The sequence below is a fragment of the Chrysemys picta genome, chromosome 17, assembly GCF_011386835.1.
Source record: "Chrysemys picta bellii isolate R12L10 chromosome 17, ASM1138683v2, whole genome shotgun sequence".
Taxonomy (NCBI): Eukaryota; Metazoa; Chordata; order Testudines; family Emydidae; genus Chrysemys; species Chrysemys picta.
The window spans coordinates 14,792,103-14,864,191 of record NC_088807.1 but is presented as its reverse complement, the minus strand read 5'-3'; the positions used below and the strand labels follow the sequence as shown (position 1 = coordinate 14,864,191).

At 47.8% G+C, this 72,089-nt stretch overlaps 1 pseudogene; it reads right to left on the bottom strand.

Annotated features, from left to right (window-relative positions):
- Window positions 1-29,332: 29,332 nt before the first annotated feature.
- LOC135976418 (butyrophilin-like protein 9) lies at window positions 29,333-47,412 on the bottom strand (annotated as a pseudogene).
- Between the last annotated feature and the right edge of the window lie 24,677 nt (window positions 47,413-72,089).

Sequence of the window (72,089 nt, the reverse complement as noted above, 5' to 3'; positions counted from 1 at the left end):
GTATAAAGAACTGCTTTGCAAATATCCCTTTATCAATTTTGTGAAGGGGCTGCCTGATGTTTTTGACCATGACAGTTTGTTTCCTACTAATAAAGTAAATATGATTATCATAGACTATCTGATGAACTCTGCTTGTGAAAGCGATGAAATCGAGAAAGCCTTTACCAAGTATGTGCATCACAGAAACCTGAGCATTATGTATACAGTTCAAAACGTATTTTGTCAGGGGAAAAAAGAGTTGCACGATTAACCTAAACACAAAATACATGGTTCTGTTCAAAAACCCCAGGGATAAATTACAAATTGCTACGCTCGCTCGGCAAATGTACCCCGGCAAAGCTCAATTCTTTCTAGAAGCTTTTGAGGATGCTACCAAAAGACCTTATGGCTACCTGGTGGTGGATTTAAATGCTTCCACACCAGAAGCTTATAGACTAAACCGGTCTTTTCCCTCCAGACTGGCCGGTGGTTTATACTTTGAAAAGAACAGCAGCTGGGTATAAAAAGAGATGACTTATCCGCAGGCCCCTTTTTAACAGCCAGGGCTGCTGACCGAAAACATGTCTAGCTGCGTGAAGAGAAACCTGGGCCTTTTAAAATTACTTAGCAGATCGTCCCCACAGCAAAGGAGGGATATACTGTGTTCAGCCTCTGATGATCTAGTAGTGGCCATCTCAGAAATAGCGCTCAATACCTTAAAAGGAAACATACCTTTAATACAGAATCAAGTGCGTGTGCTGAAAAAGAAACGCACGCTTATAAAAAGTTTGTGTAATAAAAGGGTTTCACTTAAAAGAAAAAAGTATCTGGTGAAGCAGTCTGGGGGGTTCATTGGACCTCTGTTAAGTTTTGCTATCCCTCTGATAACGGGGCTATTAACTAATCGATAATGAAGTATGCAGAAAAAATGTTCCTGGTGCCCAGCCACCAGTTGGAGCAATTAAGGGCTCCCCCTCCGGCAGAGGAAAATATTAGAACAACCGCAACTCGCTTACTGGATGCTGAAATGAAGTCTGTTCTTTAAAGAACTGACTTGGCCAAATACGAAAAGGCTAAACTTTACAGGGCCATGCTTCAAAGGTACCTAATGTATGTGAAGCAGAGCAATCCGGATAAAGGGGAAAATAAGTCTGTTTCTACCGGAACAGGAACAAAGTGTGACTGCCAAACCCCCAGAAACACCAAAGAACTCAGACTCTGTTGCTCAGGAGGTGTTGGATAACGTGCATAAGCGTTATAAGAAAAATGCAATAGTATTGCTAAATAAGCTGGGCCAGGATAAAAATCTCTCTTCATGGAACGATAAAGGGTCTTTTGTGTACAAAGGCTCTGTGGTTAATGGTTCTAACATACTCGACTTAGTCAGGGCCGTCACCCAGACATGTACCTAAAGGATGGGATGCGTTTATGAATGCCATGGCGGAACTGAACGTATCATCTTCCATCATGGGCAATGTGGCCAACAGAGATCTTTTGGAACACCTCAAGGCCTCAACTGCTGACACCGGGGTGGATCGAGAAACTGTGACCCCTTTTTTGCCGTTTAAAAAAAGGAAAATTGGCTAAAAGAGCCAAATGGCTCAGTGTGTAATGTTTTTCACATTCTAAATTAAAAAAAAAAACTGGTAATGTTTTGCTTTAAATAAAACATTTCTATAATTTAAAAAAAAATCTGTACTTTTTCTCAATTGGTCATTGTTTGGTGGTTTAAAAAAAAATCAATTGTCTTTAAACCCCTCACCTGGGGTTTATGTAAAGTGTAAGCATCCTGGTCTGAAAGCCATGCTGTTACCTGTCTTCTGTTTAAAGTTTTACTATGCTTTCTGGCCACTTGAAAAAGAGGGTTGACCCCGCCAAAGCTCCCAACTTCCCCAGGGCCGTAATATATTTTCTTGAACAGAGCCGTCTGTGTAGACATGACTGTTACTGGTACCGTCTTTTACTGCCACGAGTATGAAAGGGGACACTTTCATATTGACACATTTAAATAAGTTTTATTAATCGCCTGGTTTAACATGACCTTTTACAGCCCCCTGTAAAAATGGATGCCATGACCCCTACCATAAAGGAGTCTCAGATGGTTCATTCTTCCATTTTGTCCTTTTCGGCTTGAGATCTGTGTCTGAGACATGAGCAAAAACAGCTGATGCACGATATATTTACTCCCGTAGGGCTACTAATGTGTAAGTTCTTAAAGGTCTCTAAAAAGGCATCATCAAGCTGTTGAGAGATTTTCAGAAAAGAAACCATGTAAGCACCCCACTGCTTGTCTTTTAATTTACGCAACCCCCGGTTCCTAACCCATTACCCACCCCTCCTTGCCTGCCACTTCTTAATCATTCATTTTACCTGAGCGCCGTCTTTTCCATTCGCCTTGTCCGCCGGTGCCTCCCCGAGCCGCAATAGCTTTCCACCTCTGAGGGGGTGAACAAAGAGAGGCTGTCATGCTCAGCGGGGTGCCTCACGACTGTTTTGGGGTCAGATTCCGGCGTATCCATCAACGGTTGGGTCAAAGGGTCGCCTCGGAATGGTCACTGATGTAGTGTTTTCTCCACACAAGTCCAAAGGTGCTCGGGGCTAAAACAAAGTCCGAAGTTCTCGGGGGGAGGGAGGGGTAGTGAAGGAGTCCATGTTTCCTCTCAGCAGCCTTTCCTCGATTTCAAAAACACATGTCCTTGGTAAGAGATGGCCGCCTCCTCTGTCCGGCACTGGGACTTATGGGGTAATGGTGCTGCACTCTGATTGGCGGAGGGCCTTGGAAGGAGTTCTTATTGGGGGTCACATGACCCACTTCCGGGGGGGTCACCCTAACCCGGAAGTCACCCTGATTGGTCAACATCTCCTCTCAGGGAGGTCCTGTCAGGAAGAAACTCCTCCTGAGTGGTAGAGGGTGGTGGCGGGAGTTCTTAGGGGGGTCACATGACACACCTTGCTTCCAGTCAGTTGGCACCTTGACCCCAGAAGCAATACTCCCATGGGGTGGGACTTCCGGTGACGGGGAGTGGTTAAGGGGTCAAGGGGCAGAGTTAGAGCTTGATTGACGGTAGGGCCCTTATACTACTCAGGAGAGGGCAGAGGGGGGCCTTGAAGTGGACTCAGAGCAGCGACAGCATCTAGGTTCACAACTCTAGCCTGAAGGGCTGGCAGAGACTCTGAGTGGGAGAGGGGCCTTCCGCCCTGAGAGTTTCATCTGGACTTCACTGACCCCCTCTGCTAAACTGGCAGTCAGTGAATTATTTCCTCCTTCTGCCCTCACTGTATTTGTTCTTTTCTGGCAGAAGGCACCAGACGCATCATCACGGGTGGGCTCACAAGTTCTGTCTCTCCGTGTAATTAGCTATTTATGCTCTGTCCTCCAGTCCTGGAACAGAGGTGTCACAAACAGCATGTGGACAAAAACCCTCATTCAGGAATCTCACCTCAGCACCAGTGCTCAGTTCCCAGGCAGCAACTGTGTCCCAGGAACTTACTTTAGCAGAGTCTAAAGCTGGCTGTTTGCCGCAGCTGCCCCCAAAGCATCTGCATCAGCAAACCAACACCTACACAGTATGTCTGCAAAGGCTGTGTTCACAGCTCACAGGCCAAGGAAAAGATGGTGTCAGACTTTGTGTAACAGCACCACCTAGTGACTCCTGCCAGAGCGATCTAATGATATACACCTTTACCCCAATATGACGTGGTCCTCCGGAGCCAAAAAATCTTATTGCGCTATAGGTGAGACCGTGTTATATTGAACTTGCTTTGCCCCCCCTGCTCCTTGGCCCCTGACTGCCCCCTCCAGAGACCCCCATCCCTAATCACCCCCCAACCCCTATCCACATCCCCCTGCCCCTGACAGGTACTCTCCGGCAGCGGCAGGAAGCCACTCCACCAGCTCCCAGCTGCGGTGCTCCACTTCCCGCCGCCAGTGAGTGTGGAGAGCAGGGCTGGTGCAAGGATATTTTGTGCCTTAGGCAAAACTTCCACCCTGCGCTTCCCCCCCACACACACACATCAGTTCATTGAGGGGAAAATCCCAATGAGCCTTTATAGACCCCAGGGGCCAGCCATGCGCAGAGGCTGCTCCCCAGACCAGGTTCCCCCCGTCCCCACCCCTGAACTCCCCTGGAGGGTGCATAGCCCCCCCACGAGCCCTCCCCTCCACACCCCAGGCTTGGGCCACTGCAGCAGCTCGGCAGGGAGAAGCCGCCTTCCGGAGGCACCAGAGAGCCAGAGCTTTGGCTTGCGGCGGCGGCGAGCCCTAGCCATGGAGGAGCCGGCGCGGTGCAGGGGGGCAGCAGCCCTGCAAAGGTGGTGGCACGGCTAGCGGGGAGCAGCTGTGCCCCCCACCCCTCCTGCCCGGTGGCCCCCCCGGGAGCTCCTGCAGGCTGCAGTGGATGCATGCGGGCGCCGGCCCCAGATGTGCCCCCCCAGCTGCCCCCTCACCATGCTCAGGCTCTGCGGCTCCAGGGAGTGTGAGCCACCACCGCCACTACCCCTCCCACAGCAGGCTCAGGACCCCACGCCCCGGTGGCTCACGTGCCTGGGAGCCACAGAGCCTGAGCATGGCGAGGGGGAAGCCGGGGGTCACACGGGAGCTGGGGGACGCATGCATATGCTGCAGCCTGCAGGAGGCCTGGGGGGAGGGCGCGCCAGGCCGCAGCCTGGGCAGGAGGGGCGGGGAGCGCAGCTGTTCCCCACTAGCAGTGCTGCTGCCTTTGCAGGGCTGCTGCCCCCCTGCTCTGCTCCAGCTCCTCCATGGCTGGGGCTTGCCACCCCCACAAGCCGACGCTCTGGCTCTTCGGTGCCTCCGGAAGGCGGCTCCTCCCTGCCGAGCCAGGGCACTGCTTTTTTAGGGTTACCGTATTTCAACAATCAAAAAAGAGGACAAGGGGGTAGAGCCCCACCTGAATCCTGCCCCCATCCACTCCCTCCCACTTCCCGCCTCCCTCAGAACCCACAACCCCCCCCTGCTCCTTGTCCCCGACTGCCCCCTCTTGGGACGCCACCCCCTACCTAAGCCTCCCTGCTCCTTGTCCCCTGACTGCCCCCTCCTGAGACCCCCCACCCTAACTGCCCCCCTAGGACCCTACTCCCTACCTGTCCCCTGGCTGCCCCAACCCTTATCCACACCCCTGCCCCCAGACAGACCCCCAGGACTCCCACACCCCATCCAACCGCTCCCCACTCCCTGACAGGACCCCAAGAACTCCCAACCCATCCAACCCTCCCCCTGCTCCCTGACTGCTCCAATCTCTCTCCCCACCCCTGCCCCCTGACAGCCCCCCCCAGAACTCCCAACTCATCCAACCCTCCCCCTGCTCTCTGACAGGACCCCCAGAACTCCTGACACATCCGACCCTCCCCCTGCTCTCTGACTGCTCCGATCCCTCTCCCCACCCCTGCCCCCTGACAGCCCCCCCAGAACTCCCAACTCATCCAACCCTCCCCCGCCTCCTGACAGTCCCCCCAGGACTCCCCTTACCCTGCCCAGGCCGGTCAGATGCTGGCTCCACATGGAGCGACACCAAACAGGCTGCGGAGCCCACAGCCCCTCCCCCGCAGCGTGCTGGCAACGAGACGCTGAGGCGGGGGGAGCGGGGGAGGGACTCTGCCTGCTGGAGGCTAATGGGAGCAACTAAATCAGGCCCAGGCACCCAATCAGCCGCGCCGCACTCTGCGTGAGGGGAAGGGAGGGGAGGGAGGAAAAATCCCGGATGCCCCCCAACCACTTGGCACCCTAGGTGACCGCCTAGTTTGGCTAGTGGTTGCACCGGCCCTGGTGGGGAGGTTGGGGAAAGGAGGACCCCCATACTCACCGGTAATGGGAAGCGGAGCGCCGCAGATGGGAGCTGGCGGAGTGGAGCGGGGTGAGGCCGGGCTGCTCCGCTTCCGCTGCTGCCGGTGAGTGCAGGGAGGTTGGGGAAAGGATGCCCCCCGTACTCGCCTGTGGCGGGAAGCGGAGCGCAGTGGCCCCAGCCCACTCTGCTTTCCTTGCCCTGGTCCTAGCCGTGTTGCTGGGGTGGGGTGGGATGGTGGAGGGGTTTGTGGAAAGGTGCTGCACTCACCGGCAGCGGCGGAAGCGGAGCAACCCGGCCCCAGCCCGCTCCACTCCGCCTGCTCCCAGCCACAGTGCTCTGCTTCCCACTGCCGGTGAGTATGGGGGGCGTCCTTTCCCCAACCTCCCCTCACTCACCGGCAGCGGGAAGCGGAGCGCTATGGCTGGGAGCTGATGCTCTGATCCACCAGAGCATTGCTTTACCGCGTTGAATGCAAACCCGTGTTATATCGGGGTCATGTTATATCGGGGTAGAGGTGTGTGTGCCTCCAGAATTTAAGGGAATATGGCATTTCTGTCCAGTGCAAAATTCTGACCGTTCTCATTTTATTTTCATCCTGAATCCAGAGAAAAAGTCAAAATTTAAGATTTTTCATGGAACAGAAATTCAGCAACATTGAAGCACCTTTTTGAAATGTTTTTATTTTGAAGAAACAGCATTTTCTGCAGAAAACTGCTCCACTGGGTATTTGTAGACCAGCTCTGCACATGTCTCCACATGCTGCACAGATCTCTGGACCTGACTTAGGAAACCTCTTAAGCATGAGCTCAAGTCTAATCATATCCAGGACAACACCTTCTATGTATGTGCTTATCTTTAAGCACCTGCTAAAGTCCCATTGATGGAACAAAAATGGCTGTTTAATGTTAAGTTTGTACCTGGGTGCTGTCCCAAATCATGATACTTCCTTGAAGCAGGGCAGTTCCCACAGGGATGTTTCCTGCCTTGAGGAGCTTCCCTTAGAGCTGGGGGGAAATCCAGATTTATTGCCACAAAAAAAGTGTGAACAAAACAAGACTTGAGTTTCCTTTTTCAGAACAAAAATGAGACAAAATGTCAGTTAGAAACACAGAGTTTTGCTTTGTTTCCTTTCAAAGGGATGTTTTCCTTCCATTTCTGGATTTTGAAAACAAAAATGAAACAAAACTGTCAATTCAAAACAAAACCAAAATTATTTTTGTGGAAAGACCAAGAAGGTCCTTGCACATAAACTGTTTGGGGCAAAGATTTTGTTTCAGTTAAACTGTGTTTGGATTAAAATATAAGTTTAGCAAAAAAATTGGTGCAAAAACTTCAACAAACTTTACTCACAAAGAACAGCCCTGTTGCCCTGCAGGTAACCGTGGTGTGGGTTGCCACCAGGTATGTTCATGGGCTGTGCTGGGGCAAAGGGAAGGGCCTCCCCAACAGCTTCCATCACAGACTACCCCTCTGCAGCATGATCCCCCCTTAGATCTAGGCCTCCTGGAGCTCACACAGGGGTCCCCATTATACCATAGCTGCCCTGTATCTAGTGCTAGCACTGCAGTCCCACACGGCCATCACCGTGTCTCTTTCCATGTTGCAGGGCCAGCCATGTCCCTCATCATCTGGGCTGCTCACTGCACCCTGGTCCTGCTGCTCCTGGTGTCTGCGCCCGTCATCACCTTCGTGCTGGAGAAATGGGACCTGTCTGAGCCTGCGGAGCTTGAGGAGACTCATGGAGGGAGCATCAGGATTGTGATGGGAAGGTAATGGGGGATCCCCATTGACAAGCTGTGAGCTGATGTTGGAGAGACACCATTAGTCAGTGCTGCAGAATAGGCCCCTGCGGTTACTGTCTTTGCCCAGGTAACTCCTGCAGCCTCCTTCAGTCACTCCTCCCCATCCCCTTCAGAAATGCTGTCAGTTACTCTGTCCTGCAGCCTGCAGAGCTTTGCTCACTCCCAAACAGGCCAGGGTCATGCAGATCTCTGTCAGATCTTAGCTCTGCCATGAACTGTCTCAGTCAAACAGTCCAGCGCAGCTCCTTCCTTCTGTACAAATAATCCCTCCTTCCAGAGAGACTGTATGGTTATGGGTTAAGGCTGGGCTCATGGTTAAGCCACCACAGTGGATCTTCTGGGAGACTAAAATTTGAGTCTCAACTCTGCTACTGAATCCTTGGGCCTGTCACTTCATCGCTTTGGGCCTCAGCTCCCCATCTGTGAAAAGGGGATAATAATTCTGTCTTGTCTAAGGGGAGAATTTTCAAAGCCTTTAAGGGATTTAGGAGCACAAATGTGTGACTGTTCTCTGTGCCCACTGCCTGGTGCTCCTAAATCCCTCAGGTGCTTCTCAAAATCCCGCCCCTTAGAGTGTGAACTCTTCTGGGCAGGGGCTGTCACTAAAGGTTCATCTGCACAGGGAAATAGATCAGCAGAACTACACTGGGGTAATTAAACCACTGCAGTCATTCCCAGGATAACTGGTCAATTTTCCTCTTCAGACCAGCCCTTAGTATCTGCGCAGCACCCAGCTCAAAGGGGCCCTGACCTTGGTTGGGGTCTCTGGTGGATCCTGTTATATAACTAATAACAGCAAAATGTTAACAGGGATCAGTGGACAGGTGCTGGATGAGAAACCAAGGAACGAGGTCTCTTCCTGCTTCGATATTCCGTACCCTAGCTGGGTATCCTTCTTTCTGCAGTGGAGCCTTGGGATTCAGCTGTTAGACTGTGAGTGTAACCCACATGCCTAATAGGTAGATATCTCTGTAAAAGATCTAGAGAGAAGTGAGGAGAGAAATAAGTTGGGTCTGGGGCATTATTGCTAGGCAGATGCACAATTAGCATCGCACACCCACAAGTTTTGAAATTGGGGGTAGTAGTTTTGGGCAGGCTCCAAGGGCTCCCATTAGCTGGACTCATAAAATACATTGAAAGCCAGTAGTCAGGGAAGCTGCTTTAAAAAATATACAGGGGACCTGCATGGGCTTGGAGAAGCTCAGCCACAGGAGCAAAAAGGTAATTATTTTCCTGTAGCTATAAATTATTTTGCAGCAGGTTAGTGCTATTGTTAACTTCCCAACAGAGAAGCACGAGCTGTGTTAGTTATAAAAAAAAAAAAAAAAAGTGTGTGAAAACTAACTTGTTTCATTATAATTGCATACCTTAAATGTTATTTAATTTTAGTCAAATTGTCTTAACCAATCTGATTCACCAACTCTCATCTTATTGCAATGTAATATTAAAGAAAAGTCATCTATATTTTGCCATTCTCAGGTTTTGTATTTGTTTGTAATAGGGTTTTTCATTTATATACTTAGTTAATAGTAATTAATTAGCTAAGTAATTTCACAGATGAGAAAAAGTCTCTGTGAATTCCAGCTAAAAACTTCTGTAACCAAGATAAAAAAGTACAGTGTTTTTCACTGCGCAAACTATATAAAGTTAATAAACAAAGACTATTTGAACTCAATCTAAGCTTTTAGAACTCTGTTACTTCTTGCTGTTTGTTAAAACTAATCAGTTTATATTTAATTTTTTTCTTTTATTTATATTTATATGTAATGAAAATAATATATTTAAATTATAATATGCCCTAGTTATTTAGTAAAAATTAAGATATTATTTTAATTATAACATTTTATAAAATTAATTTCTAAAAAATAAAGTTCATTTCTTTTAAACTTAGTTGTACAAAGGTTAACACGATGCATTCCTTCCTGAAAATCTTCAAAAAACTAAATTGTGGGTCGCCATCTGATTTTATTAAAAAAGTGTGTTAAAGCAGTAAAGTAAACTTTAGCCTAACCAAAAGTTACACAAGCTCTTTGGGGCATGTGCTGTCATTTGCTCTCTGTTTGTACAGCACCCAGCTGTTCCGATCAGGTGAATCACAGGATGACTGGTCAGAGAACAGAGACTGGGGCTAATCTGCATGTTGTGTCAGGGTGTTTCCCACCACTGGAAGGACATAACCCCCTTCGGTAGCTCACTTCTACACAGGGCCGTCAGCGATACGCACTTAGCTACATTTCACACCTGCGAACATCGATGCTGGCTTCAGAGTTCCAGTGTGGGTTTTACACACAATATGCAATTCTTAAAATAGGGCAGCAGAGATAATAAGAAACCCCTGGAAATATTTCATCTCTGACCCCTGCAGCCTTGTCCAGGTGAAGGCAGCTTCCCACCCACTAGCCAGGCCTTTGTACCAATCCCATTGGAAAACTCCATTTTACTTATTGTTTCCAGTCACTCATTCATGCCTCTATCTACGAGCCAAAAATTATGAGGGTCAGTGGGACCCAGGCTTTCAGTAGAAACCTCATGTGATGCACTTTGGTGAACTGTCTCAAAACTTAGGGCAATAAACCCTACCCCCTCCAAAAAAAAAAAGACAAAACTCAGCAGAAGTAAAAAGAATGCTGGCAGAAGTCCGGCGGCAGCACAGTGGGGGCTATCCAGTTTATTGCACTGAATGCAGCATGTAGGATTACCTGCCTTGTGGGCAGGTGGTGTGTGTGGGCATCTGGTGCAAGGAGCACCTGGCTATCAGAGACCGTGTACGGGCTTTGGAGACAAGAAGGACTGAACTGAAGGATCCAAAGGAGATAGAGCAGTACACAGAGCAGACTTTCCAGGACACGGAGCAGTCTGACAGTCTCTGTGCTGTTGAGGAGGATTAAAGTCTCAGGGACGGAGAACAACCAAATTGAGCAGATGGAAACAATTGCATAGTTGGGACTCTCCCTCCAGATGGTGTCAGGGTGTCCTCTCGCACTGAGGATACCCTCTCCAGGGGAGGGAATGCCAGTTATTAGGAAAAGACAGAAAATAGTTATGGGGGATTGATCATTAGAAACATAGATAGCTGGTTTCAGAGTGGTAGCCATGTTAGTCTGTATCAGCAAAAAGAAGAGTACTTGTGACACCTTAGAGACTAACAAATTTATTTGGGCATAAGCTTTCGTGGGCTAAAATGCACTTCATCAGATGCATGGAGTGGAAAATACAGTAGGAAGATATATATATCTTGGGTGTTGCCTTACCAACTCTAACGAGACAAATCAATTAAAGTGGGCTATTATCAGCTGGAGGAAAAATCACTTTTGTAGTGGTAATCAGGATGGCCCATTTCAAACAGTTGACAAGAAGGTGTGAGTAACAGTAGGGGGGAAAATAGCATGGGGAAATAGTTTTTAGTTTGTGTAATGACCCATCTTTATTCAGGCCTAATTTGATGGTGTCCAGTTTGCAAATTAATTCCAGTTCTGCAGTTTCTCGTTGGAGTCCGTTTTTGAAGTTTTTGTTGTTGAAGAATTGCCACTTTTAGGTCTGTTATTGAGTGTCCAGGAAGGTAGAAGTGTTCTCCGACTGGTTTTTGAAGGTTATAATTCTTGATATCTGATTTGTGTCCATTTATTCTTGTGCGTAGAGACTGTCCGATTTGGCCAATGTACATGGCAGAGGGGTATTGCTGGCACATTCAAACTGGAACAGGTACAGAGAAGGGCTACTAGGATGATCCGAGGAATGGAAAACCTGTCTTATGAAAGGAGACTCAAAGAGCTTGGCTTGTTTAGCCTAACCAAAAGAAGGCTGAGGGGAGATATGTTTGCTCTTTATAAATATATCCGAGGGATAAATATCAGGGAGGGAGAGGAATTATTCATGCTTAGTACCAATGTGGACACAAGAACAAATGGATATAAACTGGACATTAGGAAGTTTAGACTTGAAATTAGACAAAGGTTTCTAACCATTAGAGGAGTGAAGTTCTGGAACAGCCTTCCAAGGGGAGTAGTGGGGGCAAAAGACATATCTGGCTTCAAGACTAAGCTTGATAAGTTTATGGAGGGGATGGTATGATGGGATAGCCTACTTTTGGCAATTAATTGATCTTTGATTATTAGCAGATAAATATGCCCAATGGTCTGTGATGGGATGGGATCTGAGTTATTACAGAGAATTCTTTCCTGGGTGCTGGCTGGTGAGTCTTGCCCACATGCTCAGGGTTTAACTGATCGCCATATTTGGGGTCGGGAAGGAATTTTCCTCCAGGCCAGATTGGCAGAGGCCCTGGAGGTTTTTCGCCTTCCTCTGCAGCGTGGGGAACGGGTCACTTGCTGGAGGATTCTCTGCACCTTGAGGTCTTTAAACCACGATTTGAGGATTTCAATAACTCAGGCATAGGTTAGGGGTTTGTTACAGGAATGAGTGGGTGAGATTCTGTGGCCTGCGTTGTGTACAAGGTCAGACTAGATGATCATAATGGTCCCTTCTGACCTTAAAGTCTATGAGTCTATATATCACATTGGTAGATGTGCACGTGAACGAGTCCCTGATGGTGTGGCTGATGTGGTTAGGTCCTATGATGGGGGGGCTGTCTGTAAGCAAGGAGTGGCCTGTCTCCCAAGGTCTGTTAGAGTGAGGGATCGTCCTTCAGGATAGGTTGTAGATCCTTGATGATGTGCTGATCCCACTAAGGGTTACCAAAAGAAACTACACCATCTGCTCAAGAAACTCCCTGAAAAAGCACAGGAACTAATCTGCACAGACACACCCCTAGAACCCCGACCAGGGGTATTCTATTTTCTACCCAAGAACCATAGACCTGGGAATCCTGGATGCCCCATCAGCTCAGGCTTTGGCACCCTGACAGCAGGATTGTCTGGCTATGTAGACTCTCTCCTCAGGCCACACACTACCAGCATGCCCAGCTATCTTCGAGACACCACTGACTTTCTGAGGAAACTACAATCCATTGGTGGTTTTCCAGAAAACACCATCCTAGCTCCTATGGATGTAGAAGCCCACTACACCAACATTCCACACACAGATGGACTACAAGCTGTCAGGAACAATATCCCCAATAATGTCACGGCAAACCTGGTGATTGAACTTTGTCCTCACCAACAACTATTTCACATTTGGGGACAATATATACCTTCAAGTCAGCGGCACTGCTATGGGTACCTGCATGCCCAACAGTATGCCAACATTTTCATGGCTGACTTAGAACAACGCTTCCTCAGCTCTTGTCCCCTAATGCCCCTACTCTACTTGCGCTACATTGATGACATCTTCATCATCTGGACTCATGGAAAAGAAGCCCTTGAGGAATTCCACCAGGATTTCAACAATTTCCATCCCACCATCAGCCTTAGCCTGGACCAGTCCACACAAGAGATCAACTTCCTGGACACTACAGCGCAAATAAGTGATGGTCACATAAACACCACCCTATACCGGAAACCTACTGACCACTATACTTACCTACATGCCTCTAGCTTTCATCCAGACCACATCACACGATTCATTGTCTACAGCCAAGCTCTAAGATACACCCGCATTTACTCCCATCCCTCAGACAGAGACAAACACCTACAGAATCTCTATCAAGCATTCTTAAAACTATAATACCCACCTGCTGAAGTGAAGAAACAGATTGACAGAGCCAGAAGATTACCCACTACAGGACAGGCCCGACAAAGTAACAGAACGCCACCAGCCATCACCTAAAGCCCCCAACTAAAACCTCTCCAGCGCATCATCAAGGATCTACAACCTATCCTGAAGGATGATCCCTCACTCTCAAATACCTTGGGGGACAGGCCAGTCCTCGCTTACAGACAGCCCCCCAACCTGAAGCAAATACTCAATAGCAACCACACAACAAAAACACTAACCCAGGAACCTAGCCTTGCAACAAACCCTGTTGCCAACTCTGTCCACGTATCTATTCAAGGAACACTATCATAGGACTTCAACCTCCCTGGACCCTCAATTACAGACCTAAAAGTGACAATTCTTCAACAAAAAAACTTCAAAAACAGACTCCAATGAGAAATTGCAGAAATGGAATTAATTTGCAAACTGGACACCATGAAATTAGGCCTGTATAAAGACTGGGAGTGGATAGGTCATTACACAAACTAAAAACTATTTCCCCATGCTTATTTTTCCCCCTACTGTTACTCACACCTTCTTGTCAACTGTTTTGAAATGGGCCATCCTGATTACCACTACAAAAGTGATTTTTCCTCCAGCTGATAATAGCCCACTTTAATTGATTTGTCTCATTAGAGTTGGTAAGGCAACACCCATCTTTTCATGTTCTCTGTATATATCTATATCTATATAGATATTCCTACTGTATTTTCCACTCCATGCATCTGATTAAGTGGGTTTTAGCCCATGAAAGCTTATACCCAAATAAAATGGATAGCTGGGTTTGCAATGACTGGGAGAACCAGGATGAATTGCCTGATGGATGTGAAATTTGTGGATGTCTCGAGTCATCCAGACAGACTTATGTGCAGTGCTGGGGAGGAGCCAGTGGTACCAATGACATAGGGAAAGGTAAGAGAGAGATCCTGGAGGCCAAATGTAGGCTGCTAGGTAAGAGATTGAAGTCCAGGACCTCCATGGAAGCATTCTCTGAAATAATCCCCATTCCACACGCAGGGCCAGTTAGACAGGCACAACTGCAGGGTCTCAATGTATGGATGAGATGATGGTGTGCGGAGCAGGAACTGGGAGACCTTTTGGGAAAGGAGGAGCCTATACAGGAAGCTTCCTAAACCAAAATAGAACCAGATTGCTGGAATATAAAATGTAAAAGGTCGTAGAGGAGATTTTAAACTCAGGGCTGGGGAAAGGCAACAGGTGCAGAGGAGCAAAATATTGGGACAGAGACATCCCTAGGGGAAGGATCTATTAATGGGGATTATCTATATGGAGTAAGGAGGAGAGGATGAGTTGATAAAGTACAGGTAGGAACTCAAGAGAAACAGTCAAATGAGTCCCATTCAATTAGATCACATAATGGCAGAGAACTAAAAGGTGACAAATTTGATAAGTGCTTGTATACAAATGCTAGAAGTCTAAATACTATGATGGGTGAACTTGAGTGCCTGGTATGAAATGAGGATATTGATATAATGAGCAACATAGAAACTTGATGGAATGATGATAATCAATAGGACATGGTAAAATCAGGGTACAATATATATAGGAATGACAGAATAGGTCATGCTGGTGACACTATATGTGAAAGAAAGCATAGAGTCAAACGTACTAAAAATCTTAAATAAACCGAACTATACCATAGAAATTTTATGGATACAAATCCCATGCTTAAATAATAAGAATATAGCATTAGGGATATACTACAGACCAGTACTAGTATAAGGGTCCTACCATCAATCACCGGAAGTCCCATCCACCTGTCACCAGAAGTCCCGCCCCGTGCGGGTATTACTTCCTCGGTCAAGGCGGCCTCATGACCAGAAGCAAGAACCCTCTAAGAACTTCTCCCACCGCTGTTTACCAATCAGGACGGGTTTCGTCCCAATAGGATTGCCCCAAAAGGAGATTTGACCAATCAGGGTGACTTCCAGGGTGGGGTGAGCCACCCGGAAGTGGGTCATGTGACCCCTTTAAGAACTCCTCCCACCAACTTCTACCAATCAGGATGAGTTTCGTCACAAAAGGACCACCCAGAGAGGAGATTTTGACCAATCAGGGTGAGTTATGGGGCGGGGTGACCCATCTGGAAGTGGTCATGTGACCCCTCTAAGAACTCCTCCCAGGGCCCTCTGCCAATCAGAGTGCAGCACCATTACTCCATAAGTCCCAGCACTGGACAGAGGAGGCCATCTCTTACCAAGGACACGTGTTTTAGAAATCATGGAAAGGCTGCTGAGAGGAAACATGGATTCCTTCACCACCCCCGTGAGAACTTCAGTCTTTGTTTTAGCCCCAAGGGTCTTCAACCATCCACGGAGAAAGCACCACATCAGTGACAGTTCCAAGGAGGAGGAGGGAGTGACCAAGGGGAGCCCTTTGGCCCAGCCGTTGATGGATTCTCTGGAACCCAAACCCAAAACTCAACTGCTTGTGAGACACCCTGATGAGCATGGTGGCCTCTCTTCGTCCACCCCCCTGGAGGAGGAAGGGGAACGCAGCTCGGGGGAGTTACCGGCGGACAAGGTGAACGGAAAAAACTTTGCACAGGTAAATGAATGATTAAGAAGCGATGGACGAGGAGGAGGTATAATGGGTTAGGAACCGGGGATTGTGTAAATTAAAAACAAGCAGTCTGGTGCTTACACTGTTAAATATGACAGCAGGAGTTGGTGGAACGCTATTGGACAGCTTAAATATGGCCCAGGAGTTGGTTGAATGCTATGGGTCACTCTTTCTAGAAAACACCCCCACTCCAAACTTTAAGCATGAAAGAAACATGTTTAAAAAAAAAAAACCAAGCCCCAAGACATTCACTGATATCTGCAAAGGGCCCCCCACTTGGAAATGGGTACTGTTTAATACTGTAAGAAGGCTCTACAGAAAAAGGTATTTTAACTTAAAGAAAGAAAGAAAGAAAAAAAAAGCCCTGTTGTGCAGACAACTTGGTCCCCCCAACCCAGATCACAACAGGGAATACTATGGGAGGGGGACCCAAAGTCCTTAAGGATCTATTATTTCACAGCTGTGGTGATTAAATTAACCTATAGTTCAGTGGTTTGAACATTGGCTTGCTAAACCCAGGGTTGTGAGTTTAATCCTTGAGGGGGCCATTTAGGGAACTGGGGTAAAAATTTGCCTGAGGATTAGTCCTGCTTTGAGCAGTGGGTTGGACTAGATGATCTTGACTAATCCCAGCTAACCTAGTGAGGAGGGCTTTAAACTAGGTTCGACAGGGACAGGTGAGCAAAGCCCACAGGTAAGTGGGGAACATGGAGACCGGGGAGATGGGTCGGAAACGAGAGGGAGTGTGGGCTATATTGGCAGAGAGAAAGGAGGGTCAGGACAAAACTGGGAGGAAAGATCAAACCAGTATCTTAGATGCCTATATACAAATGCGAGAAGTATGGGCAATAAGCAGGAAGAACTGGAAGTGCTAATAAATACAACTATGACATTGTTGGCATCACTGAAACTTGGTGGGATAATACACATGATTGGAATGTTGGTGTGGATGGGTACAGCTTGCTCAGGAAGGATAGACGGGAAAAAGGGAGGAGGTGTTGCCTTATATATTAAAAATGTACACACTTGGACTGAGGTAGAGATGGACATAGGAGACGGAAGTGTTGAGAGTCTCTGGGTTAGGCTAAAAGGGGTAAAAAACAAGGGAGATGTCATGCTAGGAGTCTACTACAGGCCACCTAACCAGGTGGAAGAGGTGGATGAGGCTTTTTTTAAGCAACTAACAAAATCATCCAAAGCCCAAGATTTGGTGGTCATGGGGGACTTCAACTATCCGGATATATATTGGGAAAATAACACAGCAGGGCACAGACTATCCAACAAATTCCTGGACTGCATTGGAGACAACTTTTTATTTCAGAAGGTTGAAAAAGCTACTAGGGGGGAAGCTGTTCTAGACTTGATTTTAACAAATAGGGAGGAACTCGTTGAGAATTTGAAAGTAGAAGGCAGCCTGGGTGAAAGTGATCATGAAATCATAAAGTTTGCAATTCTAAGGAAGGGTAGAAGGGAGAACAGCAAAATAGAGACAATGGATTTCAGGAAGGCAGATTTTGGTAAGCTCAGAGAGCTGATAGGTAAGGTCCCATGGGAATCAAGACTGAGGGGAAAAACAACTGAGGAGAGTTGGCAGTTTTTCAAAGGGACACTATTAAGAGCCCAAAAGCAAGCTATTCCGCTGGTTAGGAAAGATAGAAAATGTGGCAAAAGACCACCTTGGCTTAACCATGAGATCTTGCATGATCTAAAAAATAAAAAGGAGTCATATAAAAAATGGAAACTGGGACAGATTACAAAGGATGAATATAGGCAAACAACACAGGAATGCAGGGGCAAGATTAGAAAGGCAAAGGCACAAAATGAGCTCAAATGAGCTACGGGAATAAAGGGAAACAAGAAGACTTTTTGTCAATACATTAGAAGCAAGAGGAAGACCAAAGACAGGGTAGGCCCACTGCTTAGTGAAGAGGGAGAAACAGTAACAGGAAACTTGGAAATGGCGGAGATGCTTAATGACTTCTTTGTTTCGGTCTTCACCGAGAAGTCTGAAGGAATGCCTAACATAGTGAATGCTAATGGGAAGGGGGTAGGTTTAGCAGATAAAATAAAAAAAGAACAAGTTAAAAATCACTTAGAAAAGTTAGATGCCTGCAAGTCACCAGGGCCTGATGAAATGCATCCTAGAATACTTAAGGAGCTAATAGAGGAGGTATCTGAGCCTCTAGCTATTATCTTTGGAAAATCATGGGAGACGGGAGAGATTCCAGAAGACTGGAAAAGGGCAAATATAGTGCCCATCTATAAAAAGGGAAATAAAAACAACCCAGGAAACTACAGACCAGTTAGTTTAACTTCTGTGCCAGGGAAGATAATGGAGCAAGTAATTAAGGAAATCATATGCAAACACTTGGAAGGTGGGAAGGTGATAGGGAACAGCCAGCATGGATTTGTGAAGAACAAATCATGTCAAACCAATCTGATAGCTTTCTTTGATAGGATAACGAGCCTTGTGGATAAGGGTGAAGCTGTGGATGTGGTATACCTAGACTTTAGTAAGGCATTTGATACGGTCTCGCATGATATTCTTATCGATAAACTAGGCAAATACAATTTAGATGGGGCTACTATAAGGTGGGTGCATAACTGGCTGGATAACCGTACTCAGAGAGTTGTTATTAATGGTTCCCAATCCTGCTGGAAAGGCATAAAGAGTGGGGTACCGCAGGGGTCTGTTTTGGGACCGGCGCTGTTCAATATCTTCATCAACGACTTAGATATTGGCATAGAAAGTACGCTTATTAAGTTTGTGGATGATACCAAACTGGGAGGGATTGCAACTGCTTTGGAGGACAGGGTCATAATTCAAAATGATCTGGACAAATTGGAGAAATGGGCTGAGGTAAACAGGATGAAGTTTAACAAAGACAAATGCAAAGTGCTCCACTTAGGAAGGAAAAATCAGTTTCACACATACAGAATGGGAAGAGACTGTCTAGGAAGGAGTACGGCAGAAAGGGATCTAGGGGTTATAGTGGACCACAAGCTAAATATGAGTCAACAGTGTGATGCTGTTGCAAAAAAAGCAAACATGATTCTGGGATGTATTTACAGGTGTGTTGTGAGCAAGACACGAGAAGTCATTCTTCCGCTCTACTCTGCTCTGGTTAGGCCTCAGCTGGAGTATTGTGTCCAGTTCTGGGCACCGCATTTTAAAAAAGATGTGGAGAAATTGGAAAGGGTCCAGAGAAGAGCAACAAGAATGATTAAAGGTCTTGAGAACATGACCTATGAAGGAAGGCTGAAAGAATTGGGTTTGTTTAGTTTGGAAAAGAGAAGACTGAGAGGGGACATGATAGCAGTTTTCAGGTATTTAAAAGGGTGTCATAAGGAGGAGGGAGAAAACTTGTTCGCCTTAGCCTCTAAGGATAGAACCAGAAGCAATGGGTTTAAACTACAGCAAGGGAGGTCTAGGTTGGACATTAGGAAAAAGTTCCTAACTGTCAGGGTGGTTAAACACTGGAATAAATTGCCTAGGGAGGTTGTGGAATCTCCATCTCTTGAGATATTTAAGAGTAGGTTAGATAAATGTCTATCAGGGATGGTCTAGATGGTATTTGGTCCTGCCATGCGGGCAGGGGACTGGACTCGATGACCTCTCGAGGTCCCTTCCAGTCCTAGAATCTATGAATCTTCTGAGGTCCCTTCCAACCCTGATATTCTATGATTTTAACCTGCTAGCTACTATGTTGAAGTCTATTTGAAACAATGGGCTAGGATGATATAAAAACCTCAGGTAAGTTGGAGACTGTCCTTTTTAACAGAAACTTTCTTGAATGGCTGCTGCTGGAGGACTGCAAAAGGAGATATGCTCCCTGTTTTTAACTCTGAAACTATATATTATATAATGACAGGTTTCAGGGTAGCCACTCTTTGGCCATGCGGTCTTAGTAAATAATGGTGCCTATTTTTATTGCAGTGTGATTTGTTTAGCATGGAAGCAGTAACTTTAAGCTGCATTTTACCACCAGGCCGAGGTAAAAACCATTTTAACTATAGTTGTGCTTAATACTGTTAAATTAAAAAAAAATCAGGTATTGTAAAGGGATTTGGTGGTAATACTAACTAAAATTTTTGCTTGTTCTTTAACCTGAAGGCACAAACACACATGGGGGGAACAGAACAAACATGTGCCTGCAACACTTTATCCTGTAGTAAAAGGTAACTTTTGCAATTGGCTTTTAAAGGCATTTGGGTTTTAGAAGTATTTGGTTGCAAACTTGGTTGGGGGTGTTTATAAAGCTGTTGGTTTGTGTGTGTGTGTGTGTGTGTGGGGTCTGTGCAAGACATAGGTGTGGGTTTTTAAAAAGTATTTGGTTGCAAACTGTTTCAAACTAACAGGGGTTTCTGTGCAAAATGTGTTTTAAAATGGATTTTAAAAGCAGTTTGGTTTTTATTTTGCAAAATGAGATGTATTTTTAAAAAAAATGTTTGTGGGTTTTTTTGTTTTTTGTTTTTAAGTGGTAGAAATAAACTCAAAACCTGTTGTCAAGGTTCTTTCCCTACTCTGAACTTTAGGGTACAGATGTAGGGACCTGCATGAAAACTTCTAAGCTTCTCTACCAGCTTAGATCTGCTTTTGCTGCCACCACCCAAATGATTTATGAGTAATTTGGGAAACTCTGCCTTCCCCTCCAAAACCTTTCCCTCCCTGGGTAGCCTTGGGAGACTCTTCCACCAATTCTCTGGTGAACACCGATCCAAACCCCTTGGATTTTAAAACAAGGAAAAAATCAATCACGTTCTTAAAAAGAAGGCTTTTAATTAAAGAAAGAAATGTAAAAATCATCTCTGTAAAATCAGAATGGAAAATAACTTTACAGGGTAATCAGATTCAAAGAGCCCAGAGGAACCCCCTCTAGCCTTAAGTTCAGAGCTACAGCAAACAGAGATAAAAACTCTAGCAAAAAGTACATTTACAAGTTGAGAAAACAAAGATAAAACTAATACACCTTGCCTAGCTGTACTTACAAGTTTGCAATATGAGAGACTTGTTCAGAAAGATTTGGAGAGCATGGATTGATGTCTGGTCCCTCTTAGTCCCAAGAGCGAACACCCACCAAAACAAAGAGCACAAACAAAAGCCCCCCACCAAGATTTGAAAGTATCTTGTCCCCTTATTGGTCCTTTGGGTCAGGTGTCAGCCAGGTTACCTGAGCTTCTTAACCCTTTACAGGTAAAAGGATTTTGGAGTCTCTGGCCAGGAGGGATTTTATAGTATTGTACACAGGAGGGCTGTTACCCTTCCCTTTATAGTTATGACACCTGTGTTCGTTGTACAGCCTGAAATGGATTATTTTGTTTTAAAGCTATGACTTTTTTAAATAGAAAAACACCCTAATGAATGTTTTATTTTTAAGGTTACAAGACAGTCTCATGTGTTTTATAATAATGTTGTTTGCTCCACAGTACGGTCAAAACATTAGAGATCCTTAAGCCAGTGGGTAAACAAGCTCAAAAGAAAAAGGAAAGAGACAGCTGAAAAGGAAAATTCACCGGCATCAGTGACTGATGGATGGATGATGCCCAGTAAATATATTTTGCTTATTGGTTTGGTTGTTTTATGAGGTTTTGTATTTTAAGTAAATACATAGGTGTGGGTGAGAAAGATGGTAAAGTTCAGTTTTGTAAAATGTTTCTCCGCCCCCCCCCCCAGGCATGGGCAGCTTTTCTGACAATGCTTTAGTCAGAGGTAAAAGGACACCTCCTCCAGAACCGCCAAAGAACCAGGAATCTGCTTTGAGACCTTTAACAACGCAAAACAGCACAAGAGTGCAGATGAAGCATGAGGGCAGTCCAAATCTCATATACATCAAATGCAAGGACAAAACAAAAGACTCTGGTAAAAAAACAACTCCAGTTCCTCAGTGGCCAGCGCCACACGAAACCCTGAGGAAACTGTGAGCGAAAACGCCCACATTCACAAACCCGGAGCATGCACTCTAGGAGTTGTGAATAAAAAACCAAGGACTGACAAATGATTTCCCCAAAACCATAAGCTTGTCACAGCTTCTCCATATTCTAGTATTTGGGAAGAGTTTGATGCTTCATTCAGAAAACTGATGGATGCTGTATCCTCAGGGGGCCTAAAAGAAAGGAGGGCTGGAAAGGGTGGCTCTGAGCAGGCATGACTAGTCGTGGAAAGGGGTCTGGGTAAAAGGGGCACCCTCCACGCTACACATCAGCTCATGTGTAAACATAAAGGGGGGGGACAGTGCTTGGGGGATAAACAGATGGCTGCCAAAAAGTTCCAGGCCAGGGTTGCTGTAAAAGTTTTAAAAAGGGCTAAAGAGGTAATGAAGAAAAAAACAAAAAGAGATGCCCCCTACTGGAGGCTCTCAAACGCTTGTCTGAAAATGGGGAGGTGGAATCCGACTCTGGTTTAGAAAATTCCCCAGAGGGCTCTCTAGACGGGTCCCATTCTACTCCCAATGACCCTCATGGAGGCGCCTTGGAGTCTGACTCTCAAATAGCCTCTGATGTAGAAGATGCCACTAATGGTCCCGTAGAGGAACCCCCAAGTAACCCTGAAAATGCAGAGGTGTATATGGAGAGAGTGAGAAGTTGGTATCATGAATTACCTAGATTTGGGGGGTCTGTGTACTGTGAGAGATTTTGTTTTGTCAATCTTGAGCAAATAAATTCAGCCCCGTAGGTTGTTGGAGGCATACATAGAGGGATACAACTAGTTTTCAATGATGTTAATGGTAGGGTAGGCCCTGATGATTCTGTTCAGTTACGTTTAGAGAGCCGTAATTTAACTAACCCTTTATTTTTGGTCAGAAGAACTAGGGATGAGCTGTCTGCTGAGGATTTTTTAAACCAGACCTCAAAGCTGCTACACAGCAATAGAGAGTTGCATGTCAATGGGACATTGTGCCTCATTGTGACAGTTGTAAAAAACAGGAGTTGGGGCACTCGTAGAGTTTTAAATTCTATCCTTAGTAGTCAAATTATTCATAAAAAGAGACAATGTTTAGTAGACCTGACTTACACCGGTACCAATCTGTGTTTTGTGGGTGGGCTCTTGTCCGTCATGTCTGATCATAAATCTATGGATGTGGAATTGTTATCGGAGGCGAGAAAGTTGCATGAGAAACTGGGGTGGTCAGATCAAAAAAAGGTTTGAATAGCATTTAAGAGTCAATATACAGGTAGTGCTGTATGCCGTGAAAGGCGGCTGGGGCTTTTTTAAAACAGGGTGCCCAGTGTACCCTAAGACTTATTTTATCCTGTTGCAGGATGAGCATTAATATGGGGTTCTGGATGTGAAAAAGTTGTTCAGAGCGAAAAATTGTGAGTTTTGTCACACGGTGTACAGTCATGACCACTCTTGCAGGTATCGTTGCCACCTCTGCTTGAGCGTAATGTGCTCAGGCAGCGTGGGCGTTCAGCTGAGGCGTCTTAGCTGTAGACTGTATTGTCGGTCCAAAGAGTGTTTAGACAGACATATCGACTGTGCATCAAAAAACCAAGTTGAATGCCTGTCTAAAACTTTGTGATAAGTGTCAATCTTATGTGGACAAGCAACATAGGTGTAAAGGGAGGTGGTGTAAGCAGTGCCAGGGTTTGATCGCTGGTGATGTAGACAGTCACCTCTGTTTTATGGACAGCCTTAGAAAGCCTGAATCCTCAGAAAAGTATATTTTTTATGATTTTGAATGTATGCAGGAGACTGGGTTGCACACGGTGAAGGAGTCCATGTTTCCTCTCAGCAGCCTTTCCACGATTACTAAAACACATGTCCTTGGTAAGAGATGGCCTCCTCTGTCTGGCGCTGGGACTTATGGGGTAATGGTGCTGCACTCTGATTGGCAGAGGGCCTTGGGAGGAGTTCTTAGAGGGATCACACGACCCACTTCCGGATGGGTCACCCCACCCCAGAAGTCACCCTGATTGGTCAAATCTCCTCTCAGGGTGGTCCTATCAGGACAAAACCCATCCTTATTGGTAGAGGGAGGTGGGAGGAGTTCTTAGAGGTGTCACATGACACACCTTGCTTCCGGTCATGTGGCCGCCTTGACCCTGGAAGTAATACCCCCATGGGGCGGGACTTCTGGTGACAAGTGGGCAGGGATTTAAGGGTACAAGGGGCATGATTTAAGGGTTAAAGGGTTGGGTTAGGGTTTGGTTGACAGTAGGGCCCTAATACTACTGATGGTGATGGTGACTGTGAAATGCTCAGGGACATTAGAGAGACTATAAAAACAAGAAACTCTATAATAATGGGGGGTTTCAAGTATCCCCATATTGAATGGATACATGTCACATCAGGACAGTATGCAGAGATAAAGTTTCTTGACATCATCAGTGACTGCTTCTTGGAGCAGCTAGTCCTGGAACCCACAAGGGGAGAGGCAAATTTTGATTTAATCCTAAATGGAGTGCAGGATGTGGTCGAAGAGGTGAATATATAGCTGGACCACATGGTAATAGCAACCATAATATAATTAAATTAAACATCCCTGTGGGGTGGGATAACACCAACAAAACCCCACCACAGTAGCATTTAACTTCAGAAAGGAGAACTACAGAAAAATGAGGAACCTAGTTAAACTGAAATTAAAAGGTATGGTCTCAAAAGTGAAATGCCTGCAAGCTGCATGGAAACTTTTAAAAAACACAATAATGGAGACTCACATTTAATGTACACCCCAAATTAAAAAAAAAACATAGAGGAGCAAAAAATTACAACCATAGATAAACAACAAAGTAAAAGAAGCAATTAGAGGCAAAAAGGCATCTTTTAGAATTTGGGAGTTAAATCCTACTGAGGAAAATAGAAAGGACTCTGGCAAGTCAAGTATAAAAGTATAATTAGGCAGGCCAGAAAAAGAATGTGAAGAGCAAGAAGACAAAGACTCAAAAATTAACAGCAAAAAAAAACTTTAAGTACATCAGAAACAGGAAGCCTGCGAAACAATCAGTGAGGCCACTGGATGATCGAGATGCTAAAGGGACACTCAAGGAAGACAAGTCTATTCTTTGCATCAGTCTTCACTGAAGAGGATGTGTGGGAGATTCCCATCCCTGAGCCATTTTTTTTAGGTGGCAAACCTGATGAACTGTCCCAGACTGAGGTGTCAATAGAGGAGGTTTTGGAATAAATTGATAAATTAAAGAGTAATAATAAGTCAACCAGGACCAGAAGGAACTGAAATAAGAAATTGCAGAACTACTAACTGTGGTATGTAACCTAACATTTTAAAATCAGCTTCTGTACCAGATGATTGGAGGATAGCTAATGTGACACCATTTTTTTTAAAAAGTACCCAGAGGTGATCCCGGCAATTGCAGGCTGGTAAGATTGGTTGAAACTATAGTAAAGAACCAAATTATCAGACACATAGATGAACATGACTTGTTGGGGAAGAGTTAGCATGGCTTTTGCAAAGGGAAATCATGCCTCACAATCTATTAGAATTCTTTGAGCAAGTTTGTGGATGAGGGTGGTCGAGTCGATGTAGTGCAGTCAGCTCACTTAGCAGGAGAAGCAGCCATGGGAAGAAATCTACTAACAGCTGGATCTCTGAAAATGGAGAGAAAACACACGGCATCACTGATACCCTGTGTCCTTAATACTCCTTACAGGGAAAGAGTCCAGCATCACACCAGCAACACTCCTGTCAAGGCTGAATCCACACTCTGTCACTCCGAGTGCAGAAGGTGGGGGCCTGCAAGGATTCTAAAAATTAATACTGGCCATTCCAGGCCTGTATTAAACTCCCAAAGGTTACAGCTTTTCTCTGACTTTGGCTTGGTAAACGCTGCCACCACCCAAATGCAAGCCCTCCCTGCCTTTGAACCCAGGAAGGAGCACTTGGGAATTCCTCCCTGTGGGGTACCCTTAATCTCTTTCACCCCCAGTCCCAGGAAGAGCTGAGGAAGAAACAAAGGAAATTAACTGTGGCTATCAGCTAATCAAACAACATTCACAAACCTCTTAGGACACCAAAAAATCCAATCCTGTTCTTAAAAAAGGTAAATTTTATTAAAAACAAAAAGGGAAAAAATACATCTGGAACTTAGGCTTTTTTCTAGATCTTAAAAGAAACAATTACAAAATTAAGCGTCCAAAATAGCTTTTTTGGGGGGGTTCAGCTTAAAGGTTACAAGCAAACAAAAGCATGAGGGGTTAGTACAGAAGAGTCCACAAGCCTTAAAAATAAATAGAAATAATCCTGATCTCGTCTAGCTAAACATTCTGATCTACTTACACATTTGAAGTTCAGATAAGTAGTTCTAGGCATGATCTAATGATTTATGATCATATCTGGTTTAAAGCTGCTTAGAGCATGACTGCTGTCCCTCCAGCCCAGAGAACAACAGAAAAGGGAACGTTTATGTCCTCATTTGAAAGGTTCTAGCCTTCCCATTGGCTCTTTTGGTTAGGTGCCCACTTTTTTTTCTTTGCTTGGGTACTTTTTAACCCTTTACAGGTAAAGCAAGTAGAGAACAGCTACCAAGAGGGACTTTATAGCTAACTAACTGGCTGGGTGTTAATAAAAGGAAGTTACCCCCCCCCCCCCCGCCCCCGTTTCATTTATCACAGCTCCTGAAGATCATTGAATGTAAGATCTTTTGGAAAGTATTGGGGTTACCAGGATCACCTGCACATGAGGGAGAAATGCGGGGGTTGGAGTTAATGTGTTATTTGGTGAGGGATGGACAGATCCCAGATCAGACTGTCTGGCCAAGAGTTACAACAAACTGCCTGTGATTAAAGTGAATGAGGAGAAAGAGTTCTCAGGCTCCTAGGGATAGTGCATCTGAGTCCCTGAGTTTCCTTTGTCCCACCCTTTGCCTGTAATACCCAGTCCTGCATTGCCATGACTTAGGGGACTGAATCAAAGTGTTACCACTTCCCATCCTTCATGGAAAGGACACATCCCAGGGAAAGCTCCCATTGGAAAGTGTTCCACCGTCTTCCCTGGGAGCTAGGTCTGCCCGGTGCTGACCTGTCCTTCCCGCCCTGTGCAAACGTAGACCAGAGTGTGACACCACAGCAATAAGTTCCAACAGACTGTTCCTTGGCAGGCAATTGGTGCCCATCCATTGGCTGTATTGTGAGGCCTAAGGTTGAAGGCCAAGATATGTACATGAGGGATATTCTTACCTCAGGGTGTGTGGGGTTGGAAGTATAAATAGAGAAAACTCTTGTTTAACCCCCCCCTAAATGTCTAAGGCATTTGGAAGCCCTGAGGAGGGTAGTGCAAGTCCCAAAGGGAGACTGCCCCCTCAGAAGCAGTCACACACAACCTGCTGGGCTCCGTTCCACTTAATTATAAATTAACCCAGTGAATCATTAAATCCTCAACCTGGTTGGAAAATAGGGTTTTTCTTGTGGAACATTTAGATAAATTTGAGTTTTCTTTAGCTTTTCTCAACATTTTCTATGGGAAATTTAAACTTTTCAGTGAAATATCAAAAATTGAAATATTTCAACTGAAAAAGAAAATATTTTGATTCAAAATGGTGAAAGAGTTCCTTGTGGGAGCTGCAGTTCAGGGGCCTCCTGCTCCTGGTTTCCTCTTTGAGCCGGGCTCTCTGGCTCTCCCAGGATGCACCACTTCTCCCCTCTTGGTGATCAGTACATCATGGGAGTCCCTGGCTGTGGTGCATCATGGGAGATGAAATCCAGCCACACAGCCCTGCCTGTAGAGGACAATATCAGCACAAGCACAGACAACTCGGGTCTCCCCATGCTGGGGGGCAAAATCTAAAGGGGAGGACATGTGACCCCCTCACATGTCTCCTCTGCCCAGCGACTTCCCCACCCTGTGCCCAGCCCAGGGCCACCACACTCTCCCTTTCCCACGTTACCCATAGGGCTCTTTCTTTCTCCTCCTGCGCCTCCTCCATGGCTCATTTGGCAGGTCTCCCGGGCAGGGAGCGGGAGGGAGCCACAGTTTGCACGTGTCAAGCTGGCCATTCCATGTCGCTGACTCTTTGCAATGCAGCAGCTGCCTGACAGAGCCTGGCTGGGCGGCGGTGGGCCACCCCCCGCACAGGCCCAGCTGCCGGGGACAGGGGCCAAGCGACTCACAAACATGCTTGGTGGGAGAGGGGCTCACTCGGCCCCGATCCCTGGCAGCTGGGCCCAGGTGTGGGGGGAGGGCGGGCACTGCCACCACCTCCCCAGCCAGGCTCTTGCAGGCAGCCATCACACTTCCCAGAGCAGTGACCTGGAGCAGCCAGCATGAGACGTAGTTGGTCCCGCCCCTTCCACTCCCCATCTAGGCCCAGCGGCCAGGGACAGGGGTGAGTGTGCCGGGAGGCAGGTGCAGCGGGCGAAGGGAAGAGCCCATCTCCCTCCCCCCCGGCAGGCCAGTCTGGGAGTGCACATGAGCCTGTATGCTGCCCCCGCCTCCATGCGGCACCATGGTAGCATTTTTAATCACAATATTTCTGCAGTTTCTGGGATTGGTCAAAATATGTCAGTTTGGGAGCTTTTGGGTTTTTTTTAAATATATTGAAATCTTCTGCCAAAAGCTGATTCTGTTTCTGAGAAAATAGCTCTGTGGAAACCCAGACAGTTTCCACTGAACATCTTCAACAGCTGTATTAAATCCTTCTGCTTCGGTATCACCTTGCGACTCTGCTCAGGATTAGGCTCCATTGTGCTCAGTGCTGCCACGAGGAGCCCTGCCCTGGCTGGGGGAGAGGTGGGAGTTGTGGGGTTATAATTCATGCTCAGCAAGGTGCCTTCCCTTAAGGGCATTTACAGCCACTTGACAATGTGTAACTCTCATTCTCTTCCCAGGCACCTCCGTGAATTGGCTGGGAAGCTCCAGGGTGAGTTGCAGGTTTTATTAACAACAAAGTTAAGTGATAGAAAAGAGCGATTTGTTTGCCTGTTCCAGCTCGGCAGTGACCCATGGGTTTGCAACATGGCTTTATTCAGGATTCCCAAGCTTTGTCTGTTTCGCTGGACACAACAGGAACCAAACAATACAAGGCACTTTCTGTGGTCCTGGCTCCAAGCCTCTTTCCAGCCAGTACTCTGCCCAAAAGCGCTCACACACTCTCTCTCTCTCTCTCTCTCTCAGCTTTTTCTCAGGGTCCTGCTCCATGTGCTCCTGCTTGTGTCTGATTTTTTTGTTTGTTTCCTTCTAAGGTGTTTCTGCTGCTTCTGTCACACACCCAGCCCCTGCATTTCTTATCACACCCCAAGAAACCCCCTTGGACAGCATGGCTCTGCCATGTCCAGGCTTCCCTGCAGTCTAGTTCTTGGATGGTGGTTTCCCACTGAAACTAAACAAAAGGGGCATTTAATGGTTCCCTTATTTAGCCTGAATGGAAGATGGCTGTCACAGCCACCAAATGCAACAATGTGCTGCAATTGCCCATAGATTAATGACACACTTGTTGGGAGCCAGCCAATCTCCAGGATAAAGACTCAAAAACTCATAGAACAATTATAAATATCACCTTCAAAGCATCCCCTGGCAATGAGATCCACAGGTTGAGTGTATTGCTTGAAGAAATTCTTCCTTTTGTTTGTTTTAAACCTGTTGCCTATTAATTTCATCGTGTGACCCTTGGCTCTTTTGTTATATGAAGGAGTAAATAACACTTCCATATTCACTTTCTCCAAATCAGTTCCGATTTTATAGATTTCTATTATATCCCTTCATAGTCGTCTCTTTTCTAAAATGAAAAGTCCCAGTAGTTTTATTCTCTCCTCATATGGAAACTGTTCCATCTCCCTAATCATTTTTGTTGTCCTTCTCGTATCTTTTCCAATTCTAATATATCTTTTTTGAGATGGGGCGACCAGAACTGAATGCAGCATTCAAAGTGTGGATGTACTGTAGATTTATATAGTGTCATTATGATATTTTCTGTCTTATTATCTATCCCTTTCCTAATTGTTCCTAATGAGCAGATGTTTTCAGAGAATTATCCACTATAACTCGAAGAGCTCTTTCTTGAGTGGTAACAGCTAATTTAGACCCCTTCATTGTATATGTATAGTTGGGATTATGTTTTCCAATGTGCATTACTTTGCATTTATCAACATTGAATTTCATCTGTCATTTTGTTGCCCCGGTGACCCAGTATAGTGAGGTCCCTTTGTAATTCTTTGCAGTCTGCTTTGGATTAAACTATTTTCAGTAATTTTGTATCATCTGCAACTTTTACCACCTCACTGTTTACCCCTTTTTCCAGATCATTTATGAATATGTTGAACAGCACTGGTCCCAGTACAGGTCTTTGCGGGAGACACTACTATTTACCTCTCTCCGTTTTGAAATGTGACCATTTATATCTGCCTTTTCTCTTCCATCTTTTAACCAGTTACTAATCCATGAGAGGACGTTTCCTCTTATCCTGTGACAGCTTAGTTTGCTTAAGAGCCTTTGGTGAGGGACCTTGTCAAATGCCTTCTGGAACTCCAAGTGCACTATATCCACTCAATCACCCTCATCCACAACTTCCCTCAAAGAATTCTAATAGATTGGTGAGGCATGATTTCCCTTTGCGAAAGCCAGGCTGACTCTTCCCCAACAAATCATGTTCATCTATGTGTCTGATAATTTGGTTCTTTACTATAGTTTCAACCAATTTGCCCAGTACTGATGTCAGGTTTACCAGGCTGAAATTGCCAGGATCGTTCTGGGTCCTTTTTTTAAAAAAAATTGGTGTCACATCAGCTATCCTCTTATCTTAGCCATTCCTTATCTCTCTTTATTATCCTCAGGAGAGTGATATCATTCATGGTCACCTGGTTGAAATGGGGTGATTTTATTAAGGGGACATTCAGAGGTGCCCGTTCCTGCTCGGCTGAACATAAATGTTCCCCGCTGTTAGCCACGCGGTGGGGGGGAGGGGTGAAGTGATCATTCCAGAGAATTGGGTGTGTGGGGAGGTAGTTGGGTTTGTGCTGCACGTTAACCCGGAAACAGCAGCCCCTCCTTTTACACTGCAAAGCCATTTTAAATGGCCAACCCAATGGGTGCTTGGTATGGGAAATGAGGGCGCTGCTGTTTGACACCATTCCCACATGTTATGAAAGTTAAAAAAGCCAAAAGACTGTGGCTTACCATGGCTGCCTGCAAGCTGAAATCTGTTGCCTGGCACTGCACCAGCTTCTCGTCCACTGTGACCCCTAGGTCCTTTTCTGCAGAACTGCTACCTAGCCATTCGGTCCCTAGTCTGGAGCAGTGCATGGGATTCTTCCGTCCTAAGTGCAGGACTCTGCACTTGTCCTTGTTGAACCTCATCAGGTTTTTTTCGGCCCTGTCCTCTAATTTGTCTAGGTCCCTCTGTATCCGATCCCTACCCTCTAGTGTATCTACCATGCCTCCTAGTTTAGTGTCATCTGCAAACTTGCTGAGAGTGCAGTCCACACCATCCTCCAGATCATTAATAAAGATATTAAACAAAACCGGCCCCAGGACCGACCCTTGGGGCACTCCGCTTGAAACCGGCTGCCAACTAGACATGGAGCCATTGATCACTACCCGTTGAGCCCGACGATCTAGCCAGCTTTCTATCCACCTTACAGTCCATTCATCCAGCCCATACTTCTTTAACTTGGCAGCAAGAATACTGTGGGAGACTGTATCAAAAGCTTTGCTAAAGTCAAGGAATAACACATCCACTGCTTTCCCCTCATCCACAGAGCCAGTTATCTCAGCATAGAAGGCAATTAGGTTAGTCAGGCACGACTTCCCCTTCGTGAATCCATGCTGACTGTTCCTGATCACTTTCCTCTCCTCTAAATGTTTCATAATTGATTCCTTGAGGACCTGCTCCATGATTTTTCCAGGGACTGAGGTGAGGCTGACTGGCCTGTAGTTCCCCGGATCCTCCTTCTTCCCTTTTTTAAAGATGGGCACTACATTAGTCTTTTTCCAGTCATCTGGGACCTCCCCTGTGTGCTCTTGTTGCGAAGAAGGCTAACTGCATTTTGGGCTGTATAAGTAGGGGCATTGCCAGCAGATCGAGGAACGTGATCGTTCCCCTTTATTCAACATTGGTGAGGCCTCATCTGGAATACTGTGTCCAGTTTTGGGCCCCACACTACAAGAAGGATGTGGAAAAATTGGAAAGAGTCCAACGGAGGGCCACAAAAATGATTAGGGGTCTGGAGCACATGACTTATGAGGAGAGGCTGAGGGATTGTTTAGTCTCCAGAAGAGAAGAATGAGGGGGGGATTTGATAGCAGCCTTCAACTACCTGAAGGGAGGTTCCAAAGAGGATGGAGCTCGGCTGTTCTCAGTGGTGGCAGATGACAGAACAAGGAGCAATGGTCTCAAGTTGCAGTGGGGGAGGTCCAGGTTGGATATTAGGAAAAACTATTTCACTAGGAGGGTGGTGAAACACTGGAATGCGTTACCTAGGGAGGTGGTGGAGTCTCCTTCCTTGGAGGTTTTTAAGGCCCGGCTTGACAAAGCCCTGGGTGGGATGATTTAGTTGGGAATTGGTCCTGCTTTGAGAAGGGAGTTGGACTAGATGACCTCTTGAGGTCCCTTCCAACCCTGATATTCTATGATTTCAGACCTCTGGGTTTTGACGTTTCTTTTCCCCCTTCTGTTGGTGTTTGGGTCTGATTCCCCTGTCATATTTCCTGGAGAGTCAACTTCCCAGATCCCCTCTGAAGTCAAGTTCTGAGCATTTTTCTCTCCAGATCTTGGGTTTTAGTGTTTCTTTCCCCCACTCTGTTTGCCAGTTCTCCTGCTCTGTTTTAATCCCCCTTTCTCTGCTTCATGGGGGAGAAGTTGTGACAAAGTGGGAATGTTCTTAATATTTTCTCTGAATACTGTGTGGGTTCCTCAGTTTCCCCAATGCATTTCTTAAGTATTTAGGTGGTGGGATAAGGGCATGTGATTGTTGCAGAGCCCTAGCAGGGCAGGGGTGTGCAGGGGTCTGCACAGAGAATGGCCAACACCGTCTCCTGGCAACTGATGGCCTGGGGCCCTCCTCCGCAAGGTGCCAACTGAAGGTGTTGGAGAACAAAGAGATCAGGTGGTCTCCTTGCCTAGGAAAGAGACAAATGCCAGAGGAGGGGCTGGAGGGGGTTTCAGTTTGGAGCTGGCTGGGGAAACAGAGGGAGGCCCAGCACCGGGGTCTGGGCGCCCTACCTCCCAAGATTGACCTGACTGCGGGGTCCTGTTTTCTGTACCTACAAGCCCTGTTTTGGACTGTGTTCCTGTCGTTTAATAAACCATCTGTTTTACTGGCTGGCTGAGAGTCAGGATGAATCGCAGAAAGTTGGCCCTGACTCCCCTACACTCCGTGACAGAAGTGCTTTTGGAAATTTTTGATCTCAGATGGCCCTGCTTTCACATCCCAGTCTCCAGGGGCAGGGCGAAGTCCAGGAGCTAGGGCTGTTTTTCCTGTTGCAGGTGACCCAGTGTTGTTTCCTGTCCTTTCCCCATCATTGGAAGCAGGGGGACTGTGGAATCTCCCTGACTAACAGACCCACTAACTATTAAATTCTGCGGGAAATCCCAGTCACTCGGGGCAGGCAGATTCTGAGGGGTTTCCCCTGGTCCCTCCAGACAGTGTGACCAGGGCTGAGGAAGGGGAACAATCTCTCAGAACTTTCCACGGGAATCTCCAGGATAAAGGCCATTGCATTAACACTATAGAACGAGAGACTCCCTGCTTCTAGTTCCAGATACACCCCAACCACTGTCGGCCTCACAGCCCATTTCTGGATCACAGTGTTGGCCTCCCTGGGGTGATACCGCCCCTCAGTTCTCCCCAGAGCCCAGCACCCCCCGTCAAGGAGTCTCTCCAGCCTCTCCTGTCTCACTCTGTCCCTCATAGTGTCACTCAGCACCCCCAGCCCCCACTCCAGGCTGTCCCCCACCTCTATCTCCCAGTACCACCTGCAAATCCCGCCCTCCTCACCATGATCTCTCCTGGCCACAAATCCCTCCCTCCCCACAGCGATCAGGACCCCAGAGGGGGCAGCCAGCCCTAGAGAAGGAGGGCTGTGCCAGACTGTTCTGCCATCTTCAGACACGGTGAGTTCAGGGTGTTTGTAACTTGGATCCAGGGTGACAGGAACTGGGGAGAAAAGCCAGAACATCCCCATTAGTCATGGGTCAGTCAGGGACCCCACAATCCCACAGGAGACCGATTCCACCCAGGAGATCCGGGGCGAAAGGGGAGAGCTCGGCTCATCCAGTCACTCCCTGCTGTATACATTCCCTGAGTCACTCAGCACAGGTCCTGTGTCTCTGCCCTGCTGTGTTTCCCTGCCCCATGTCCTTGGGGTGTCCAATCCCAGCGCAGTGAGAAGGGCAGATAGCTCACCAAATTCAATCCTGAGGTGTCTCCACTGGTTCTGGGGGAGATGGAGCAGGGATGGATTCGGCTCCGTGTGTCTCACTCCAGACACAGCCCTGTGTCCACCTGCTCTGGAGTTGTCTCCTCTGTGGGGTTGTGACCCCGGGGGCTGGAGAAGGCAGAAGTGTCAGCTCAGGACAGGGTGGGGAAGTGGTTGCTCAGGACTTCACCTTGGCAGGATGGGTCTATGTAAATGGCTCAGGGCTTGGTGGGAGATACCCAGCACTGCGAGCAAGGGGTGAGGGGCAGGGGCACAGGGCAGGGGCACTTAGAAGATACTGAGCTGGCCTCAGGGGACGGTGGGGAGGGTGTGTGTGTGTGTCAGAGAAGGAGTTAAGGGCCAGACTCCGGTGTTAGGCATTGGGATGGCTAGTGGGACTGGCACCGCTAGCCTGGATGCAGCCGTGGGCTCCAGGGACCTGCAGGGCTGTGGCTGGGCCTGGCCCCTGAGCTGGTGGGAGGTGGGGGGTGCTGGAGTGTGGGTTGGGCTCCTTGTTTCCTTTCACTCCCCCTGCACAGGATCGGTCCCTGAGAGGTGCTAGGGCTCCCAGGGGCCCCATGGAGGGTGTCCAGGGGGTGAAGACTGTGCAGGCTGTGGGGGGAGGGCCTTGTGGGGCTGTTCGGGGAGATGACGGGGTAGGGATGGATCATTGCTGAAGGGCCAATGGGAGATGGCGGGGGGAGATGTCAGGACTAACTAAGGGGTGGGTTGCCAGGGAGCTGCCAGGGGGTGAGGTTTAGAACTGAGGGCATAGTGTTTAGGCATCTAAAACATTCGTGGCATCCAGCCCCATGGCTCTGCAGCCAGCGCATGCCCTGCCCTGCCTGCCCCCTGGGGACTCAATGCCTCTGACAGCTCAGCAATGCCGATACCACTAACTGCAGCCCCACTTACCCATCCAACTACGAGCCCTCCTGAAATCTGCAAGGGAAGAGGAAAAACATGGTCAGGGCCCAGCAAACACGAGAACTCACTCCCACAGGAGATGCTGTTCTGGGAGAGGGGTCATTGGCAGATAGAAACAAACCAAGTGATGTGAAATGTGACATGAAAACACATCCTCTTACCTAACTCTGTGACTGCCCTGCCTGAAATGGAAAGTGACAGAATTATTCCCTGTCATTTAGGCAGAGGGCTTGGTTGTGGGTGCTGCTCTGTGACCATGTGATTGCTTTACACATGGTTCATGGGCCCTCACTGCCGAAGGAGAAATGTCCCAGCTGTGTGAAGTGAGAGACAGGCCCTTTCACCCCAGAGACCAGAGATCTCTGCTAATAGCAACGACCGGCTTTCAGGGATGCCTTTATATTGTCTGTTAGTATCGGGGCCTGGAGCAAATGTTGCTCTCAGTAAAGCCACAATAACTTCATGTGTGTCACTGGAGCGAATCTGGCTTTACACCAGTGTCACCCAGAGCAGAATCCAGGTCTGTAAGAACCTGCTGTTTGGGTGCGTGGAGGTCCCCAGCAGATTGGGTTATTTTAAAGGGAGACTGACAGAATAAAAATCATGCTAGGATTTGTAAAACATCTAACATGGGCGGTACATCAAAACTACGCACTCCGGGTATGACTATAGGATAGATGTACAGATTATTGGGGCTCACATCAGGGATCTGGCCTTAGCAACAAAGCATGGAAACATGGCCTGAGTCTGGTCTCTTCCTCATCTCCACATTTTGGGAAGTGGCCCAGAAGAGCCTGCACTGCTGCAGTCATCTAGAGAAAGTGGCTGACCCCCTCCTGCTCCACCAGAACAATGTGATTGGCACTGGATTGTCAAAGGCAAGATAACACCAGTCTGTCTAAAGCAAGTAACCTGCAGAGAGCTCACAGTGCTGCCTTGGGACTGGGGTAACTAATGTGACTCAGATTTTGGCCCCTGCAGTGTGGGTGCTTCTGGATCTGCTCAGCACCATGTGTGGCTGGGAGCCTTTGCCCAGGCCTCTCTAAGGAAAAGTGGATGAACTTACCAAGCGTCGCACACAGCTCCTGGCACTCTGGAGAGAGAAGAAAAGGAGACCATCATGGGTTCAGTGTGGGTTGTTCTGAGCAGAGTGACATGGGGCTGTTCCATCTACATCTACACTGCAGCTGGGAGTGAGCTTCCCAGTCTTGGCAGACAGACACATATTAGCTCTGCTCGAGTCAGTTCACTAAAAGGATCAGGGTAGCCGGGGGTAGCATGTGCAGCAGCTTGTGCTAGCTGCTCAAGTACAAACCCATTCAGACTGGATACATACTTGGGAGGCTATTCTGAGCCACTGCCCCGGTACCCTAGCCACACTCCTGTTGTTAGTGCCCTAACAGAGCATGTTTGGCTACCCAGGCTGGGAAGCTCGCTCCCACCTGCAGCATAGACATCCACCTGTAGAGATGTGGGGTCAGGTCTTGTCCTGGTTCTCGTGGGAACAATGTGGGTGGTAGGTTCTATCAGAGTGCACCTCACAAACCCATACAGAGCACAGTAGGGGTTGGAGCCTCTGCTCATTTGTGGCCCGGGTATAGACTGGGCGGGGGAGGGAAGAGAACAGGAATGAGAAGCCCAGGACTGGGATAGCAGGGGGCTGCAGGTGGGCACTAAGGGTCACTGGCAGAGCTGTGTGCATGTGGGCACACCAGCACTGGGATAGCAGGGATTTTTCAGCTCAGATTTGTCCACATAACCCCATAGTCCGGCCTACAGGTGTGTGATTTGCAGCACGTACCAAAGTGCTGCGCTTCAACCGCCCTGTGTGAATGCTGCTGGCGTGCACTAAGATAGTCCTCTTCAAATATGACTGTTAATGTGGACTCAGAACCTTTTAGTGCATGCCTGCAACATCCACATGGGGCAATACAAACACAACGCTTTGGTGGGCACTGCTATTCACAGTCACACCTGTAATCTGAACCACTGGGCAGTGTAGACCTTGTTTGAGTCCTGTGAATCATCCCATGTGCATTAACTTCTCTTTCTGTTGTTAAGGATGATACTGAAATGTGAGCTGCAAATACTGCAGCCTTTGTTTCTTCCCAGGGCAGGGGGAGATGATCATTAAGGAGACTAAGGTCCATACAGAGCATGAGGTGATCTCGTAACCATGTGAAAGCACTGACACACGTTTACTAGGGGTTTAGCCAAGTACCTGATTCCAAGGTCTGCTTCTCCTTATCTGAAATGGGGAAGAGAAAAACATTAGATCCAGAGACACACACTGGGTGGTGCTGTACACTCCCTAATGATTGAGGCTAGTCACAGACATCCCACAGCCGTACTCCGAAACCCCGTGCATGAGCCAGCAGGTTTATCAGGAGTAGGGCTGGCGGTTAGTGATATGCACCAACACGCAGGAGACCTTGGACCAATTTAATTAATTGGGTTACAAAACACACTTTGAGTTAAACTGGGGCAGAGCTGTGTGTGACGCAGGCCTAGGGCTGGTGCAGCAGGGCTAGCAGAACAATGGGACAGGGTCAGTTACTCCACAGTGACCCCTCTGGCTAGTTACAGAACAGCACTGATTGCTAGGGAGTCCCATCCAGCCCTCCACAGCTGGAGGAGTGGGGGCCACAAGGGGGCATGGCAGAGGGCAAAGGAGATGAAAGAGGGGGATCCTCAGGGCTCTTCTGGGTTGTGATTGCCATGAGAACCCCAGTCACTGTGCTGACATGTTGTACCATTATCTCTCCCTTTCATCTGTATTTCCCTGCATGTGTGCTCAGTGCCCATCAGAACAAGTCAGCACCACTCAGCACCATCACAATCCAAACCAATATTGTTACTAAATATTAAAAAGTTCACAGTGCAATAAATTAGATGTGTGGACTTAAAAAAACCTGCTGCTGCTGCATCTATTAGCACAGTTCAAGAGAGTGAATGTCATAGATTCATAGAGTTTCAGGCCAGAAGAGACCATTAGATCATCTGCTCTGACCTACTGTGGATCAGAGGCCAGAGAATCTCACCCAGTTCTCCCTGCACTGAGCCCAATAACTCAGGTTTTGCTACAGCACTTTCCAGAAAGGTTCATCACTGCCCTGGGGAGCTTCTGCCAGTGGTTAATCACCCTCCCTGTGTCCTGTGCATTCAAAAATCACAAGGATGGAATCAGCTCACAGAGCATCATTGACCTTACCGTGTCCTTTCTTTTAAGGAGAAAGAGACACTGAGCAATTCCCCAGGATTAGTGGGACAGAATCTTACAGAGATTTGTCATTGCAAACCCATCTTCCTGCTGCAGCCATATGCAGGAAAGCACTGACAGTTGGGTTTCTGCTGCAAAATACACATTTGCCTGCCTGTTATCATCAGGGTGTGTGAGAACGTGGGGGAGATGAGGAACCACTAGGCAGAGACCTCCTAGTTCCATCCCTTTCATTGCACTGAGCCCACAGATAACACCAACCAATCACAGAGCTCACACATCTCAACAGACACAGCAAGAAATAGAGCAGGAGACCTACCATGAATGAACAGAGCCTTCTCTTCAGAGCGTTTCTTCTGAGAGGCCTTTCGCTTCGCTGTGGGACAGAGAATCAGACATCGCAGTGAGACAGGGAAGGAAGGGGAAACACTGGGCAATTTGCTAATACAGGTGGGGCCGGGGACCCCCGTGTGTTTGTTAGTTTGGTTTATTTCCTAAAACCAACAAAAGGTAAATATCTGAACAATAATACTCTCCCAGCCCAGTGCCCTCCCAGGCCCCAGCCCAGTGCCCTCTAGGGCCGGGCTCTAAATGTTCAAATAACACATTCCCATTACCTGTGTATCCAAGAAGTGCACAAGCGCCAACAGCAATGAGAACCAGAGTGAACAATACCCAGAATGCAGCCAGCCAGGGAGAAACACGGGGGAAGATGTCACCTGGCAAACAGAAAGCACAGTGTGTGAGTAGCACGGTCCCATCCTGGAGCTGGAGAATGGGGTTTGCACGTTGTTTGACAGCTGAATCCTGGCTCAGGGATCCCCCACAAATTCCCAGGACTGAAGGGAACATCCCCTCCATGCTCAAGTCACAGCCACAGATGGGAGCCACTGAAACTGGTGAAACCAACGCAGCATCAGTTCCAAGACCCAGGACTCTGCTCTGCCCAAATCTCCCACGCTGCTACAAGCCAACAGCCAGTGGCTCTGTGCCCAGCCTGCCCAGCCCTGCCTGCACCAGCTGGCTGTTCAGATGGTCACTGTCACACAGCTCCCAGTTCTCAGTCACCACATCCAGTCCAGATAAGTTTAGTAGAGAACAACTTTTTTCCTAGTTGTCCCCAGTGTGATATGAGTTCATGGAAGTGGCACATGCCACATTTTTCTGCTTTGTGATGAATAAAGGGGCCCTGAAAAGTTGAATTTTTTCCTACTTTTTTAAAACCTAGAAATAATCAGGCCTGTGGGCAAGTCTCGATTACAATATTAAATCTACCTGAGGCTTTGTCTACACTAGCACTTTTGTCGGCAAAACTTTTGTGGGTCATGGGTGTGAAAAAACACCCCCCTGACTGACATAAGTTTCACCAACAAAAGCACCAGTGTGGACAGTGCTATGTCAATGGAAGATGGTCTCCTGCCAACATAGCTACTACCTTGTTGGGGTGGTTTAATTATTCTGGCAGGAGAGCTCTCTTCCCTCGGCATAGAGCGGCTACATGGGAGAGCTTACAGCAGCACAGCTGCAGCAGTACAGCTGTTCTGCAGTAAGGTCTGTATTGTAGACATAAATTTACATTGACATATAGCTACTGCAGTAATTAAATTGCTTTTGCATGCCCACACTATGTTTCTTGTGTCAGCGGTGCACGTCCTCACAATTTAACTGTCACGATTTAACTGTCAGTGTGCAGCACTGTTGCCTATTAATTCCATTTGGTGACCCCTAAGTTCTTGTGTAATGAGGAGTAAATAACATTTCCTTATTTACTTTTTCCTCATCAGCCATGGTTCTATAGATTCTATCATATCCCCCCTTAGCTGTCTCTTTTCCAACGTGAAAAGTCCCTGTTTTATTAATCTCTCCTCATATGGAAGCCATTCCACACCCCTAGTAATTTTTGATGCACTTTTCTGAACCTTTTCTAATTCCAATTTGAGATGGGGTGACCACATCTGCACGCAGCATTCAAGGTGTGAGCATACCATGGATTTATATAGAGGCAATATGATATTTTCTGTCTTATTATCTATCCCTTTCCCAGTGATGCCAAATATTCTGTTAGCTTTTTTGACTGCTGTTGTACCTTGAATGGATGTTTCCAGAGAACTATCCACAATGACTCTAAGAAGAACAGGAGTACTTGTGGCACCTTAGAGACTAACACATTTATTAGAGCATAAGCTTTCGTGGACTACAGCCCACTTCTTCTATATGCATCCGAAGAAGTGGGCTGTAGTCCACGAAAGCTTATGCTCTAATAAATGTGTTAGTCTCTAAGGTGCCACAAGTACTCCTGTTCTTCTTTTTGTGGATACAGACTAACACGGCTGCTACTCTGAAAATGACTCTAAGATCTCTTTCTTGAGTGGTAACAGCTAATTTAGACCCCATCATTTTATATGTATAGTTGGGATTATGTTTTCCAATGTGCATTACTTTGCATTTATCAACATTGAATTTCATCTGCCATTTTGTTGCCCAGTCACCCAGTTTTGAGAGATCCTTTTGTAGCTCTTCTCAGTCTGCCTGGAAATTAACTATCTTGAGTAGTTTTGTACCATCTGCAAATTTGTGCACCTCACTGTTTCCCTGTTTCCCCAGATCATGTATGAATTCTTTTGAATAGGACTGGTCCCAGTACAGACCCCTGGGGGACACCAATATTTACCTCTCTCCATTCTGAAAACTGGCTATTCATACCCTTTGTTTCCTATCTTTTAACCAGTTACCAATCCATGGAAGGACCTTCCCTCTTATCCCATAACAGCTTACTTTGCTTAAGAGCCTTTGGTGAGGGACCTTGTCAAAGGCTTTCTGAAAACATAAGTACACTTTATCCACTTAATCCCCCTTGTTCACAGGCTTGTTAACTCCCTCAAAGAATTCTAGTAGATTGGTGAGGCATGTTTTCCGTTTACAAAAACCATGTTGACTCTTCCCCAACAAATTATGTTAATCTATGTGTCTGACAATTTTCAAAAGGAGGCTAGATAGCCATCTGCCTTGGATGGTTTAGACACAACAAATCCTGCATCTTGGCAAGGGATTAGACTACATGACCCTTGCAGTGCCTCCCAATCTTATGGTTTTGTGATTCTATGATTCATAGATGTTAAAGCCAAAGGGGGCCATTATGATCAGTTAGTCTGACCTCCTGTATAACCCGGGTCATAGACCCTCCCACACTGAGCCCTGCATCCAGCACAGAACTTCTGTTCCAGCTAGAACAGGTTTTATAGAGAGATGCCCAGATTGGGTTTAATGATTCCAAGTGATGGAGAATTCACCACGCCCCTAGGGCAGTTATTCCAATGGTTAATTCCCCTCACTGTTAAAATCTACACCTGATTTATAGTCTGAATTTGTCTAGCTTCAGCTTCCAGCCATCAGATCTTGTTCTGCCTTTGTCTGCTAGATTAGAGACCTATCGACTGTCAGAAATCTCCTCCCTGTGTAGGTACTTACAGACTATGATCAAACCACCTTTTAACCTTCCCTTGGAAAAACTCTATAACTTGAACTCCTGTGTTTCTGACCGTGAGGCAGGTTTCCAGACCTCTAAACCTTCTTGTAGCTATTTTCTAAGCACTTTCCAATGTGTGAATAGTTCGAAAGTGTGGACACCAGAGCGGGACACGTGTCCAGTAGTGGCCTGGCTAACAACATATCATCTCCTTTCTCTTGTTAGTAATTCTTATTTATACATACAAAGGTTGCATTCACCATGTTAGCTCTAGCATTGTTCCGGGAATTTACATTCAGCTGGTTTCCACCACGACCTTTAAGTCCTTTTCAGAGTCACTGCTTTCCTGTACACAGTCTCCTATCCTGTAAGCGTGACCTACAGTCTTTGTTCCAAATATGTGACCATGCATTTAGCCACATTGAAATGCATATTGTTAGAGTGAACCCACCTTACCAAGAGATCCAGGTCAGTCTGCAGTACTGGCCTGTCTGCATCATTTTTTACCATTCCACCATTTTTTGCATCATCTGCAAATTCTACCAGCAATGATTTTATATATCCTTCTAGTTCATTTATAAAACTATTGAATAGCACTGGCCCAGAACAGATCCCTGTGCAAACTGACTAGAAACATTCCTATAGGAGGATAATACCCCATTACAGTTACTTGGAGATATATCAGATAACCAGTTTTTAATGCACTTAATGTGAGCTACACTGATTTTTTACTGTGCTATTTTTTGTTATCAGAGGTTCATGCATGACTAAGGCCATGTCTATGCAAGCACTTAGGTCAGCAAAACTTATGTCGCTCGGCCAGGGAGGTGTTTTTTCAGACCCCTCAGTGACAGAAGTTTTGCAGGCATAAGTGCTCATATGCAAAGCACTATGTCAGTGGGAGATGCTCTCCGGCTGACATAGCTACTGCCACTCATTTAGCTGGATTTATTATGTCGACCGGAGAGTTCTTCCCCTTGGCATAACGCGGTTACACAAGTGATCTTACAGCAGCACAGCTGTATCGGTACAGCTGTGCTGCTGTAAGCTTATAAGTGTAGATGTGGCCTAAGTCAAACCCCTTACAGAGTCTGAGACCTGGTGTACACTACAAAGTTAGGTCAGCTTAATTACATTATTATGGGCTGTGAAAAATTTCACGTCCTGTGTGATGTATTTAAGCCAACCTAAGTCCCGGTGTAGACACCACTAGGTCAATGGAAGAATTCTTTCATCAACCAAACTACTGCTTCCTGGAAAGGTAAATTTACCACAGCCATGGAAGAACCTCTTCTGTTGCTGTAGTAATTGTTTACACTGCAGAACTGTACCTGTAGCATTTCTAGTATAGAAAGACCCTGAGTCTACTATGTCAGCCCTGTTACCTTTATCAACTAAACGCGTCATCTTCTCCAAGAACAATATCAAGTTAATTTCACAAGCCTCAGCCCAGCTCCTGACAGGCAGTTTGTCCCGATTACAGAAACCTCCATCCTATATGTCCCCACAAATCAGGTTAGAAGGCTATTTCCTGTCTCAGTACCAGAAACAGGCCTTAGACAAGTGCAATTCCCAAGTGACCCAACCGCCTTTCCCACACACACAATCCTGTGGTGATCCCTTCTGCAGAGAGGGACTCACCTGAGAGGTGAATGGCCAATTGTCGCTCGGTCTCCAGCAGGCCATTCCACACTATGCAGCTGATGTCTCCATTTTCTTCCCCTTGTGTGACAGTGACGTGACTCACAACACTATACAGGTTCTCCCTGTCCTGAGTGACATTGGTCACAATCTCCATCACCAGATTCTTTCCAATCCAGTGGAGTTCGGGTTTGGGGAACAAGCCTGCAGATCTACAGGCCAGCCTGATCCCCTGACCCCAGGGGCCCAGCACATCAATAAACACTGGGGCCATCGCTGCAGGCAGAGACAGAGAGTGTGTGTGACAGACTGAACCCCTATGTCCTTCATTTTTACAAGACTATGATAAATTTTGAACAAAGTATGTCTTGTGATGTCTCATTTAAAAACTCATAATCTACTCAACATTATTGTCCTGATAAAATATGTGTGGTAACAATGTATGGAAAGTTATAATATTCTACTCTATGACATTATTAAGTTTAGAAAAAACAGGCACAGATCACTTCCCCAGAGACAAGGGGCTAGCCAGCACTTTGGCCAGATATCAGCATAATCAAGTGGACTATCATGGACTATCACCTGCATAAGCGACCATTCTTTGTCAGGAAGAAGGGTGTGAGCGAGACCTTTACGTATTGGCAATGGAAACAGCTGGAGGTCCTATGTAAGCAGACTGCCTGTCGGCTGAACCCGAGCTGGAGATAATCCTCAAAGAAGGGAGGAGGGTATAAAAATGAGAAACAGAGGCTGCCAGATCACCTCTCTCCACTCATCTCTACTCACAGCAGCTACAATTTTTGCAAGACAAAAGAAGCATCATTGAACTGGGGCAGGGAGCTCCTTGCTGAAACAATCCAGCCACACTGCTGTAAGCTTATGATCAGAAAAGCCCTTTTGCTTTTAAGTTCACTTAGCTTGTTAAGTTAAGTATTAGTTTGCGTCCTAGTTTTTTATTTTCTTTGTATCCAATTCTGACTTTTATGCCTCATTACCTGTGATCACTTCAAATCTATCTTTCTGTAGTTAAAAAACTTGTTTTGGTGTTTTATCTAAACCACTGTGCTTGGATTGAAGTATTCAGGAACATCCATTTGGGATAACAAGGCTAGTGCAAATAATTTTCCATTGACGAAATGACAGACTTTCTATGAGCTTGCATTGTCCTGTAGTGTGCTGGGCAGTACAAGACACACATTTCTGGGGGAAAGTCTGGGACTGGTGTTTGCTGGTGTTTTGCTGCAGTGTAATTCAGGAGTGGCTGGCTAACAGCACTGAGACTGTGTAGCTGGGAGTGACTGTGTATGAACTGACTAGGAGTGGTTGTTCTCATAGCAAAGCACTGTAAAAGTCATCCCAGACTGAAGAACTGAGGGGACACAGCTGTTCAACACTCCTAATTGTACCCTGGGTAATGTTACAATGAGTGCATCAGGAAATCATGTCTTTGATAGCACCATGTGATCCCCCAGCCATCTCTGGATATAGGGGGCTGTGACTGGAAAGCTCCCTGGGATCCTTCATTATGACAATTAGGGAAATTAATAATATCATCTTGCATTTCCATAGAACACTGTGCCCTGCAGGCTCACAGAGGAAGGCTTAACCTGCTACACAGAGATTGCTGCACTTGCTGCTGAAATGCAGCTACTTCTGGGGTGGAACCCAGCAGCCATCAGGATCACTGCACTTAAGTACAGAGCAGGAGGTGAGGGATGGTGACCCCACCTACATCTCTGCTCCCACTCCTTCTATGTCACCTGCCTAAATACTGTCTCTCTGGTGTCCTTCTCACATACTGGGAACGGTGCCCCAAGCCATGCTACCCTCATGCTTGGATTTCCCTCTCCCTGTGCTGCACACAACCACCCTTCCCTCATTTAAATCTCTCCCTAAAAGCACATGACTCCTGCGGAGCCTTTGAACTAGGAGACACCAAAGATGGGAGATGATTTAAAAACTACCTCAATGCTCTGCATTATCACAGGAGGGCCCCTCTTCTGGGGCTTGATGTTTCTGAACTGTATTGTCTGGGGCTACATTTCTCAGTGAGCTCAATGGGCAGAGACCGTCCCTTCCACTGCCCTTGTGCAGCACTGAATGTGGGGTCAGTGCCCAGGGAATAAAAAACAATATCCCAGCCCTTGGAAACTGCAGGGGGGTTGAACATAATTATCACCTGAGCTGGAATTTGGGCAGAACATGGGGGTAAAGGTCCCACTCCCTCAAACAGCACCACAATGAGCATGACATCTGAGGACTGTTGCTTTACATCTCATTGAAAAGAGGTTGTTTAATGCAGCACTGACCCAGCTAGTACCATAGTGGGGTCAGTGCTGAGTGCGGGGGAAGAGCGCCCCCTACTGAGTCCTACACACCACTCCCTGCCACACAGGACCCTAATTCTGTGTTTGGTGCAGTCTGAGGGCACACCCAGCGGGTACAGGAGGCTCTGGCTGCCCAGACACAGCACCCCCTAGTGCTGATTCTCACCTCTGACCCGTAACTCGGTGGTAGCTTCCCAGCTCCATTCTGGGTTTCTCACAAAGCACTGGTATTTCCCGTCATCTGTCACTTGGAGCTGTTTCGGCTTCACGGAGACATTCCCGCTGCTGAACTCCTGCAGGAACAGCTCTATCCGGTTCTGGTAACTCTCGCCTGGCAGGTCCTGGGAACCCTCATCTGAGTATTCATGAACCCGGATAAATCCTGATCCAATTTTCCTCCACCGGATGTCCATACTAGGTAGCCAGTCCTGGGGTGAGAGCTGCCAAGGTAACACCACATCCTGGCCAACTACCCCCACCACAGGGCATGGGGAGCCAGCCAGGGAGAACTTCTCTGGAACAGAAAACCCCAGGAGCAGAGTGAGTGAGAGGAAAGAGGAGAGGGCATCACTGAGCCAGGGCCCACCAGTTACAGATATACAGTGAGTGAGAGGAGAGGGTGTCACAGAGCTAAACAAAATTCCCTCAGTCATGCATAGCTCATAGCAGAAGGTTCCTGAGACTGAGTCATGTAGTTTAACTGAGTTACTCTCAGTGTGTCCATACTACAGCTGGCACAAGCTAGTCCTCCAATAATCCTCTGGAAACTCCTCCAAAGGTGCCCCTCTTGCCACCTACCTTCACTCTATTGCCAAGGAATAGCCCCAGCTGGAAGTCATCTGCTAAGTCACAGTGCCCTGCACAGCCCCATGGTACCCAGTTATGAATTCTTTCCACTACTAGCAACTTCTTTGACTAACTGGTTTGAGATCCATATAGCCCCACAATGGCTGCTGAGTGGGCATCTCAGAGGGTATCGGGCCTGGCCTGAGGGTATCGGGTCTTTGATGGACCTTTGGGCCAATGCACGTCCCTTCCATGGATTCAATACCCAAAACAGAAATTGGCTCAGATGGGCAGTCACCGTTCTGGAGATCGGTGTCTGGAGGAAATGAAGTGTCTGAATGTGAGCTATTTCTACACAATAGCTGTGTCTGAAGGGTCTCCAGGCTCATCCATCCCATGGGTTTTGGTTTGAGGCCTGACTCATGGAGTTTGAAGGTTTGGGGCTGGCGATTCATCCCAATGGGAACTGGGCACCCCCAAACCTCAGGCAGCTGTGAAGATCTCAGCCTTGCAGGCCATGAGATTCCAGGTCCCTAGTGGGGCAGGTCTAGCGGACTTCAGGTCCCATGGCATGCAGGAAGGGATCAGTGTCATGGGGCTCTGGGAGCCTCTCTCAGGGGCAGCAGAAGCTGGGCAACTTGCTGTAAGATCCAACAGTCCTGCCACCCAGAGCTAGGACACGCCCCAGTCACCCCAACGTCATCCCCACCCCACAGCCTCCTGGGCGTGGCCTCTTTTACTCTGCAGGACTGAGGACATCTGCGGGGGGGAGGGTAGTCGTTGGGCCTCAGATGCAGGGGGCTGTGTACATGGGGGACAGGGAGGGCAATAATTGGGATTCAAACGTTTTTACCAGAGAGAGAAGACGGCGCCAGGAGGAGGATCCCCAGGCTGCACACACAGAGCCTCCACTGTATCGCCATGGGGACATCCCGGGCAGGGACCTGTAAGGAGAGAGCAGGGATGGTTAACACTCCCCAGACTGTGTGAGGGGCCAGCAGTGCAGGGAACATGTCCCATCCATCGTGTGACCCAACCCACTCTGCTCCAAGGCAGAGCAGCTCCCCAGGGACAGGAGAGGATTTCATCCCTCCCAGGCTGCTCTGCTGCCTGCCCAGGCCTGGCACTAGGAATTTCCACCCCCAGGCAGTGCCGTGTATCCACCCCCATTTCCTCCCCTTGTCCGTTCTCTGACCATCCATTGGTGATTGTGCCCCCCTATGCCTGTGCAGGGGAAGCCTGCAGCAGAGCAGGGCCAATTCTGATGTAACCCCGGTGGTATCCACCCCACTGTCCCCCCCTGCAGAAGGTGCCTGGCTCTGTGCCTGCCACTGCACTGGACAGCACAGCAGATGAGTGACCAGGAGCTCTGCACAGCTAACTGTATGAGGCTCTAAAGTGTGAGTTAAAGATCCAGGCTTTGCAGCTGGGGCTGTGACAGTCTCATGTGCTGTGTGGATTAGGCCCAGAGGGGACCCGTCTCACACCCTGGCCACAAGCTTGGCTGGAAGTTACCCACCTCTGTACATGGCATTGCCAAGTGACAGGGATGGGGCTGTCAGATACCTGATCTCTGCCCCAGATATCAATGGGAGACCATCACATCAGTACATGTTATAGCAAGATACACGGTGGGGGTCAGGAGGGACTCTGCCCATAGCTTCAGGCATCCTGCCCCTAATTCTCTGGCCTAGGTACACATAGTCAGACTGGATGGACTCAATGGGCTGTTCTGGTTTTAACATCTAAGGATTTATTTCTGTTTCACTTCCAGCTCCCTCCAACCTTGTCCATCATGTGCATGGTGCATTGAAAACTGTATTGGAATTGAAAACTGTCACTGTAAATGGGGGGTTTCATAGTCCTGCAGGAAGGCAGGGGGCTCTGTAGGGAAATGTGTGATCTGGGTCCAGTAGCAGGCAGATTTACAGAGTGCAACTAGAGCAAGGTGGAGTGACCTGGGCCTCTTTGCCTTAGGGAGCAGCCTGCTTTGTCTCTTTCTGTTTTAGGTTCTCGTCGGTTATCGTTCTGGATTCTAAGCATTAAAGATGTGTTACGTGGTAACCTTCCAGCCAGAGGATTTATGTCTATATCTAACTCTTCTGTGTGTTCTGGGAGCATAACAATGGAGACCCTCCCTGGGAAAAGACCTCTCTTCTGAGCCCATCCAAGGTCACTTGGGAATTAAATGAATTGCCAGAGAGCAAAGTTAAGGCCTAGACACTATAGGGCCATGCCCAGGGCTCTAGAGTTAAGGTCGAGGTACTAGAAGCTTGTGCCAAGGTCCCCAGCAGACTCTTACTTTGCATTTAGAAGAAAATGTACGTTTCCTGGTTTCATGTGTGAGGAGAAAAGCTCAGAATCGTGCCCTGTGTTTAATTGTCCCAGCAACACCAGCCTGAGTCTGCAAAGAGCTGAGGGACAGAGCTCCAAGAGGGGAACTGCCCCATGCAGCTCAGCAGGAAATTTACTGGCAGCCCTGTTGCTTTGGGAGCCCTGCCAACCCCACCCACCAGGGACTGTGTGTGCGAGAGGGGGCAAGAGCCCTGGGGACCCAACCCCCCATCCATCACCGAGCATTTATGTAATGATCTTGGGCTTCATTAAACCAAAAACCACTGAATGAGAAAGGAATAAAACTTTTATTAATAAAACAAACTAGAATGCATCTGTGGTGATCTGCTGTGCACTGTTCTGCACCCTGCTTCCAGACATGGCTCAACATTCCTTTATTAATAATACTGACCCTGTCGTGTGTTGGTGGACGTCCCGCCCGTTTCTACTTGGAGGGAGGCCACTCCGCCTCACTGGGTCACTGTGGGCACAGCACAGTTGCAGGGGGGAGTTAGTGAATTGAGGGCTGCAGTCTAGGAGGCCCTGGCCCTCAAGAAGCACAGGGCAGGAAAGGGTCCAGGATGCTCATGCCCTCAGGCAGGTCAGAGCAACATTCTTTCACCTGGCCTCCTGGCTCAGGCAGATGGCAGACGAACGCAGGCCTCTTATCCGAAGATGGGTAGGCAGCCACCCCAAGGGTGGGATGGTCGCAGTGTGTAGGGTGGACCGGACCCAACCTATTCCACCAGGTCCCAGCCCAGGGCCCTGACAGTGTCAGAGGGGTCCACCACTGGGTCAGCAGGAATCCCACCGAAACACACCAAACATGCTGACAGCAAAACTGGACTAAAGTCGGGTTTTCCTGGGCTATTTCCTACCACAATCTGGGCAGGGGCTTTCTTCCCTTCTTAAGCTAGTCAAGCTACTATTGTGTTCGTAAAACACAGAAAAGCTTTTGTTTCTTCTCTGCTTGCTACTCTACCTGCTCCCCTTTCCTCTGCTTTCAGTCAGTAAAATGGCCCAGAAACCTACGCACTGGGGCTGGACTGGAGATACAATGATAACAGAGAGCACTTGGCCAGGAGCCAGACTCCAATCCCTCCTTCCCGGGCCAGCAGGGGCTGGTAGTGTTGCTGAGGCTGGGCCTGGTTTAAGGCAATGCAGGGCCCTAGGCTCTCCCTGACATGGGGTCCCCATAGACCTGCCCTCTCCCCATTGGAGTGGCAATGGCAGGTCCCCCCTTCCCCTCCTAGAGAGACAGAGCCAGGGCATGGGCCCTCTCTGCCCCCAGAAAGATAGGAACATCAACAAGGATTTCTGCCTTCACCCCCATTACTTCTCTCAGCAGCAAGGTATTGGTTGCAGAGATACGTTTGTAAGGGACAGTATTATGTACATAGGAATGTTGAATCATGCCCTGGAAGCAGGGGTGGAGAACACCATCTAGCTGTGCAGAGCAGTTCACCACAGACACTCTCTAGTTTGTTTTTAACAAAGTTTTATTCCTTTCTCATTCACTGGTTTATTGTTTAATGGACCCCAAGATCACTCGATGGTGTCAGAATGCTGAATGAGAAAGAGACTGCAGCAGTCACTTTGAGGTTAATGCCTGTGTTTGAAACTGAGAACCAGAGAGCTGGGGCGTGGCAGGCACCGGGGATTCTGGGAGACTGGCAAAAATGGGGATTTATTATTTTCTGAGAAAAAATTTCTTTTCATTGAAAAGTTTTCCTGAAATATTCCAATATTCTGATAAAATGACCCAACACAAAACAATAATGGTGTAAAATATATCTTATTAAAATCAAATGGAATCAAAATGATTTTTTATTTCATTTCTGTTATTTTCTCCTTAAATGCCAAACATTTTTCATTTTGATTCCATTAAGACTGGAATCAAAATGAACATTTTTTGTTGTGAATCATTTTATTGAAAATTTTTGAATGAAATAGAAGTTTTGGTGAAAATATTTATATAGCTTTGAAAGCCATTTTCATTACAAATGTTTTTGATTAAACATTTTTGACCAGCTCTAGTTTCCAGCTTCTTTATGGGGCTCTTGTTCAGCTTAATAACACAGGGTAAAATACTGAAAAAGCACCTAAGTACCATTGGCTTTCAATAGGAGTTAAGGGCCAGATCCTCAGAAGGACAGAGGCTAACTGCTCTGAGAGCACCTATCAGTTCAGGCTCTGCTCCACAGACAGCTGGGGGTGGTAAGAGAGAGTGGGCATGTGGCCAGAATACCTAAGACTCATTGGCTGCAGCATTCACCTGGGCTGTGGAAGAACCAGATTTAATTCTCCCCCTCTGCCTGATTTGGGTCAGGCACTTTACCCCAGGTCTTTCCCATACCAGGTGAGTCCCCTAGGAACCAGGCCATGGGTGAGTCTAACCTGTTGGAGCTGGTCCACTCAGGGTAAATAATTAAATAGTTCTTGGAGCAGGGATTTGATTCTGGGTGCCCTGACCTCTGGGCTATTGGCTGTAATGCAGGGGCAGGAGTTTCTCTCTCTGACTCTGTGCAAGGAAGGGTTGACCAGGTTTAGGTGCCTAACCCCAGGCAAGAGCTTACTACTGAGAATCCCAACCAGATTCTCTGTTATCGTTGCATCTCTCTCCAAGCCAAAGAGAGGCGCCTCCCTCCCTAAGGTCCAGATCAATGACTGAGGTGCCTAAATCCCTTCGTGAATCTGGGTCCTAAGCCCCAGCCCTTTCCTCTGCATTTCACTGGCTGATTTATGCGGTTGCGTGCTCAGTGTGCTGGCTTCTGATCGGCCCTTTGATAGGTGCCCAGCTCTCCCCAGACTTCGTACAGGGAGCCTGGACACCTAACTCAGGGCTGTGAAGTCCACTAGGTGGCAGGGCACCTAAGAGCCAGGCCCTGCAACGCTGTGACCCTAGCCCTAAGCTCCTAAATCACTTGAGTGATTTTGAAGATGTTACCCAACAGCCAGCACAGTCAGAGCCTTCCCCCACTCCAACCTTCCTGTAGATGAACAGTCTGTGAGCTCCAGACCCACAAAGGAAAAAAACACACAACACACAGGACAGAGCTTCCCAGCTTTTGATCAGCAAATCCAGTTCTCCCCAAATAAGCAGACACCAGCCAGGGCTTTATGGCCTTTCTGTACAGGGCAATCACATGGTGCCAGACATAGGCACCAACTTTTCCCAGAGCTGGTGGGTGTTCGCCCCTAGCCCTGTCCCAACTCCACCCGTGGCCCACCTCTTCTCATCCTTGCCCTGCCCCGACTCCACATCTGCCCTGCCCTTTCCTGCCCCTACTCTGCCCTCATTCCAAACCCTTCCCCAAAGTCCCCGCCCCAACTCCACCCCCTCCCTTCCCCTATTGGACTCCTTCCCCAAATTCCCACCCTGGCCCTGCCTCTTCCCAGAGTGTGCCCCGTTCCCCCTCCTCTGCCCCTCCCTCCCAGTGCTTTCCACTGCAAAACAGCTGTTAGAATCATAGAATCATAGAATATCAGAGTTGGAAGGGCCCTCAAGAGGTCATCTAGTCCAACCCCCTGCTCAAAGCAGGACCAATTCCCAGCTAAATCATCCCAGCCAGGGCTTTGTCAAGCTGGGCCTTAAAAACCTCCAAGGAAGGAGACTCCACCACCTCCCTAGGTAACGCATTCCAGTGTTTCACCACCCTCCTAGTGAAATAGTTTTTCCTGATATCCAACCTGGACCTCCCCCACTGCAACTTGAGACCATTGCTCCTTGTTCTGTCATCTGCCACCACTGAGAACAGCCGAGCTCCATCCTCTTTGGAACCCCCCTTCAGGTAGTTGAAGGCTGCTATCAAATCCCCCCTCATTCTTCTCTTCTGGAGACTAAACAATCCCAGTTCCATCGGCCTCTCCTCATAAGTCATGTGCTCCAGACCCCTAATCATTTTTGTTGCCCTCCGCTGGACTCTTTCCAAGATTTCCACATCCTTCTTGTAGTGTGGGGCCCAAAACTGGACACAGTATTCCAGATGAGGCCTCACCAATGTCGAATAAAGGGGAACGATCACGTTCCTCGATCTGCTGGCAATGCCCCTACTTATACAGCCCAAGATGCCGTTAGCCTTCTTGGCAACAAGAGCACACTGTTGACTCATATCCAGCTTCTCGTCCACTGTGACCCCTAGGTCCTTTTCTGCAGAACTGCTACCTAGCCATTCGGTCCCTAGTCTGTAGCAGTGCATGGGATTCTTCTGTCCTAAGTGCAGGACTCTGCACTTGTCCTTGTTGAACCTCATCAGGTTTTTTTCGGCCCTGTCCTCTAATTTGTCTAGGTCCCTCTGTATCCGATCCCTCCCCTCTAGTGTATCTACCATGCCTCCTAGTTTAGTGTCATCTGCAAACTTGCTGAGAGTGCAGTCCACACCATCCTCCAGATCATTAATAAAGATATTAAACAAAACCAGCCCCAGGACCGACCCTTGGGGCACTCCGCTTGAAACCGGCTGCCAACTAGACATGGAGCCATTGATCACTACCCGTTGAGCCCGACGATCTAGCCAGCTTTCTATCCACCTTACAGTCCATTCATCCAGCCCATACTTCTTTAACTTGGCGGCAAGAATACTGTGGGAGACAGTATCAAAAGCTTTGCTAAAGTCAAGGAATAACACATCCACTGCTTTCCCCTCATCCACAGAGCCAGTTATCTCATCATAGAAGGCAATTAGGTTAGTCAGGCACGACTTCCCCTTCGTGAATCCATGCTGACTGTTCCTGATCACTTTCCTCTCCTCTAAATGTTTCATAATTGATTCCTTGAGGACCTGCTCCATGATTTTTCCAGGGACTGAGGTGAGGTTGACTGGCCTGTAGTTCCCCAGATCCTCCTTCTTCCCTTTTTTAAAGATGGGCACTACATTAGCCTTTTTCCAGTCATCTGGGACCTCCCCCGATTGCCATGAGTTTTCAAAAATAATGGCTAATGGCTCTGCAATCTCACCCGCCAACTCCTTTAGCACCCTCGGATGCAGCGCATCCGGCCCCATGGACTTGTGCACGTCCAGTTTTTCTAAATAGTCCCGAACCACTTCTTTCTCCACAGAGGGTTGGTCACCTTCTCCCCATGCTGTACTGCCCAGTGCAGCAATCTGGGAGCTGACCTTGTGCATGAAGACAGAGGCAAAAAAATCATTGAGTACATTAGCTTTTTCCACATCCTCGGTCACTAGGTTGCCTCCCTCATTCAGTAAGGGGCCCACACTTTCCTTGATTTTCTTCTTGTTGCTAACATACCTGAAGAAACCCTTCTTGTTACTCTTAACATCTCTTGCTAACTGCAACTCCAAGTGTGATTTGGCCTTCCTGATTTCACTCCTGCACGCTTGAGCAATATTTTTATACTCCTCCCTGGTCATTTGTCCAATCTTCCACTTCTTGTAAGCTTTTTTGCGTTTAAGATCAGCAAGGATTTCACTGTTTAGCCAAGCTGGTCACCTGCCATATTTACTATTCTTTCTACACATCGGGATGGTTTGTTCCTGCAACCTCAATAAGGATTCTTTTGAAATACAGCCAGCTCTCCTGGACCCTTTTGCCCTTCATGTTGTTCTCCCAGGGGATCCTGCCCATCTGTTCCCTGAGGGAGTCAAAGTCGGCTTTTCTGAAGTCCAGGGTCCGTATTCTGCTGCTCTCCTTTCTTCCTTTTGTCAGGATCCTGAACTCGACCATCTCATGGTCACTGCCTCCCAGGTTCCCATCCACTTTTGCTTCCCCTACTAGTTCTTCCCTGTTTGTGAGTAGCAGGTCAAGAAAAGTTTTGCCCCTAGTTGGTTCCTCCAGCACTTGCACCAGGAAATTGTCCCCTACATTTTCCAAAAATTTCCTGGATTGCCTGTGCACCGCTGTATTGCTCTCCCAGCAGATATCAGGGTGATTAAAGTCTCCCATGAGAACCAGGGCCTGCGATCTAGCAATTTCTGCTAGTTGCCAGAAGAAAGCCTCGTCCACCTCATCCCCCTGGTCTGGTGGTCTATAGCAGACTCCAACCACGACATCACCCTTGTTGCTCACACTTCTCAACTTTATCCAGAGACTCTCAGGTTTTTCTGCAGTTTCATACCGGAGCTCTGAGCAGTCATACTCCTCTCTTACATACAACGCAACTCCCCCACCTTTTCTGCCCTGCCTGTCCTTCCTGAACAGTTTATATCCATCCATGACAGTACTCCAGTCATGTGAGTTATCCCACCAAGTCTCTGTTATTCCAATCACATCATAGTTCCCTGACTGTGCCAGGACTTCCAGTTCTCCCTGCTTGTTTCCCAGGCTTCTTGCATTTGTGTATAGGCACTTAAGATAACTCATCGATCGTCCCTCTTTCTCAGCAGGAGACAGGAGTCCTCCCCTCTTGCGCTCTCCTGCTTGTGCTTCCTCCCAGGATCCCATTTCCCCACTTACCTCAGGGCTTTGGTCTCCTTCCCCCGGTGAACCTAGTTTAAAGCCCTCCTCACTAGGTTAGCCAGCCTGCTGGTGAAGATGCTCTTCCCTCTCTTTGTTAGGTGGAGCCCATCTCTGCCTAGCACTCCTTCTTCTTGGAACACCATCCCATGGTCGAAGAATCCAAAGCCTTCTCTCCGACACCACCTGCGTAGCCATTCGTTGACTTCCACGATTCGACAGTCTCTACCCCGGCCTTTTCCTTGCACAGGAAGGATGGATGAGAACACCACTTGCACCTCAAACTCCTTTATCCTTCTTCCCAGAGCCACGTAGTCTGCAGTGATCCGCTCAAGGTCATTCTTGGCAGTATCATTGGTGCCCACGTGGAGAAGCAGGAAGGGGTAGCGATCCGAGGGCTTGATGAGTCTCGGCAGTCTCTCCATCACATCGTGTATCCTAGCTCCTGGCAAGCAGCAGACCTCTCGGTTTTCCCGGTTGGGGCGGCAGATAAATGACTCAGTCCCCCTGAGGAGGGAGTCCCCGACCACCACCACCCTCCTCCTCCTCTTGGGAGTGGTGGTCGTGGAACCCCCATCCCTAGGACATTGCATCTTTTGCCCTCCAATCGGTGGAGTCTCCTTCTGCTCCCTTCCCTCAGATGGGTCATCTAGTCCACTCTCCGCATTAGTACCTGTAGAGAGAACATGGAAACGATTGCTCACCTGTATCTCCATTGCTGGTTCATGGACGCTCCTCTTTCTCCTTCTGGAGGTCACATGCTGCCAAACCTCCTCACAATCCTTCTATCCCTGCTGCGCCTGCTCTGAATCTTCAGAACATTGTGGCTGTAGAAGCATCTCCTGACGTCTGTCCAGGAAATCTTCGTTTTCCCTTATGCAACGCAGAGTCGATACTCGTTTCTCCAGCCCTCGAACCTTCTCTTCCAATATGGAGACCAGCTTGCACTTTGTACAGACAAAGTCGCTTCTGTCCTGTGGAAGAAAGACAAACATGGCACAACCTGTGCAGGTTACAACAGCTGATCGCTCACCTTCCATATCACCGTCCTCTTAAGATCTTCCTCAATTGCTGCAGGAACTACTCAGAGAAACCTGCAGATGAAAGCCTCAGTGCGCTCTCCTCAAGCGAACTCCCAGGCAAACTCCCGCTGTTAGCCTCTGCTGTTTGCCGCTCAGCTGGTTTGCTGCTGACTGCCCTTATATACCAGTCAGGCCCACTCAAGGCCCACCTGGAACAAAGCACTCCCAATTCACACTTTTCAAACAAACAAGCAAGCAATCAAGCACACGTTCAAACTGACCAACTGTCTCAGCAGCAGACACTCAGATACTCACCAACACAGCCCCCCTAATGCAGCACTTAGCGTCCCTCCTCTCGGACAGCTGTTACGCGGTGGCATGCGCTGGGAGCTAGGCGGAGAAGCGGGGATGCGGCAGGCTCAGGGGAGGAGGTGGAGTGGAGGTGAGCTGGAGTGTGAGGGGGGAGCTGCCAGTGGGTGCAGAGCACCCACCAATTTTTCCTCGTGAGAGCTCCAGCCCCGGAGTACCCACGGAGTCAACACCTATGGTGCTAGAGCATAAGTTTGTATGTTGTGAGGACTTTTTCTGCCACCACATTAGGAGAACATCAGTCATAACCCAAGAAGCAGAAAGTCATCTCCTCACATTCCATCTAAATTATATTAAAACAATGTATTATCTGTTAAGAAGGAGACCCCGTCCTAATAGTACCCACCATCACCAGATAATTAAATAGATCTTAAGATGTTTAAAGAAAACTTTGTTTGACAGCATTCTGTCTGACAAGGAATCACTTAACAACAGTTGTGGGTGTAGAATCATAGAATCATAGAAGACTAAGGTTGGAGCAGACCTCAGGAGGTCATGTAGTTCAACCCATTTCTCAAAGTAGGACCAACCTGAACTAAATCATCCCAGGCAGAGCTTTGTCAAGAAGGGCCTTAAAATCCTCTAAGGAAGGAGATTCCACCACCTACCTAGGTAACCCATTCCAGTGCTTCACCACCCTCCTAGTGAAATAGTGTTCCCTAATATTCAACCTAGACCTCCTCAACTGCAATTTGAGACCATTGCTCCCTGTTTTGCCATCTGCCACCACAGAGAACAGCCTAGCTCCATACTCTTTGGAACCCCCCTTCAGATAGTTGAAGGCTGCTATCAAATTCCCCCTCATTCTTCTCTTCTGCAGACTAAATAACCTCAGTTCCCTCAGCCTCTCCTCGTAAGTCATGTGCCCCGACCCCTAATAATTTTTGTTGCCCTCCACTGGAATCTCTCCAATTTGTCCACATGTTTTCTGTAATGGGGGGCCCAAAACTGGACGCAATACTCCAGATGTGGCCTCACCAGTGCCGAATAGAGGGGAACAATCACTTCCCTTGATCTGCTGGCAACGCTCCTACTAATGCATCCCAATATGCTGTTAGCCTTCTTGGCAACAAGGGCACACTGCTGACTCATATCCAGCGTCTCATCCACTGTAATCCCCAGGTCCTTTTCTGCTGAACTGCCATTTAGCCAGTCGGCCCCCAGCTTGTAGCAGTGCATGGGATTTTTCCATCCTAAATGCAGGACTCTGCACTTGTCCTTGTTGAACCGCATCACCTTTCTTTTGGCCCAATCCTCCAATTTATCTAGGTCACTCTGGACCCTATCCCTACCCTCCAGTGTAACTACCTCTCCCCCCAGCTTAGTGTCATCTGCGAATTTGCTGAAGGTGCAATCCATCCCATCATCAAGATCATTAATAAAAAGAAGAACAGGAGTACTTGTGGCACCTTAGAGACTAACAAATTTATTAAAGCATAAGCTTTCGTGGACTACAGCCCACTTCTTCAGATGCATATAGAATGGAACATATATTGAGGAGATATATATACACACATACAGAGAGCATAAACAGGTGGGAGTTGTCTTACCAACTCTGAGAGGGCAATTAAGTAAGAGAAAAAAAACTTTTGAAGTGATAAGCAAGATAGCCCAGTACAGACAGTTTGATAAGAAGTGTGAGAATACTTACAAGGGGAGATAGAATCAATGTTTGTAATGGCTCAGCCATTCCCAGTCCTTATTCAAACCGGAGTTGATTGTGTCTAGTTTGCATATCAATTCCAGCTCAGCAGTCTCTCGTTGGAGTCTGTTTTTGAAGTTTTTCTGTTGTAATATAGCCACCCGCAGGTCTGTCACTGAATGACCAGACAGGTTAAAGTGTTCTCCCACTGGTTTTTGAGTATTTTGATTCCTGATGTCAGATTTGTGTCCATTAATTCTTTTGCGTAGAGACTGTCCGGTTTGGCCAATGTACATGGCAGAGGGGCATTGCTGGCACATGATGGCATATATCACATTGGTAGATGTGCAGGTGAACGAGCTCCTGATGGTATGGCTGATGTGATTAGGTCCTATGATGATGTAACTTGAATAGATATGTGGACAGAGTTGGCATCGGGGTTTGTTACAAGGATAGGTTCCTGGGTTAGTGGTTTTGTTCAGTGATGTGTGGTTGCTGGTGAGTATTTGCTTTAGGTTGGGGGGTTGTCTGTAAGCGAGGACAGGTCTGTCTCCCAAGATCTGTGAGAGTAAAGGATCATCTTTCAGGATAGGTTGTAGATCTCTGATGATGCGCTGGAGAGGTTTTAGTTGGGGGCTGAAGGTGACAGCTAGTGGTGTTCTGTTATTTTCTTTGTTGGGCCTGTCTTGTAGGAGGTGACTTCTGGGAACTCGTCTGGAATAACAGAGACTTGGTGGGATAACTCACATGACTGGAGTACTGTCATGGATGGATATAAACTGTTCAGGAAGGACAGGCAGGGCAGAAAAGGTGGGGGAGTTGCGTTGTATGTAAGAGAGGAGTATGACTGCTCAGAGCTCCGGTATGAAACTGCAGAAAAACCTGAGAGTCTAGGCATGACTCAAGTTTCACTATATAAACTGGGATCCAAAAGGAAGTTATCTGGAACCAACTCCAGGACACAGCCCCAAGATCAGAGCTGGAAGACCTCAACACTGGCCCAACTATATCATTCAGAAGCTGGAGTCCCCGAATAACCTGATCCTGACTGGCAAGCAGGAAAAGTTCATCTGCCTTATTGGGAGTGGTAAGCATTTTGTGCTTAGCATACACATTCTGTTTCTCTGATTGTTAATAAATAAAGGTCAAGGATATTACTGTGTAAGGCTCCTTCAATAGTGAAAGACTCCACAAACCAACAGAATGTAAGGTTACACCCTGAGCCCACAGAAGGTTGGGTGCCCTAGAGTGTGAGGTTATGCCCTGAGCCCCAGGAACGGGGTAAGGGTGGGTGCCTAAATTAAGAGGGTTACACCTTAAGCCCTTGGAACTGAGTAGAGATGGATGTCCCAAAGTGTGCTGGTAACATGTTAACAACACAAACCACTCAGGGTGAAATCCAGGCTCTACTGAAATGAATGGGAATGTTCCTGCTGGTCTCTACAGGGGCAGGAATTCATTCTCAGTGTAGACACGATGTGTTGTGTGTAACATGGTGTCAGCTCGTCGAGGATAACCCTAGAGTCTTACCTTTGGGCTGTGAGCTCTTTGGGAGTCTCTGTTCTGTGTCTGTGTAGTGTCCAGCACACTGGGCCCCTTGCTCTCAGACTGGACCCCAGGTGCCACCACAATAACAACACTAGAGTGACTCCTGGGGTCACGTTGGCCGGCTGACACAATGCTGACCACAGCCGTCCTTTTCCACACCAAGAGCAAAACTGTGTTCAGCACAGTGCTCGTCACACCAGGCTAGTTATTGCTGTTGTGTATGACTTGCATTACGGTATTGACGAGGAACCCCAGTCAGGGGTCAGGGCCCTGCTGTGCCAGGTGCTGCACGGACATGTAACAATGACAATCCCTGCACCAGCGAGCTCATCATTTAAATGTCAGACACGACACAGCCAGCGGGTGAACAGACAAACCCCTCCGTGGTGAGGGGCTGGGAGGACGAGATAACAAGACAGAAGAGGGAGCGTAGCAGGGAAGCAGAGTCCCAGCTGGCCCCTAGCCTAGCCAGTGCCAGAGGGCAGCGCTCAATAGGCCCCATGGCAGAGGTAGCTCCAAGGAGGGATTTCGAGGAGGGGAAGGTGGTGGCTTTGTGAACACTGATGGGGACCTGTTCCCATGCATTTCAGGCAGTGTGGGAGAAAGCGTGGAGGTGCTCAAGAGGAGAGACTGACAGGCTGCTATTGATGGTAGAGCATGAGCTGATGGCTTGATGAACTATTAGAGTTCATGAATTCCTGCCCCCTGTAGAGACCAGTGGGAACACTTCCATTGATTTCAGTAGGGCCTGGATTTTACCCTGAGTGGTTAGTGTTGTTAGCATGTTACCCACACAGTCTAGGGGACCCACCTTTACCCTTCTATGGGCTCAGGGTGTAACCTTAGACACTGTGGGTTTGAACTGACAATACATGATCTAACACCACACATCCCTCCAGCCCAGACCAGGCCTGTCCGTTCAGCATCCTGTGCTGGGTTAACACATGTTCCAACAATATAATTTCCAGAGATCCTAGAAATCTGTTTGTTACAGTAAAACATGTAATTTGCATTTTTGCAGAGAATCTTTAGTTTTTATATCGTGTGAAAAAATAAAACCATATATGAACTATTAACTAAATTTTACTGAAAGTACCAGCATCACTTATTCAAAGCATGCAACCTTCCCACTCCCTGATTGATTTTTGAATGCACTTTAAATGTACAGTGGATCCCCATTTATCTGATCTAACTGGGGCCAGATCAGATAATCAAAAATTCAGATAACCAAGAGAATTGGCAAAGAGCTTTCAATCCCATACTTTAAGGGCTCTGGCTATCAGCTCCGGTCAGCTAGGACTGCGGCTGTCAGCCCCACCTAGGGCTGACCACCTGAGCCCCGGTGGCTAGTGGTTCGGTTAATATGGAGAGGTGGATAATGGATGCTTGGATAAAAGGAGTTCTACTTTATATTGTGGCTAAGGAAAGTAAAGTTCAGCATTTCATGTTAATCACAGAAAAATGCAGATTTTTTTGTTTTTTTTTTATTAGAGAATTTTGGGTTTTTATCACAGAAGACCAGAATTCCTGGTAATTTCCCATGGAGACAAGACTTGAAAGTGTCTGACACTGGCTAGGATCAACTATACCTGACTACCAGACTGAGAGCTCTTTGGTGCAGAAACAGTCTCTCCTGGTCTATATTTGCAGCACCCAGCACAATGGGGTCCTGATCTAAGTCAGAGTCTATGCAGCAGCTGACAGAATGGGGTCTAGATCTCCATTAGGGTCTATGCCATGCCCAGTACAGTGGGGCTCAGATCTCGTTCTGAGTCTAGGCAGCACCTAGCACAATGGGGCCTGATTTTAATCAGAGTCTGTGCAGTGCCAGGCACAAGGGGGCCTAGATCTCGGTCATGGTCTGTGCAGCACCCTGCACAAGGGGCCCAAATCTTGGTCAGAGTCTATGCAACACTCAGTACAGTGAGGCTCTGATCTAAGTCAGGGTCTATGCAGCACCTGGCACAATGGGGTCCAGTTCTCCATTTGGGTCTGTGCCTCGCCCAGCACAGTGGGTCCCAGATCTGAATCAGGGCCTGTACAATGCCCAGCTTAGTGGAGCTCTGATCATAGTTGTGATCTTTGTATCACCCAGCACAATGGGGAGGCCGATCTCAGCTGGGGCCTCTAGGTGCTACTGTAATACATGTAATAATAATAACAACCAGGAAGCGCCTTCCATTTAGATCTTTGAGCCAAATGACCCTTCCTCCCTACACACACACACACTTCTGGCCTGGCAGCCCCTCCTCTTAGGGGCATCAGTGGATCAGGGTGGGGCAGGGCTGTGAGGCCCTTTTGAAGAGGCACCAAATCACCTGTGTTCCCCACCAGACCCTCCAGGGAAAGGCCACAAGGAACCCCAAATGGCCACACCCTGCAGTGAGGGGATAACGGGCTGAGCAATGAATCACACCCACCATCGGGGTTTGCCCAGCACTGATGGGAGGTGGGAACAGGCCATGGCAGGGGGGACATGCTTCCAGGGGGCAGAAGTGTGAGCAGCCACCGAGAGCAAAGGAACAGGGTAATAATGGGGCTGGACCTACCTTAAGGATTCAGCATGTCTCAGGAGATGCCAAGCAGCGAACCAGGAGTCTGGGGTCACGGCAACACACAGAGCACCCAAGTAACTGAACTGATGTGCTGGGGCTGAAGGGGAAATGGCTTCTGGAGCTGTGTGTGAACTTTGACCGGGGGAAAGTGAAAGCACCAAGGTGTCTGTCACACATTAACCTGCGAAAGGTATTATCTGGCCAGGATCCAGCACAGGTGTTCGGTTACCTGTGGAGACATGGGGAGCAATGAGACGTTTATATGTCAATGGGGTTCCTGTTCATCCTCCCATCACTTGGGAGGCCCATTGCAGGTCTGCATTGAGTGCTGATACTTCTCTCCCCTGGATCTGCTCCGCACTCCCAAGCTGCCCCTCCTGTTCCAGACTGTGCCATGCACAGACAACAGCAGCCCAGGGGTCGAAGGTGCAGTGCAAAACAACACAATGGGTTTGAACATGAGACAGGAGCAGGGCCGGCTCCAGCGTTTTTGCCGCCCCAAGCGGCAAAGAAAAAAAAAAAGATAAAGCTGTGATCGGTGGCACTTTGGCTCTACCGCTGTGCCACTTCATTCTTTGGCGGCAATTGAGCAGCCGGTCCTTCCCTCCGAGAGGGACCAAGGGACCCGTCGTCAAATTGCCACTGAAGACCCGGCTGTGCCATCCCTTTCCATTGGCCACCCCAAGCACCTGCTTCCTGCACTGGTGCCTGGAGCCGGCCCTGGACAGGAGGATGGCAGATTCCACCTACCAGCAGTGAGGACTTAACCAGGGATCACTCTGGGGCAGGTGAAAGATGATTTTTTCCCTGTGCAAAACTTAGATGAATTTCCTTGGAAACTTTCAACACGAAAATTTTATTTTTTCATTAAAAAACTGAAAACCTGAAAAAGGGTGTGTGTGCGTGGGGGGGGGGGGGGGAGGGAGCGTGATTTAAAAATAAAAGAAATAGGGGAGAGGGGTTGGTTTTCAAAAGAAAACTTGAAAATGTCCAAGGAAAGCAGACATTTTACATACACACATACACCCAGAATCATTTAGTCAAAAATCTAGTCTTCTGTCAAAAGAAGTCTTAATGTAAATTTTTTGGCCGACCCTGATCAGAAGCTGGGAAGCTCTGGGGGTTTAAGTGGGTTAGTTAAACCTCATTAGACCCTTGTGTGGATGCTCTTAATCAGAATTAAAGTGGACTTAATTTGATTTAGCTCTATCCAGGCACAACTCCAATCACTCTCAGCGCCTAGAATGGTTCAGGCAGAAAAAATTGGTCTTCCCACAATTGGGGCTCCTGGCTGTATGTCTCTCTCTTTCCTGTTGTCATCAGCCATTTTCCTTCCCTGCTAGCAGCTGATCTCACGGCTGTGCCAGTGTTGCGGGACTGTGGGTCTCCTGCTTGGTGGGGCCCAAGAGAGTGCCTGGAATGAGGATGCAGGCGTGAGCTCAGTAAGAGCAGCACAGGTGTTTCTTTCTGGGAGAGGGGACAATGGCAGCTCCCATCCTGCTCCTAGTGCAGCTGATTCCAAAAACCCTTTCACTTTCCCTGGGCAGCAAAGGAAGCACCCTCACTGCTGCTGTCCTCTCAGGGATACTTCCTGGGTATTGGGGGAGGGGGGAAGCCTGTCTGGGAGAAGCAACACCCTTTAGGAACTGACTGTGGATGTGCTCCCCATCACCCAATCCTGTCAGCACAGTAACTTGGTTACAGTATTTTGGTGATTCACACCATAATTTACAGATTATCATAGCATTTAAGTACAAAACCTGTTTTAAAAAATGGCTTTTCACTGTGTGAATCCCATAAAGCCAAACTGCTCTTATTATTTGCATTGTAGTAGCACTAAAACCCCAGTCATGGCCCAGAACCCCATTGTGCTAGGTGGTGTACAACCCCTGAACATAAAAACACTCCCCCCCCCCCTCCCATGTTGATCAGCAGCAGGGTCTGAACCCTTAAGTGTTAGATCCCTGGTTTAGACCCATGCTAGCTGAACCATATGAGTAATTACTGGCCTCTTTTTACACCTGCCAATGGAAAAGGACATGACAAATGACTTTTCAATGAGTTACACAAGCATTCACTTTTCAACAGTAGGCTATTGGTGATTAGCAATCGTGGCTTCTACCCCAGCTCTGGGAGAGGAGTGTGGCTTATAGTGGTTAGAAATAGGTTAACCCAAGATGCATCAGTCACTCTGAAAGGTGGTGTGGTGAACTAGTCAATTTGAGTGGGTTTGTTGTCTTAACCTGGGTCTTGCTCTGGCTCTCATTTTTGCCATGCTACATTTTTTGACATCAAATTAACATTTGGCAGCTTCAGACTGGCACACAAATTTAATGTTATCATTGTAAAGTACTTTTTAGAAACCAATATGCCGTGTGTGGACCTTAAACTGGTACTCTTAGAATTCTTAATCTAGGCACCCTTTACTAGAGGGGCCTCTGAACTTTATTGGGAGCGTTCCAGGGGAAACAGCCTGTGTGATGCAATCTAGCCTTAGTGACTACAACTCCCATAATGTCTTGGGGAAAGAGGTAGAGACTTCCTCATGCAGGGAGAGCAGGTGGTGGTCTCCATTTTGGAGAAAGGAGTGAGATTGCTGCTGTGGAGCTCTGTTCATACCAGGAGCTGCTGCTAGGAAGTCAGAAGTGAGAGTCTGCAAGGGCTTTCATTGAGCATGGAGCCTCAGCGGCTGTTGGTGGCTTCCCTGCAGCCAGGGCAGAGACTGTTCCTGTGCCTAGAGCTGACTGGTGTGGGTGTGCAGTATAGGAACTGTGTGTAACTCCCACTCTTGTTTGGGAAAGTACTTGCAAGGGAAGGGGCACAGCAGAGAGTCTGAGTCTGAGGAGAGGCAGAGTGATCTTCCCACCAAACCAGGATCCAGAGCTGCTGAACTTTGGTGGTGCCAGCTCCAATCATCAGTGGGGTTGTGCAGCTTGTTCCTTGGCTGGACTGATACACAGAACCAACAGAGTGCTGTCTCCAGCTGCAGATCTTCAAGCGCTCCCATGCAAACAAGTGTCTATGTCAGGGTTCTCTCTCCACTCTGAACTTTAGGGAACAGACGTGTGGACCTGCATGAAGACCCCCTAAGCTTATTTCTACCAGCTTAGGTTAAAACTCCCCAAGGCACAATTTCTCTCTTATATCTTGGATTAAGTAACGCTGCCACCACCAAGTGATTTAAACAAACATTTAGGGAGAGCCACTTGGAGCCCTAACTTCCCCAAATATCCCCCCAAACCTCTACACCCCTTTTTCTGGGCAGGTTTGAGAATAATCCCCCCAAGACCCTACACCCCCTTTCCTGGGGAGGCTTGAGAATATATCCTCACCAGTTGCTACAGGTGAACACAGTTCCAAACTCTTGGATCTTAAAACAATGAAAAATCAATCATGTTCTTTGTAGTAGGTCCTAGCCGGGGCTCGACCCTTCCGGACAGGAGGGGAGCCACACCGACTCACTACTGTGGGAACAAGTAGTCAGTTAGTCCCGAAACTCCGGCTCTTTAGTGCAGAGTCGGAGCAACCACAGTTAAAGCTCAGGCCCTTGACTGCAGGGGCTGAGCGAGCAAATAGTTCAGAGCCCAGGCCCTGGATCAGGGCGGGCAAACACAGTTAGGCCCAGGTCCTTGTTACAGGGGCTGAGCGAGCAAATAGTTCAGAGTCCAGGCCCTGGATCAGGGCGGGGCAAACACAGTTAGGCTCAGGCCCTTGTTTGCAGGGGCTGAGCGAGCAAAGAGTTCAAAGCCCAGGCCCTGGATCAGGGCGGGGCAAACACAGTTAGGCTCAGGCCCTTGTTTGCAGGGGCTGAGCGAGCAAATAGTTCAAAGCCCAGGCCCTGGATCAGGGTGGGGCAAACACAGTTGGCTCAGGCCCTTGTTGCAGGGGCTGAGCGAGCAAATAGTTCAAAGGCCAGGCCCTGGATCAGGGCGGGGCAAACACAGCTAGACTCAGGCCCTTGTTGCAGGGGCTGAGCGAGCAGATAGTTCTGGTAAGGTACGCCTAGGCTTGCTGTAGCCGAGCGTTGGGTGAGGGGGAAGCCTGCCACCCGTGCAGGGGGTGGCAGGGGGGAACGCAGGCCCACCCACTCCACTGCGTTCCAGCCCGGGGCCCTAACAGCGGTTGCTGCCACTGCTGGTCAGTGGGGTATCCAGGCCGCAACACACTGACATAGGCTCACATTCAGTTGCAGCCGGACCGGGGTCGGCTATCCCCGGGCTACTTCCGTGATCCCCCTCAAAGCCTACCTCGTTCGTTGCGCCGGGATCGGGCCAGTCCATCTCCATGGGCTCCTCTCTGCCCGGGCTCGGCGGCAAGTCTGGTAGCTCTGCTGGGAAGTCCGGCCAATGGTCCTCAGGCGGCTCCTCTGGATAGCAGCAGGGGCGAAGGGGTTCGGGTCCAGTCTCACCCTCAGGGTTAGTGGGGTCCGGTTCCCAGGGGTTCTCCCAGTGGCGGGCTCCGGCGGCTCCTCCTCGTAGCGGGCCCGGGGTAGCTCAGGCCAGCCAGGGTCCAAGCCCCGGTCTTCGACGGTCTCCTGGCCAGGAGCTCCCGGCCGCACGTCTGCTCCCTGCGGTGGCTGGGCACCAACTGAGCTCTGGCGGCTGGCCTTTATACTTCCTGTCCCGCCCCTTGACTTCCGGGGGGCGGGGACAGGCGGTGGTGGTCCCACCCACTCTGGTGCCGGCACGTGGGCTCCCTCTTCTGGACAGGAGGGGAGCCACACCGACTCACTACATTCTTAAAAAAAGAATTTTAATTAAAGAAAAGGAAAAGGATTCACCTCTATAAAATCGGGATGGTAAGTACTTTACAGAATAACAAAAGACTCAAGAACATAGAGGATCTCCCCTCTAGGCAAAACCTTAAAGTTACAAAAGCAGGGATAAACCTCCCTCCTCCTACAAAGGAAATCACAAACCAAAATAAAAGTAAGCGAATGCATTCCTTTGCTAGTACTTACTAATGAGTGGGATTGCTTGCTTTCTTGATCTGTCTCCGGCAAGCACACAGAACAGAGAAACAAAGCCTCCTCCCTCCGCCCCCATGGATTTGAAAGTATCTTGTCCCCTTATTGATCCTTTTGGTCAGGTGTCAGCTAGGTTACCTGAGCTTCTTAACCCTTTACAGGTAAAAGAGGAATCAACCCCTTACAGGGTAAAGATGGATTTTATGCTACCCTTAGCTGTATGTTTATGACAGTCTAGGACTCTGAGATCCAGAGGAGTGTTCACTGCAGGTGGGGTGAATAGTGGCAGTGTAAATGCCAGTTAGATTTATATCATTAGTTCATTATTTATTTCATGATTTCATTTCAATAGTTTCATTTATTACTGTATACTGTATTTGTTAATTGATTTTATTCAATTGCCCCCTGTGGATTTAAATTAGTAGTGACATATAACACTGGTCTACAATTTTTGAGAAGTCTGCTTCAGAGATAAAATGTGCTATTTATTATGTATTTTGATGTGCTGAATTCAAATATGACAATTAAAACAACTGATTGGCTACTGTTTCTAAGATATTTAAGTTTTTACATTTTATGTCTATGTATATTGTGTAGACAGTAGAGTTTTAATCATAAATTGTAAACGTAGGTCTTTTCATGTGTTTATGGTTGCTTTACATGATAATATTTCACCTGTCCTGTTTATGTATTACTTTAAAAATCAGCAAAAGGGTTATATAAATAAAATTTATTATGAAACAAAAGGCAAAAAACTATTATGTACATAGTTTAGACCTATTCAGTGTCTACTCGGCGCTTCTTGGTTTGTCTCTTGTATTCTTTAAATCAGGCCTGCACAACTCGTAAAGTGGCGAGGACCATATTACTCCAAAGAAAATAGCTGAGGGCCGAAACCCCCCGGCCGTGCTGAAACACACCCCCCCCCAGCACCACCCAGCCCTGCCGAACCCCGTCCCCCCCACAGCACCGCCCAGGCCCCGTGTAAGCAAGCAGGATGCACCCCGGCGGCGCCTCCTGCTGTTCTTCTCAGGAATTAGCTCATCCAGCCATTGGAGCGACCTCTGCAGGCCGGTGTCCCACTGCCGCTGGCTCTGTGTCCCTCCTGGACCCCAGTGCCCTTTGATCTGGGGTGCTGCCCCCTGGCAATACCCCCACACTCTGGCTCTTGGTCTCCTCTCTCTGGGGAACCCCCAATCCTCTAATCCCCACCTCACTTCAGTATAAGGCTACTGCCAGTCACCAACTAGCCCCCGCGCCCTGGGGTAGACTGCAGTATATCAGCCACTCATCACAGGCAAGGTTGGGTTTGGACCTGCTGCCTCCCTCTATAGCTGGGCTGCCCCTCTGCAGCTCTGGTACTGGTCTTAGGCCCTTAGCTAGGTCCGCAGCTTGGGGGTTTTCCAGCCTGGAGTTCCCCAGCTCCTCTAGCCTTCCCCAGCCCTGCTCCACTCCCAGTACCCTGCTCAACTCCCTAGCAGCCAGACCCTTCTCTCTCTACAAGCAGAGAGAGACTTCCTCTGGGCCTCTGGCTCACAGCCTTTTTATACAGGCCAGCTGGGGCCTGATTGTGGCATGGCCCAGCTGCAGCGGCTTCCCCAATCAGCTCAGCTTTTCCCCTGCCACAGCCCTCCCCCAAGGCTGTTTTAAGGCCATCTGGGCAGGAGTGGGGTAACCACCCTGCTACACACCCCAAAACACATCCCCCACCCCAGCGCCACCCACACCGTGGAAACAAACCCTCCTTCCCCAGCGCCGCCCTGCTGAAACAGCTGTGGGCCGAAAAGGAAGGGCTTTTTTGGGGGGGGGAGGGTGTGATACTTTATTAAGAATTTTTCAATTAAAGCAAAACATTTTTAAAATTATTTTAATTTTTTTTATGAATCATGGAAAAATGAAAAACACCTGTTCCGTTGAAAGAAAACATTTGTACTTTTCATAATTATCTTGCAAATTTAATGAGAGATATTACATCTCTTTTCGGCAACAAGCTTGTCATATTCGGGGGTCATATTTGAAGTGGATATTTTCATAATGTCTTCCAAATGGTCATCAGTCAGAGAAGAATGTTGCTTGTTTTTATTCATGTTCATGATGTAAAATGTTTGTTCACATATGTAAGTGCTTCCAAAAATGCTGAACGTTTTCAGTGCAACTTCAATAAGATTCTTGTATTTTTCATCGTCCAGACTTTTGTAGAAGTCCCACAGGCTTTCTCTGTGCTTATTTTGGTAAACTGCCGAACATTGAAGTTCAATAACCTCCAACTGCAAATCTTGTGGTACTTCCTCTGGATCCACAGAAAAGGGATCTTCAATCAGCTTCAACTGGATGTCATCATCTTTAGACAAAGTAAGTCTTCTGTCAAATTCTTCAATCAAAAGATTGATGTGCTTTGCATATTTTTCTCCTAACTCGGCGTGTTTGTGCTGAGGGATACGCTGTGCACAGGTGGGAAAGTGACACATTTCACCTTTTGACAGCTGACTTCTGAAAAGTTTCAATTTCATTTTGAAAGCTTTCACTGCTGCACACATTTGAAATATAAGTTGATTTTTTCCCTGAAGTTGAATGTTGAGATCATTCAGGTGTGCTGTAATATCACAAAAGAAAAAGAGATCTTGATTCCAGGACTAATTTTCAAGCTCTGGGAATTTTATTGGCCCATTTTCTAGGAATTTTGCTATCTCCTCTTTCAAAGCAATGAAATGCTGGAGCACTCTTCCTCGACTCAACCACCTCACTTCCGTATGGTAGATTAATTTAATTAGATAAATTCTTCAAGAAGAGCAACTGCTCCAACATTTTTTCCACACATAGCTGGAGCACCATCAGTACAAATGGCCACCAAGTTTGTGAAATCTACTCCCAACTTATCATTCATGCACTTTATCACTTTACTGGAGATTTCTTTTCCAGTTGTGCGACCCATCATGGAGCACATGCCAACAAGTTCTTCAGTAATTTCAAAGTTTTTATCAATACCTCTCATAAAAATAAGAAGTTGGGCGGTGTCTTTTAAATCGGTGCTTTCATCCATAGCTAGGGAGTAAAAGCAGAATTCACTGACTCTCTGCTTTAACTGATCACTTAGGTTAGTAGAAATGTCAGCTATTCTTCTCTGTACAGTCATGCGTGATAGACTGACATTCTCAAATATTCCTCTCTTTTCTGGACATAACTCAGATACAGCAATCCACATACACTTTTTTAAAAACTCGCCTTCTGTGAAGCATTTCCCAGCAGCAGCAATTTCCTTAGAAATTTGAAAGCTTACTTTAGTAACTGTATCATTCTCAGTGCTCACTTTCTTGAAAATTTGCTGTTCTCCACTAAGGTTTTTCACTAAACTGGCTGCTTTAATTATTTTTTCATTTGGGTTCAATTTGGCAAGATTGAGATGTTTAGTTTCAAAGGTTGTATTCTTTCGGAATGGCTAACGTTTCGCGACACACAAGGCACAGTATTTTGTCTTTGGAAACAGTACATAAGTATTTATTTGTCCATTCAGTTTTGAAAACTCTGTGCTCTGATTCTATTTTTCTCTTTTTCTTTTCACTCATGGTAGCCATTATGAAGCTCAAGATTTTGTTGAACAAATTCACACACAAGGGAAACATTCAGTCACACACAAAGGGAAGAGATCTCTCACGGCGCGTGGCACACTAGCAAGGCACTGACAGTGTGTGGAAGCCTGTAGAGGGGGAAAGAAATGGCGCGCATAGGGTAACCAGATCACAGCAGTAAAATAGGACCCGCCCCCTCCCTGCTCAGCCCCACCATTACACCCCTCTTTAATCCCTAGGCGTCACTATATTACTGCACACAGCAGTACCAAAAATTAAAATACTGAAAATGGATGCCTCCTTCCAGCCACCGACTCGCTGCTCACCTCCTCATCTCCCCCCAAGTATAAAGCCTCGCCGCCACTACCTGCTCACCCACCCTCTCGGTTCGTCATCCCCCCATGAAATAAGGGGAGGGGAAAATGGGCAGAGTTTGAAGGGATTTTCTGGGGCTATGAACTAAGCCAGGGAGAGGAAAGGGGGGCAGTGTGAAGGGATTGGATGTGACTGTCCAACACACAAACACAGGGACCACAGGGAGCCCGGGGGGGTGGGGAGCAGTGTCATAGGGTCCAGGGAGGAGTAAGGTCCCTGGACCAGGTAAGGGGGCAGCTGTCGGGGCAGGGCAGGTGCAACACACACACACACACAGGGCCGACCGGAGGGGGAGCAAGTGGGGGAATTTGCCCCAGGCCCCACAGGATCCCCCATGAGAATGTTGGAGGCTCCACCCTGCCTCTGCATTCGCCTTCCCCCATCCCCTGGTGCCTCAGTGTGCCACGTAGGGTGACCACATCACAGGGATGAAATATCGGGACGCGCGGGGGGGAGCAAAAAAAATGGAGGTGCAGAAAAAAAAAGTAGTTTCGCAGGGTCTGGGGGTATTAACTGCCTTCCCCACGGAGCCTCTGGCCCCCCGGCCTGCTGGAGCGCAGCCGAGCGGGGGAGGCGCGGGGCTCCCCGGCAGCAGCGGGGAAGTTTATCGGTTCGGGGGACCCTGACCGGCTCCTCGCCCCTGTACGCCGGCCGCTCCGCCCGGGAGAAGTCTCGCCCCGGCAGCCCCTCTCCGCCACGTGTCTCTGATGGGTGGCCCACACCCCTGGGCCGCGCCGCCCACCCAGGCCCTGCCCGCTCCGCGCTGCCCCCGGACCCACGGTGCTGCCCTGTGTGCTGCAGGGCTGGAG